Genomic DNA, 72,089 nt, shown 5'->3' with positions numbered 1-72,089 from the left:
GCTTCCTCTTGGCCACCATGGCCTACGACCGCTACATGGCCATCTGCAACCCCCTGATTTACACGGCCATCATGACCCAGCGGGTCTGCAAGGAGCTGGTCATCGGCGTCTACACCTACGGCTTCCTAAACTCGGTGATACAGACAGTTCTGACGTTCCAGCTGTCCTTCTGTGACGCCAACATCGTCCACCACTTCTACTGCGCCGACCCCCCCCTCCTCGCCCTCTCCTGCTCTGACACCCGCAGCAAAGAACAGCAGCTGCTGGTCTTCTCTGCCGTGAACCTCACCGGGTCCCTCCTGACCGTCCTCATCTCCTACGTCTGCATCCTCTTCGCCATTGGGAGAATCCGGTCTTCGGGAGGCAAGTGCAGGGCCGTCTCCACCTGCGCCTCCCACCTCGCGGTGGTCATCATCTTCTACGGAACGCTGTTTGCCATGTACCTGCGGCGGCCGAAAGCGGGCGATTCGGGGACGTACAGCCAGGCGGTGTCCGTGTTTTACAGCCTCGTCATCCCCATGCTCAACCCCCTCATCTACAGCCTGAGGAACACGGACGTAAAGGAAGCCCTGAAGAAGCTGCTGGAGGCCAAGGAGCCGCAGTGAGGTCCCCGAAGGAAGGCAGCCCTGGGAAAGCATCACATGCTGGCCGGGAGAGACCATCCGTCTGAAACGGAGCGGGCCCGTCGCCGTCCAGTCCGAATAAACAGCCAATCCAATCGGGAGTCTTTAAAAACCAAAAGTACTGGCCCGTTTGCTGGAGAAAGCAATATTATTTACTCCAACCAATTATCACGGACCAATCAGAATCTGTCGAGAACGTCACAGGCTGAAGATGACAGGGTTTTACTACCAATCAGGTGATAATATGGGAAGTTCAAAGAGATCCTAAAAAGTAACAATCAGGGTGAAACTTAACACATTAACAATTTTAATTGAAACTAACAAAACGGGTGAGAAACTATGTTGTGGAAACACTTTCCTGCTTAAAACAGGCTATATTGTAGCAAAACATTTGTTACTCTTAACACATATCGCTTGATAACACTGGTGTAGGTGGCGGTGAAGTCTCAGGACTTCATCACAAAAAAAGCATCTTTAATCCAAATGTAGTTGAAATACTGCATGCTTAAAAATAATAGAAAAAACATTACTATTGGCAATAATAAGAGATGGAAATAAGAATCTGTTAAATGTGGCTTATTTTAATGTTTGTTTAGAAAGTTTAATTAGAATAGATAAAGAGGGTTTTGTGCACTTTCAGAGATGTTAAAACTGGTCATTTATTCAACAGCCAGGGTTTAATTTTTCTAGTCTCTAGAGTGATGTTTCGGGGGCATGGGTGGGGAGGTGAGAGTCACATATGAACTTCAAGAAAGGGAAAGGAGATTAAGAAGAAAAAGAAAAAAAAAGAGGGAGAATTTCCTAGGATAACTAGGCCAGAGTATGCATGTTTTTAAGAAATGAAATTATTAACTTAAATTATTTAAATGATCTAGAGAAATGCTTTAGTTTTGCAACATTTTCCATATTCTTTATTTCTATTTTCAGAGATCTGATAGTGCAGTTTTCTGAGAGATAAATCTATATAAGTTCTTGCTGATGGTGGGGATATATGTAAAAAAAAAAAATCCTTTAAGTTAGGCAAGAATATGAGCACTCTATGGTTTTTTTCAAGCCTCAGTTCTAATAATGCTTCCAAAATAATTCTTAGGACAGATATCTGCCGTAAACCACTAGATTATCCCTCCTAGACTCTTTTCAAATACGATTATTACTTGTACTTTTTAAAAAAATAGCTCAAGGGAGTTCCCGTCATGGCTCAGTGGTTAACGAATCTGACTAGGAACCATGAGGTTGCGGGTTCGATCTCTGGCCTCGCTCAGTGGGTTAAGGATCTGGCGTTGCCAAGAGCTGTGGTGTAGGTCACAGATGCAGCTCAGATCCTGCGTTGCTGTGGCTGTGGTGTAGGCCGTGGCTACAGCTCCGATTTGACCCCTAGCCTGGGAACCTCCTTATGCCACGGGAGTGGCCCAAGAAATGGCAAAAAGACAAAAAATAATAATAATAATAAAAATTAAAAAATAAAAAATAGCTCAGAACATATATCACCAAACAATTACAAGTTTAAAACTAGTCAAGGAGCTAAGAGATGCTTCTTGCCCCTAAATTAACTCTTCAGATACTGCAATGGGGTCTTTGTTGTATTACTACTCATGATCCAGTAGTTTAAAGAAGTAACAGTTAAATCTTTACAGTTCCTCTAACTTAGCCCAGAAAGCCTTTCTGAAGAATTGAGTTGCAAGCCATAAAGGAACAGAGTAGAGAAGGTACAAACCAAGCCAAGAAGGCAGGAGAGCTGGTGGAGCTCACGTACAGCAGGGAAGCGAGCAGAGTGGGCAGGCTAGTTCGCAAAGGTTAATGGCAGGCAGATGCTTAAACCATGACGCCCCTGAAGCTTACCAAGTACACTCTTCACACTACACCACAGCACAACCACGGTTCCTGGCCCAGACCAAACACACCGTAACTGACTGCTGAGCCAAACTGTACTCTTCCATATTTATTCCTGGCTCCAGTGATGGGTGGACATGGTGCCTAGTGACGGCCCTGCGGTTGGGAAGGAACAGAGGGAAGCAAGCTGCTGAGATCATGACAGGCAGGCTTCTTTTTTTTTTTTTTTGGGGTAAAATTAGTAAATATATATTTTTATAATTAGTATATAAATATGTACTTAGTATAATATATATATTATATAAATATATAATTAGTAAATAAATATATTAGTTTCAGGTGTACAGAATAACAATTCAATCTTTGTACCACCCCAGAGTGATCACAACAGTTAAGGAAAGGGAGTTCCCATCGTGGCTCAGTGGTTAACAAATCTGACTAGGAACCATGGGGGTTGTGGGTTCGATCCCTGGCTTCGCTCAGCCAGTTAAGGATCCGGCATGGCCATGACCTGTGATGTAGGTTGCAGACTTGGTTCATATCTCGCGTTTCTGCTCTGGCACAGGCCGGTGGCTACAGCTCTGATTGGACCCCTAGCCTGGGAACCTCCATATGCCATGGGAGCGGCCCTAGAAAAAGGTAAACAGACAAAAAAAAAAAAAAAAAAAAAAGGAAGAACTATTTTTTAACATCCTTCCCAAGGCTAACATCTTCAAGGCAGGAAGAAATATGACAGCAACAGCAAAATAGTTTGGCCAGTGGAAGAGACGCCTGTGGGAAGTGGGTCTGCTGGGAAGATGGTAGCAGCTAATGTTTTCAGGGGACCATGACAGGCAAGGGGCCATCGCTATACTGAGTATAAAAAAAATTAGCAGGTACAGACACTTAGATGAGAAATCGTATCCAGTAAAAAGCCATGCCCAGGAGTTCCTGCTGTGACACAGTGGGTAAGGCTGGGGCAGAGGTTACAGCTGTGGCTCAGATTTGATCTGTGGCCCAAGGAGCGGGGGTGGGGGTGGGGGTGGGAAACCATGCCAATGTCTTAAATTGTGTTTTAAAACCATTTTGTGTCAGTTTAGTTTAGAAAGAGGGGACAAAAACAGTAAATGGATATCACATTTTAGTACGGGCCTCTCAGCAATTGACTTCTGCTGTGTTTTTAAAGTATATTTTGGTCTAAGGGTTCATTTCATCAGCTCCTCAGTTCTTCTTGGAGGAAAACTGAAGATGGCATGTTTCAGGGCATCTCTGTAGTGCTCCCCCAGAACCTGAATCTGTGTGTTTTGTTCACTGTGCTTCCCTGGTTTCCTATGAGCAAAAGAGAAAATTGAGAATATTGCAGCCTTAGATTATGAAGGATATGAGCCCATGTTTTCGTAAATTTCCCAAACACCTAAAAACCGAAGAGTCAGAGGAAAGGTCTGAATTACCTAAATTTTGAGCTAGTATTTTCTATTTCCTTTCCCATGGGGACTCCTTAGTCTTAAAAATTTATGTCCCTAATTTGGGCCTTATCATAAGAAAATTCTCCAGTCAACTCCTTACACTTAAAAAAATAATCTGTGGCACACTCTGCATGCATATAATATTAAAATGACAATATTTAAGCCATAAGATAAACCAGTATGACGATGTGTCTTTGTTCACTTTTAAAATGAGGCTGTTTCGATCAACACTCATAAAATAACACTCATTTTTCAGCCCCAAATAAATATCTTCTAAGTCAATGTCACCAAAATAATGAAAATTTTACCTATGTTATATTTTAAAAGCCAACTTTCACTGAAAGTGAAAATAAAACTACTCTCACATACAAATAGAGGGTAAATCCATTTTCCTCATGGTAATCCTAAAAATGACTGTCATTTGCTAGGATTCACTGGACAATTTCTATTAACACATCTAATAGGTATCTGAAACATGTGCTATATGCATGTATATAAATGTATATTCATTTGCACATAAAATGCTGAACGTTTCAATGATTTAAATTTTACTTCTTCCCATTTAATACTCTATTGATTTGCCATGCTTAGAAATACGTCAAAAGGATTTTTTTATGTTGACCACGAGAAAAGAAACACAAGAGGGAAAATTCTATTCCTTTGCTTTCATATTATTTGATGTACGTATTTCATTTCAGAAACTTAAGAAACTTTGCATCTCACAGGTGTGCCCCCATATTTTCAAATCTGCTCTGGTGTATAATTCTAGCCTTCTTTGGAGAGCAAGGTGGAACCAGAAAACGTTAATCCGGGCTTAAGCGTGGCTCTGCGATTGAGTGGTGCATCCACCAGAGACGAGAGATGTGGAACAACCCATGTCGGAACTTGGGGAGCTTAGGCTCTTGGGAAGGTGACAGGTTTAGCTATTCTCCCAGGCCCTTCTTTTTTCTTTTCTTTTTTTCTGTAAAGATGCAGCCGTTTAACAAATAACTAGAACTTCCACCTCGGGTGATCCAGGGCCAACTGGAGAGAGGAAAAGACCGTCTCTGTTTGACATAATCAAATAATTCTCCCTTCATGCCATTGCAACAGCCTGACTCTCCTCTTGGAGACACTGTCCAGATGGTTTTATTCTGGGTCTGAAAGTGTTTTATTCCTTCCAACTCCCTTTCTTTGCTCGGGTGGGTTAACCGCTCGGGCGCTGGGACTCCTACTCGCCTTGGGCTCCCGCCCCTCCCTACGGGCAGTCCTGTCGGCACCACACCAGACGTGGTACAAAGAGAAGCAATAGGAAAATGAGCCCGTCAGGCCACCTCAGGAGGGATGCTGACAAGGCTGCATACCTGGTTTCCGGCCCGTGGGCGAGAAGAGGCAGGTGCCGAGGTCCGGCTCTGGGTTTCCTGAGGAAGGTTTGGCTTCCATTTTCATTGCCTTTCCCTTAGAAAGAACCGTCTTTAGTTCCCTCACTTTCATCTGAAAGCCTACATCACAAATACTAGGGGGGGTATCTTTGTTGTTTTGGTTGGTTGGTTGTTTTCGGCCTAGCATGCAGTGGTTTGATGTGGCATCTCTGTTCCCAGACCAGGGATTGAACCCCGGCCGCAGCAAGGAGAGCATCAAGTCCTAACCACTAGACCACCAGGGAACTCCAGAATGTCTTCTTCCCATTGCCTGTCTTAGCAAACCTAGCAAGTGTCTTCCTTAGAAATGTTTCAGATGAATGGTTTAAATTAATGTTAAGTATCATAGAGCAGCAAATGGAAGGAAACGCTAACAAATGTTATTTACACGGGGGGTCATGTTTATACGAAATATTAAAATATCTCTCACAAATATTGGACTATCTTTTCTTCTTCTATTCACCACGAATCACAGATGGGACTTATCGTGTCCACAGACAGAAAATAACAACTCGGTCAGCTTCGGTCTGAGTACAGATCTCTGCTCTGTTTTAACGAATTAGGGTGGACACGCTCTCTGCTAAGCTGTTATCACCTGGTTACTCGCACTTCCCTTGCATTAAATTGTTAAATCTATCGAAAGAAGGCTGTGCTTGTGTGATCACTTCATTGAACCTGCACCTGGCTTTTGACAACGTCCATACATCACATGTGGGGACAATGTCATAGGCACCCGAGTGCCAGGCAAGCAAATAAATCACGCTGGGCCTGGGAAAATACGTATGGTGTGGGAGGTACACAGTTTGCTTAGAAAACAAACAACAAAAAAAACACATGGCCTCAAATGCAGGCCTTGGAAACTTACATCAGCTGGTGTGTAGCAAGGAGGAGACATACCAGAGAACTCGGGGTCTGAACTTGAGCCCTAGGTCTGCTCTGGACCATGACATCGGTCAAGGGCCTTCATCATCTGAGACTTAATTTTTTCATCTAGAAAATGAGGACAATAATATCTTGAAGGATAAAATAGCATAGAGTATACTAAAGAGCATTTAAAATATTGAAAAGTATAAAGCTTTTATTTTAACAACCAGACCTGCCACTTCTGACCGGTGCTCAACTTTCAGGATCTTTGGTTTGAAGCAAGTATTTAGAAAAATCATTGCCTGGAAAATGTTTTTACAAAATACGGAAGTTTGCAAATATCTCCAATAATTTTTTTCACTTCATCTGCTTGATTGGGAAAGCGGCCAGGCCATTTCCAATTTCCAGGCACTCCAGGCCCAAGGTCTGTTCGCGAGTCAGTGATGTGGACGAAGGACACACCGACTCCTGGAAGGACAGCTGCACGTGCGCGGCTCCGCTTGGACCATAAAACCTTCATTCATAGTAAGTCTCCACGGATGCAACTTTGACCCTGAACCACTCCCGCTCACTTGCCCCCAGAGAGCAAAGGTCTAATGTCCCAAAGCGGGCCCCTAGGAGCTCCTCTGCTGATTTCGGCTACAGTTGTGGAAGCAGCATTCTCGTCCCAGAACCGTGATCCATCCAGTGTTGGTGCAGGTGTGTCCCAGGTGGTAGCTGAGGCACAGGTACCCATCCCTGTCCCAGAAACCTCCACACAACAGAGGTGCAGCCAAAAATAAGAGGGCAGGGAAGGGAGCAAGGGAGACGCTGAGGAGTCATTTCTCAGATTATGGCGGTGCAGACTATGGCTTTACTTCTTTAAGGAAGAAGTAAAATCTTTCAAGTGCCAAGAGAGCATCCAGGAAATGCAGCATTGCCTGTTTCCTACAGAAGACGTATGCAACGGATCAGCAGCATCTCTGCAGCACCGGGACACAGGTTCAATCCCCGGCCCAGCACAGTGGGTTAAGTTCCTTGGATCTGATCCCTGGCCAGGAAACTCCATATGCTGCCGGGCAGCCAAAAAAGAAAAAAAAAAAAAAGTTAACTAAATCTGGGTTTAATCTGGTTGCTCATTCTTACTCTCTGCCTCTCTCTCTCTCTGTCGGTCTCTGCCTCTCTCATACACAAACACACATATCAGCATATCCGAATCATTACCTGGATGCTCTGTTGGGACCACAAGCTCAAAATAATAAAGACCAAATGGACCATCTACTTCACAACCAGCTTCTGCCTTTCACAGTTTTGTACACGGCACTTTCCCTTAATTACCTGATGTTCAAGAAAATTGTAACTACTTTTGATTTTTCCTTATTATCTTCACATTCCAAAGAGGAGACAGGAGGTACCCATTATTTACCTGCGCATTAAGGCAGGTTCTTACATTAACCCCTTTACTTCCCGTTCCTATTTACCTTCCTTATCTTGCTTTGCACCTGCACCTCCCCATGTCTTTGCTCCTAAGCGCCCCACCTCAAGGTCTGCGGGAGATTCACATATATCTAATATCAGCATTTCAGACCAGGGGAAATGACAGACTTATCGATAAGTTAGTGCAAATGCAAACCATGAACACACATAGGTCATGCACCTTACTTATATCAAAGTGAATTCAACATTAATCTGATCTTGATGTAACAGATGGAACCTTAAAAATACTTGAATAAAATATAGGTAAATAGGAAAAGATTTCCTAAGAAAATAAAGTCAGAAATTGTGAAGTAAAAGTATGAGAGTTTTGGTGAAATAAAAATTAACTTCTATTATACCCAATAAGCAGAGACAACCATCAAGTGAGAAAATATTCACAATGTATGTATGACAGAATATAGACAGACAAATCAGCAAAAGGTCACATACAAGGTGTGAAAGACAACTCGCCAAATTAAAAATATAAATAAGTTTACAAAAAGATACTCAATCTCATTACTAACCAAGGAAATACAAATAAAACAAAGAGCATTTCTCACCTCTCAGATGGGGAAAGATACGAAGAATATTAACCACCAGCTGATAGCATAAGAAAAGAGGCCTGAAGGCTGCTTTGGGGAGTTTAAATTGGTATAAAATTTCCAGAGGGCAGTCTGATGATAGTCACCAAAAGCCTTAAAATTAAAACTTCTTTCTGATCCAACAAATTTCTTTACAAGAACTTATTTGATGGAAATGCTCCACTAAATGCACAAAAACCTATGCATTTTGTAATTAACTATGATGATTTTATAGCAGTAGGAAATCAATAGCAGTATAAAAATATATCAGTGAAGGATTGATTAAATAAATTGGGGGATAGGGATGTAATAAGGTAATATACATAATGCATTGATTAAATAATGAAAATATACTTTATTAGCATGAAAATGCTCATGGTATATGTATAAAAGGTTTCAAACTATCCATATGACATCTATATGTGAAATATATATAATATACATACAGATTGCTGATAGTGATTGGTATTAGTTATTTCTAGGTGCTTTAATCCTGGGTGATTTTTACTGATTTCTTTATGAATAAATCGATCTTATTCAGAATAAGAATCTGAACCTTATGCAGAATGAGTCTTATATTGAATCTTATTATATATGTATATATATATATATTTATATATTTACCAAAACTTACCTTATGTATTTATCTCCAAATTACCTCCCTAATGTCCACTGCCAAGCCTAGAGGCAGGGACCCAAGTTAAAAGGATGCTCCTACAATCTAGACATACAGTCAGTGACAAAGGCTGGTGGGAAGAGAGGGAACAAGGAGATGGTGGAGGAGTAAAAGATGGTGGTGATTTTAGCGTCCGTCTGACTGGAGAGCCACTGGCCAAAAGGGGATGTGATGGAGCAGAAAGACGCTGAATCTTTAGACAGACACCCAGCGCAGAGCCTTGGACATAGCAGCGCTTCAGAGCTTTTTAACGGATCAGTGTGGTTCAGCGTGAGCCTCTTTACGGTCAGTTGTGGCAGCGCTCTAGCCAAATCTTTCCGGGAGACTCCAAGAAGACACTAATGGAGGTAGTTTGATGCAATAAAGGGAACATCTATTTCACCCCCCAGCTACTGCCTGTCACCTCACTCCTGCTGCTGCCTAGCAGCCCTCCTGTTCTGCCCAGAACGGAAATGCCACTTTTTCAAAGAGGTCTTGCCTGACTTGCAGGTCTCGGCAAAGAACAAGGGAGTCAAGTCCTTCTGTTCTCACTTGTCTGGTGGCCAGAATTCAGCGGGTGCCCAGGAACTTGACGCTCTGTCCTTCTCGTCTGCATTTGCCACGGACACACTTAGTTCTGCACCTCCGGCTGGACTTAACTGACACGAAGTAGCACCAAGTCATCTACTCAGACTCTCCTGGGATGTAGCCCCCAAGAGCCGGCCTCCATCACGGGTCTTAACTTGCCCTGTACCCTGGTCCGCTTCAGGTGCTGCAGGAGAAGTCTGCGCATGGATTTACCTGCTTCTTCATCACAACAGCAGATGCTACTGTGACTGACCGTAAAACAGAAAGTCAGGTGCAACTCCGAGAAAGGAAGTGACACCTCCTAGGTGGCCCAGTGCGCTCCTGGTGGAGGCCAGATTCACGGTGGGGAGGAGGTTGTTACACAGATGCGTGGGCCACTGCAAGACCTGAGGCTTTCCTGAGAGTTCTGCAGCTTTTTTCATTAATTTTTTTCACTTTCCTTTCAAGAAAAGAGAGAGAGAGAGAGAAATACAGTGCCCTGGCTGGCATGTTACTTGGGGGGGGCTGGATAGAGCACAGCAGCCCTCGTTCATGCTGGGCGTCTACGTGATGGGTTCTGAGGGCTTCTCGGGAGACGCGGTGGGCTGTGCCCATTGCACCTGTGCCCACCGGAACTGAACTGCTCCTCCACTCTTCTCACCATGGGAAAGCCCAGAGCCAGAGGAGCGGGAGAGCCGAGGACAAGCGGGCCTGGAGGTCAGACCCTTCTCGGAGCGACCCCGGTACCGTGAAGCGTTTCGCCCTCAGTCTGCCATCGGCACCCGAGGCCTCGCTTGCTTTTGTGCAAAGTGTTCTCAGGTTCAGAAAGACAATCAGGAGATGAATAAAGCACACCTGTCGGCTCTCTGAAGGCTCTCACAAGGACACACGCTCGAGGCTCCCTATGGCAGAAGGCAGCTCTCCTCCTGCGGCCCATGCTGGCAAAGTAGTCACATCAGAGCAGCGGTCTCAGGCCTGCAAATCCTTTTATTCTCACCTTCTCTGTCCTCTTAAGCCACAGGCTCAAATTACTGACATGATTCAAAAAGCACTAGAACGACCCAATTTTCTGACACTTTAAATCCCATTTGAACCTCACAGTTTTATAGTGAAAACCGGTTTCTGAGATAGATATATGAGGACCCAATAATTGCTGAAATTCTGGAATCAGAATAAAAGGAAACAGCCTCTAAAACCTCACAAACCTTTGCTTGGTTAGTAAAGGAGCCACAAAGAATTCAGAATTGCCTAAAAAAACAAAACAAAACCCGTAACTAAGAAACACTTTAATGAAGAGCTTTAAAGCAACCAAAATGTAATTCCAAACTATCATACCTTTAAAAACTTTGCAGAATTCAAACATAATAAAAATATTGATTTAAAAATACTGATTGAAAATCCAAGTTGAACTGACCTGTCAGACGTATTACATATGCCTTTTGATGATTTCAAGTCTACCGTTTTGAACTTCCTTAAGCCAAATGTAACACTTATGAGTTATGTTTTTATGTGATTTTTCAAAAACTACCTGCAGCATTGCAGCCAGAAGACACTTCCTTGCATGTCCTTGTAATCCTGAAAGTCTTGTCAGCGGGTTCGTACTCTGGTATAAATGGGGGGAGTTTGTCGAGTCTGAGTTTTAAATAACTTGAGAAAATGGGTTCTTGCAACTTTCCCCTGGGATTTAATACTATTAATCCTGCTATTGAGAAAATTATGAGGATGTCATTAGGAAAGTTACAGCACTTGTACCCCCTTGGAAAAAACAAGCAGCGTGTTCACAGCACAGCCTAGACTTTCCAGCCTTTGTAAATTCTACGTAAATCTCACGTTATTTCTGCTTTCCATAGATCCTTTTATGTGTGTACCTTAGTCATAAAAGCCGTAATAGCCCAAAATTACAAACCTGGTAGAAATAGTGCAAAAACCAAACAATTAGGGCACATGCAAAGGACACTCTCCCCGCCACAAGCTTCCTCCACCGCATCCACCACCTATGTGGAAAGTGTCAGGCAGGTGTCCGCGGCTCTCACCGGACCGTAAGCTCTTTGAGGACAGGAAACGCACCTCACCCATCTTTGGATGCTCAGGTTCTGTCACTTTGTCAGTGTCCATGTCATCGTCTCTTCATAGGCTATGATTTTAGTTTCTTCACACTTTAATTTCTTAGAACAATTTAAAAGGAAAGGAGTTCTCCTTTTGGCTCAGCGGGTTCCAAACCCAACTAGGATCCATGAGGGTGAGGGTTCGACTCCTGGCCTCACTCAGTGGGTTAAGTTTCCAGTGTTGCTGTGGCTGTGGTGTAGGCCGGCTGCAGCAGCTCTGATTTGACCCCTAGCCTAGGAACTTCCATATGCTGCAGGTGTGGCCCTAAAAAGTAAGAAAAAAAATTTAAAGGAGAATATGTAGGCAAAGGAAGCAAGAAGCCGGCAAAACATCAGAGAGCAGTGTCATCTGAAAACCATCCAAGGTCCCACCCAAATAGCTGGTCCTTCTGATTTGGAGAATGGATGCACCCAAGACACCAGGACCTCCTGCCGTTTAATGCTCCATCAGAGCCAAGCCCCTACCCTCATCCCAGGCTCCCTAGCTAAGCAGGGAAGGGAAGGGAGGGTTTCCAGGGCACTTGAACCCGGATTTCTAACTTTTCTTATTGGAATGGAGTATAGTGGTATCTGACTGTATCCGCTACGTCTCTGGTGAGCTTCGTTAGGGTGACTCAGAATCCTGAATCAGATCGACTGTGGGACAACGAGAAAACTGCTATGCATGGATGATGCTGAGTTAACAGGACCCCTTTCATGTGCTGTGGGCACAGCCAAAAAAAAAAAAAAGAAAAGAAAATACTTGAAAATATCAAAGTATTTTAAATGATACAAATGACCTGTACTCTCACTAGGCCAGAAGAAGCCACTGTAAATAATATTGAATCATTCCTTCCATTTTCCTAAAATGTGTATGTAACATAAATAAAATTAACTTTATGTTCTGGTACAACATCAGATAAAACCAGATGAAAAGAGCTTTACAAAACTAGGGCTACATGTTTGGAATGATCTAATTTAAAATACGGACTGTGTGGTTCACATAAAATTCACTTTTAGTGAGTTGCTCACAAAAAGCTAGAAAGCCTCTCAAAGACACAACCAGCCATTCTCTCGGGCGTCTTCTGATGCTGACGTGCAGCGGAACAGTTGTGTCTGAGGTCAGGGCTTCGATGTGCTCCAGGGTCAGCACAGCACAGATTTATTCATTTACTTGCATTTAACATAGTCTCTGCTTTCAAGTTTATTGAGAAATTCAAGAAGAGGTCGCAGCGTGATAATCCTAGGACAGGGCCCAATTTAACCAGAAGAAGTGACTGTCAGCTCTAAGGACAAACTGGGTGACATGTGAGTTTATTTACTCTTTGGATCCTGCTATACTACTTAACATTATCTGTGAGCATTCTACCAAATCATGAAAAAATGCTATTTGGCTGCACAATCTATTGATTTTTTAAAATTTCATATACCCAATTACTGCAGTTCACTAAATTCATTTCCAGGCTTTCCACTGTTATTAATAGCATTTCAGGATAGAGATTCTCATCTATATTTCTGATTATTAGCCTTAGTGTGGATTCTTAGAAATAAAATCCCTAGGTCAAAAAGTACAGCTCTTTTGTAAGGATCTTTCCTACACGCTGAGATTGTTTTACAAAAAGGACGTGACAATTTGTATTTTGAAGACAACAGTCTGGGAGTAACTTGCTGGCCTCAAGAATGGTCGTGGGTCTGCATACCATTCACTTTGATGGGTTAAAGGATGTTACGTCATTTTTTTTTAAGTCTGTGAAGTGATGTGCTTAGTGAGACTGAACATTTCCCAAACTTTGGAGCCATGTGTGTAGTTTCACCTACGTGGGTCCTGTCTCACAGTCTTAGTTTTGTTCTTGGATGACAGTCAGGTCTGGAAGGACACCCAGAGAGCAGCTGCAGGTGCCTGAAGGAAGCTGTACCAAGGTGGGGCAGGCAGCTTGCGGGAAAACAGCAAGCCATGGGGAGCATCGGAGACCAGGGGCTGGGGGCCGGGAACCCACATCCTGCAAATAAGTAGCTTTCTGGAAGGGGACTCCTGTCAAGAGCCAGGGCTTCGGGAAGAAGAACAGAACCACAGCAAACTGTGTTCTCTGGAGGGAGGATAGGCATTATCCTGGCTCCTCCCACTCCCCACCTTCCTGCACGTCTCCCATTGGCTGAACCCAGCGGGGAGACAGAGCCTGCTCCAGCCGGTCGGCAAGGTCATCCTCCCAGAGCCCAGAGCAGGCGGGTGGGACACGACCGGGTGGGACAAACAGAATATCCAGCAAGATGTGTAAAGGATCTCGGATTATGAGAGATATTAGCCCATCTTGCGTCATATTTAATAAAAAGATCGCTGAGTTTGTGGCTTGCCTTTCAATTTGGGGTGTGATATCTTGGCATGAGGGCTTTTGGGGGTTTTGTTACATTTTTTAGCAATAAAAGGGATCTATCATATTGTTTATAATCTCATTATTTTCATGGAAGTTCCTTTCTCAGCCACTGAAAAGAGATTTTTGTGGTTGAGTTTTCTACATTTAACTTTGTGAATCAGCTAGAATTTATTTTAGAGCATGCCATGAAATTAAGACATTTTTTTTAATACTGCAAACCTATAGTACAAGCACCAGTTATGGAATTGGCCAATTTTTTCTCACACTAATTTGTACAATCATTACATATATTCGTTCTTTTTTCTTTTAAAGGATGAATTTTATTTTTAAAGAGTTTAATTTATGTGGATCTTAGCTGTCCAATGTAATACCAGATGTGCCATTTTAAAGTGAATCTCTTTGATGTCACCATGAAACACAGGCCTTTTTTTAATAAAAGTAAATAGAATGATTTATTTCATATTGCATCTTCAGATTTGCATACTATTTTTCACAATGTGGTTATGTTGTTTGTTTTTCAAAAATGAGATTTTTGTTTTGATAACTAAGGGTGATACTTTCTTTTTTTATTCTAAGTTCCTTCACCTTCTTTTGCTCCCTATTTTACTTTTTCACTTTGAATGTTTAAGAAATTTTCAGGCATGGAAAAACTTACTTTGGGAACATAAAAAGTTTTCGCCTTGCAGAGGAACTAGGTTCATCTTGAAAAGACAAGAGTTCTCCAAATTCCAGGTACAGGAATCCTTTCTCTGTTGCGAAACATAATAAGAATATGCATAAACAATCTATGACTTCCTTTTTTATTGAAGGATAGTTGATATACAAGCTTGTTTTAATTTCTTCTGTATAGCAAAGTGATTCAGCTGTAAATATATATATATATAAATTATTTTAAAAATTATTTTCCATTATGGTTTATCTCAGGATATTCATTCTTTATTTAACAAATACAAAGAATTTATATTACTATTTCTAAACTATTCATTCTTTATAATGTATATATATGTATATTAAGAGTGAAGGTATTGATACATATGTATATGAAGGCACACAAATATTTCAAAGTAATTCATGCACATGGTTATAAGCAAGAGTCCCTTTGACCCACTGTTTTTCTATTTCTCAAAATTTTGTTCCTAAGCAGGAATTCTTTATTTAAAGAATCATTTCAGTCTGAAAATCCACATCCCTGCCATTGGAATTGTCCTGTATAATCTCTGTAATAATTTTTCTTGTTTCCTGTATCAAAAATTGGTGTCAAAAAAGTTACAACTCATCAATTGGTTGTCTATCTCTATTCTTTTTTCTTTTTTTTTTTTTTTGTCTTTTTGCCCCTCTTCTTGAAAAATTTATTCATCATTATTTTTTAGTCTTTCGATGGGGATAGTCTTTCCAAAGACTATTAGTTCACAGCAGTTTACTCCTATTCTCTAATCGTTGCTTTTTAAAAGCTTTATGTGCCTGTTTGGCAGGTGGGTATTGTCTCCGCTTTCTTCTATCCCCTGCATCCCTCGTTTCCCCCAAGGACCTTCTTCCCCTTCGTCCCTCTTGGCTGCTCTGTCGTCTTTTCCCAACTGCCTGATGTCCTCTCTGGTCCATCCTTAAAAGAAAGGCTCTAAAACGTTGTTCAGCAACTCTGCCTACGCAGGGAAGACTTTCAACTGATAGGCTTTGCTTTAAGGTGACGAGGGAAAAGCCAGTCCTTTCTCTCTATTGGACCCTTAATATCAGACTTAAAATGCTTTTTCAAATGCTTGAATAATAACAAACTTTCAATATTTTACCTGGGAGCTGGAAGTCTTGCTAATGAACCTTCTAGAAACGTGGCAAGAGTGGAGGAGATCCCCGTACGAGGGATAAAAAGATCGTGGGAATTAATCCATTTTCAGTCCACTTATTCACTTGACAAATATTTACTGAGTTCCACTCTAGTTCAGGCACAAGAAACAAAGATTCCATCGAGGGGTTCTTTTGTTGTTTGCTTGCTTGCTTGATTTTCAGGACCACACCCGCGGCATATGGAAGTTCCCAGGTTAGGCGTCAAATTGGATCTGCAGCCACCGGCCTACACCACAGCCCCAGCCACAGCAACGCGGGATCCGAGCCGTGTCTGCGACCTACACCACAGCTCACGTCAACACTGGATCCTTAACCCACTGAGTGAGGCCAGGGATCACACCTGCGTCCTCGTGGATACGTCAGATTCGTTTTTGCTGTGCCACAGCGGGAACTCCCTCCACGGAGTTTTTATTCCAATTGGGGGAGGGGAAAACAATAAACAAACAAAGAAGTAAACAGGTGATTTTAAGGGCTAAGAAGAAAAGTAAGGTAGGCTGAGGGGCCGAAAGTAGTGAGGACGGGACAGCTATTTTAGATGGACATTCAGTGAGGCCTCTCTGAACAGGCGGCGTGCAAAGAGACGCCGGAAGAGTCACGAGCGCGTCTAAACAAAGAGCTCCGAGCCGTGGGAGACACAAAGCACAGAGGCAGAAATACGCCTGGAACATGAGAGGAGCCACAGGGATGTGGTGACGTGGAGTTAGCGGGAGTGACGGGACACGAGACAGAGACGGCGCGGGGTCAGCGCGAGTAGGACGGTAATGATTCTGAGTGAGCAGGGAACCCGCGGAAGGTTCTGAGCAGAGGGTGCCACTTACCCGACTCAACGAGGTCCTCACTGCACATCTGAGCCACCTCCTCCCATCCACCTTCCATCCAGCTCGTACCTCATGACGTCTCCTCTTTCCCCGGCGTTAGGGTGATAATTTCCACGTCTTCGTGACAGTCAGTGGCATGGTGACACACGGCCTCCTCTTTTTCCCTTTAGGCCGCCCCCTGGGCTAGGGATCAGATCCAAGCTGCAGTCACAACCTAAGGCACGGCTGCGGCTGTGCTGGACCCATGACCCACTGTGCCAGTTCAGGATCAAGCCTGCCACCCAGCGCTCCCAAGATGCTGCAGATCCCACTAGGCCGCGGCGGGAACTCCCACGTGGGCTCTTCTTTATCTCACTGGCGTAACTTGGGTTCCCGAGGTGGTCTGGCTCAGTTCATCCGCACGCACTCATTCTGCCAAGGCACGTACCAGGTCGCAGGCCACCTACTGAAGGGATGGTCTTGGTTCAGGAGCCACCCGACCAAGCCTCGCTCCAGGAGGAGAGGGGACGGAAGACGTGCAGGGCACTCCGAGGCCATCCAGAGAAGGAACAGATCCCCCAGAGGCTGTTTCACCACTAGACCTCGCTGCAACTGCTACCACTTGCAGCGAGTGAATCCTCTGCTACCCTGTTTCTTTGTGTTAAGAGCTTCTGAAAAAAAAGGAAAAAAGAAAAAGAGCTTCTGAGCAAAGTTTTCACAAGATCTGTTTGACCGATAGGATGCATGTCTGTGCTCTGACCACAGAGGTTACAAAAATACCTGGCATTTTTCACCTCTGTAAAGGAAGGTGTATTCTTCCTCCGACGATGAGGCAAGAGACTAGAATTTCTGAAGCATCGGAAGGAGATTTGGATGCCAAAAGGCCAAAAAAAAATAACCAGTGTCTACTAAATATGGCTGAAACTTTTTCTGAGAAGCATTTTTGGTTCAATTCATAAGCTTTAGTTTATATTTCTATCATCAATGATAATTTTAAAATAGTATATTGGAATTTTTATTTCCATTTTGACCCAGCAAGAAATCAGAAGAATCTTTGTTCAATTTCCACTGGAAACCATCTTAACTAACATTTTATCAATAAATCTGGGCTTCCTGAATTATATTTACACAGGGTGAGGTGTGCCACACTTCTACTTCCTGGAATTAATTAAATATTCTATATTCTGTTATAGTCTCAACTTTTGAAAAACAAAAAGGAATACTATTTGAATGGTAAATATTTTTATAAAAGCATGGAAAGAATAAATGTTACCATATTCAAAGACACGTATGTCTTTATTTGGTTTGGGCTAATTTATGAGTCAAAGGTGGAAACTTTTTGTAATCTCTCACCATTATCCTGACATCTTTCCTATTTTTTGATGCTTTGCTTTATGTCCTTAGATTCTACATAGTTGGGGCCACGGGCGTTCACGCCTATTAACTTGGTGATTGTTGGAGGTACATGGAAACTTCTGGGTGCACAGTGCTTCATTCCCACGTTCTGTCTACTTTCGGATTTTCATGAACTCTGCCTTATTAAAACAGGACAGCGTTAGTGGCTTCCGCAGCTTCACTCTGTATTGTGCCATTAGTCCATGTAAAGTGAAGGTTTAGTTTCCCCAGAAACAGTCACTGAGACAAAATAAGTACACACAGTTTATCTGTGAAAAGCAGGGAAAATTTTATGTACTTATTTATGTGCAGGGGATATATTTCATTTAGTACGTGTTCTGAATATTTGAGAATTAAAAGTGTGTGGTTTCTGCAAGAAGCCGGCTAGGAATGTAATAAGAGTGTGGCAACCACCATGCACTGAAAGTGCCCTGGAGGGACGCGGACAGAAACGGTAGGCTGGTTTATGTATCTCGCCTTCACAGAGAACCTGTCAGTGCAGCGTGAAGAAAACATTATGGAATCCAATACAAAATAAGTGAGGTCAAATAAAACAGAGTCCTTCTATGGAGATCAGAAAAAAGCAATACTTAGCAACAATTCTACCATAAACCTATGAGCCAAACATGTTGTGTCTTGAACTCACACTCCAGTCCTGCGCCTTTAGTGGGTGCGGTCAAAGTTGTATCAGGAGACAAGTAAGGAAGTAAAGGTCCCCTCTGAGCAGAGCTGGCCTCAGAAAAACTGCATAATTATTAAAGCTATTATTATAAAATCTAGAAAATAAGAAAATAAGAAGCATTCAACTCAAAAAGTCAGAAAAGGAAACCAAATATGTAAATGTATAAGAAGGAAGTTATGATAGAAGAAGAAACTGCGGCTGTGCTGGACCCATAACCCACTTAGAAAACAGGAAAATAATAGAATATTTTAATTTAAAAATTCAGTAAATAAGAATATCTCCAAAAGTCTAATCAGGTAAAAAGTTAAAATTGGAAGGTGCCATTGCACATGAAGAGGCTGTGTAACAGGTGCCGACAGTTTGACCGAGTGTAGGAAAGCAGTGCCTCGCACTTGAATGGTGCATGAAGCTGGTCATATCCCACTATTAAGATTAGCAGAAGAGGGAGTTCTCATTGCAGCGCAGCAGAAACAAATCCAACTAAGAGCCATGAGGACGAGGATGAGGATGCGATCCCTGGCCTCACCTGGTGGGTCGGGGATCTGGTGTAGCTCACAGACGCAGCTCGGATCCCACGTTGCTGTGGCTGTGGTGTAGGCTGGCAGCTGCAGCTCCGATTCAACCTCTACAGCCTAGGAATTACCATATACCACAGATGCCGCCCTGAAAAAAAAGCCAAAAAGTTAGCAGAAGGTGGGAGGTGTGGCAGTTTTATTTACATAGTTTCTAAATCTGCTCTTTTGACATTCCCAGGTGCACAGGTACACACAGGCAGCTGCACACACACACACAAACTGTAGTCTAATGTCAGTTGTAAATACAGACCCCAGAGTCTTAAGTCCAATGTGGATCTTCAACAATGTATTAAGTATTAAATACCGTGATCCCATAAGGTTTATTTCAAGGGGACAGATATGAATAAGAACCAGGTTAATATAATTAATTATGTTAAAGGGGAAAAAACAAAACAACATGTTAATTACAACTGAAACACTAAAAGCATTCTCAAAAGGTAAGAAACAATAAAAGTCAAGAGAGAAAAAAATCAGTATATTTTCATTATTGTTTATGAATCATTACCCCAAGTAATACAGGCTTGTTGTTTTAAAATATTAAATGGGGAGTTCACAAGCGGGTTAGGAACCCAACGCAGTGTCCATGAGATGCGGGTTCAATCCTTGGTCTCATTCAGTGGGTTAAGGATCTCTCGTGATACCGCAAGCTGCTGTGGCTGTGGTGCCGGCTTCGGCTGCAGCTCTGATTCAACCCCAACCCCGGGAACGTCCATATGTTGAAGTGTGGTCATAAAAAGAAAAACAAAATATTAACAAGTAAATGATACAGCTTCCTATAATCTCACTTCTTAGAGAGAACCACTATCAAAACTTCAGGTATTTCCTCCAGGACTTTTTTCTCTAATCTTTTAAAAATTAACAAGTCCATTATTATAAAAATTGAAATAGTCTAACAATACATTGAGATAAAAAGTAAACATTTCTCTTACTCCCTCCTACCATTACTTACAAGAGTTACCCCCTTTTTTTTTGGCCATGCCTGTGGCAGGTGTAAATTCTTGTGCCGAGGTCAAAGCCACAACACAGCAGTGACAACACTGGGTTCTTAACCACTAAGCCACCAGGGATCAGCCTCTAGTTACTCTTAACAAGAGTTCAAAATTTGATAAGTGTATTTCCAAAACTCTTCTGCTTTATACATAGCAAGTTTTATGTATATGCATATATACACATGCACACACACACACACACACACACACACACACACATATCTTTTCTCACTCAAATTCGAACCTGAACTATTTATAAGGCTGAATCAGAGAAGCCCACCTAAATCTACCCAGCCAGCTAGACCTCGGCCGTTCTCTCCTATGGTCAAAGAGCTTCCCCTGAGGACATACTGCACAGGATACAGAACACGCAGGGATCTGAAAAAGAACAAATAAAGGACTCACCGGTCTTTTCTGGTCTCACCAATCAGATGGGTCCTCCCTCCTCTCATTCCGCCGCCTGTCATCGGGCGATGGAGGGACGTGTGGCAACCACCTTCCCACACTCTTTAAAGGATGCATGTTCTTGTCCTTTGCGTCAAGGCAGGAAGGTGGGGAGGACCAAGCGATCCCAGTGACACAGGACATGGGCCATAACATGGAAGTACCACAGTTCATTTAATCGTTTGCCCACAGACAGGTAATTTTTTATATTACAAATATTGCTGCAGTAAATGGCTGGAAAATGAATGCTTTTGGAATAAGATCCCTAAAAGCAGAATTGCTAAGTCACAAAGTATATACACTTTCATTTTTATGTATTGCTTCACATTTTAATTCAAAAACTAAACCAAGCACACGGTTTTGAGTTGCAAAAGTACAGCAGAGGAGGAGGCTGAACAGCAGTAAGCTCCCTTTAGTACCTTTATCGGCCAAACTCTAATATTTGTTACATCACTATTTTCCTCATTTATCAAAAAAGACTCTATATTTGCTGTCTCCTCACAATGAATAAATGGGATCATATGTCATATTCCGCAATGAGAAAATGTGATATTATAATACAGAATTCTCATGTATTCAATTTAGATATTTAAATAATTTTAATAAAATTCCAATAAATGAGGTTTAGATAACTGGAAGTCCATATACAAAAGAATGAACTAGGACCTCTACCTCACACCCTGGACAAACATTAATTCAAAATAAATCAAATACCTAAATGCAAGAGCTAAAACTATGACATCTTAAGAGAAAACACAAGCGCAAGCCTTTGCAACCTAGGATTAGGCAACAGTCTCTTAGATACAACAGCTAAAGCAAAAGCAGCCATAAATAAAAAAATAATAAGTTGGACTTCATCAAAATTAAAACTTTTGTGCATCAAAGGTCATTACCAACAAAAGAACAGGAGAGAATATATACAAATCACATACCATAAAGATCTTGTATCCAGAAAATACAAAAAACACTCATAACCGAAAAATAAAGATGAATAACTCAATTTTAAAATAACCAAAAGATACGAATAGAAATTTCTCTGGTTAAGTATGCAAATGGACAACTAGCCTATGAAAAAGTGCTTAGGACAAACCAGGAGAGGGACTCCATTTCCTGCAGGACAGCATGAGGGATTTCAAAGGCCCAATACCCAGGAAATCTGGTGGAAATTGAACTATTAATTCTCACCCATCAGGTTAGCTAATATTTAAAACAAGAATAAAAACCACCAGTGCCGGTGAGACCGGATGAAAGGGAATTTTCCTACACAGTAGGAATGAAACTTCTCTAGAGAGTAATCTGGCAGCATTTATCATGGCTGAAAATAGAATTTCCTTTGACAGAACAATTGTACTTCTAAGAATTTGTTCTAGGAATTAAAGTCATATGAGTTTGTGATGGTTATTTTTACATGTCCAGCTTGACTGGGTCACAGGGGACCCAGATATTTGGTCAAATATTCTTCTGAGTGTGTCTTGTCTGTGAGGCTGTTACTGGATGAGAGCAATATTCAGATGGTAGCTTGAGAAAGCAGATTGTCCTCCTTGGTGTGGGTGGGCCTCATCCTATCAGTTGAAGGCCTGAATGGAACCCAAAATGAGAGGACTCCTCTGGCCTGTGCTGAGGTTGTGTACTGATCATGTCCTCCTCTCAGGCTCCCACTGAGCCATCAGTTCTTCTGACGCCAGTTTTCAGAGTGGATCATATACCATCACCTCTCCTGGTTCTTACACCTTCTGGTTCTCCCTAGAGCTCACACCATCTGCCCTCCTGGGTCTCTAGCTTGTTGACTGCAGATCTGGGACTTCTCAGTCTCCATGAAAATACGTGAGCCAATTCTTTATAAGACAGAGAGAGAGAGAGAAAGGGAGGAAGGGAGAAAGGAAGGAAGGAAAGCTAGCTCTCTGGAGAAACCTAATTAACACAAAGGACAAGAATATCCATTGCCATATTCTGTAAAATAGTGAAAAAAAGAAAAAGAAACGAATGACCCATTGTTAGGTGGGTATACAAATAAATTCAGGACCATCCACACAATGGAATGCCACCTGTGTTTGCATAAAAAGATGCCCGTGTTCCATTTTATATTAGCAAAAAAAAGATTCAGACCAGTACATGTACATATGCGATCATTTAAATAAAAATATGTGTGCATAAAATTTAGAAAGACTGTAAACAAAAAAGAAGGAATGGAAGAGCTTACAACTAGATACTGTCAGTATTTTTCTAAGTAGGTTGGAGTATGGGTATTCTCCGTGTTTATATTTCTTATTGTACTTTCTAGCTTTTTAAAATAATGTACAAGTAATTTCTGTTAATTTTGCAAAATAATTTTAAGCAGAAAAAAAAAAGAGGAAGGAAAGTTTCTTTTCCAAGTTTTATTGAAGTGTAGTTAATTTACAAGGCTGTGACCCAGTCCCACATATACGCATATCCGCTCTCTTTCAGATTCTTTTCCCACATGGATGATCACGGAATACCGGGTAGAGGTCCCTGTGCTCTGCAGCAGGTCCCCGTTGGCCAATCATGCCAATACCAGTGTGCATGTGCCAGTCCCAACCCCCCAGTCCATCCCTCCCAGTCCCCCACCTGTCCCCTGTGGTAAGAGTAAGTTTTTCAAAGCCTAAGTCTGTTTCTGGTCTACAAATAAGTTTATTTGTATCCTTTTATTTATCTTCCGCACACAGGTGATACCATATACTATGTGTCTTTCACTGTCTGACGTACTTCACTTAGTATGAGAATCTCTAGCTGCATCCATCTTGCTGCAAATGGCATTATTTCATTCTTTTTATGGCTGAGCGTATGCACCACATCTTCTTGATCCACTCCTCTGTTGATGGACATTTAGGTGGCTTCCATATCTTGGCTATTGTAAATAGTGCTGCAATGAACACTGGGGTGTATGTATGCATATATCAGAAAAAAAGAGTGAGGAAAGTTTCTTTTATTAGATTTAAAATATAACGATTAACAGTGTAATAATGAAAATAATGTGGTATACTGGCCCAGGGAGATAATAAGCAGGTAAGTGGAAAAGAAATACATGTATATACGTGTGTGAATTTATATCTGATATAAATATTTATAAACTGATAGACGTAGGCACAAATAAAGTTATGGGTATGTATAGCTATTACAATAAATAATGCAATACAATTTTTTAGGAAAGCCACAAAATACCAGATTACTATGTGAAATTTATAATCCTTAAGAGTAGGATAACATTTCTCTAATATAATATTAAAGTCAGAATCATGAAGGTAAACATGACAGTTTAACAATGTAATTTATAATGTTCTACATGCTGGAAAAAAAAACAGCCAATTAAAAATAAAATGAAAGTTTTGAACATATTTGCTGAGAAGTGAGAGGTAAATGTTCCTAATATAGAACCACAGAGTTCTCCTAAAATAAAAATTAACTCTGATTATATCTCTATTGGCTAATGTCTCATATCCACAATCCCCCCACCAGAGAACAGTCCTGGGCTGATTCTTCTGCCTCAGGTCCCATGATTTTTAACACAGTGTCTTACATAAAATATATCCTGCACTCCGGCCCCAGCTAATTGGAACAAGAACCCATGTACGCAGTGGGTGCTCACTTTACGACCTCACTGCAGTCTCTTCTTACCTTCTCTGCTCTGCTCTGTGTGCCAGGGGGCTGTGGACACACACTCTCTCTCTCTGTCAATCATTCAGGCTCCTAGGCCTCTGCTCTCTGGTGGGTCCAGCCAGTCTCAGGCACCAGCAGCAGAGGAGGCAGAGGAGGGAGAGAGAGGTGAGGTACGATAGTTCTGGCCATCCTGGTGTGATGGTTCTGGCGGTGCCTGGTCCCATACAGGTGGCACTCCTGCCAGGCGACCTTCTGTCCCAGCGCTGCGGCTCCAGCCTTCGCTGATCCCTGGTCACTCACTCCTTTTCACCATCTCCTGTCTAGGGTGTGACTAGCTTCACTTGTCGTCAGTGCTTTTACTGGGCTCTGAACATCTCTACATGCTTCGCGGGCCCCCTCAGCCCGCCCTAGACCTTGGTGATGGGTTCCTTCACCCCGTTGTCTCCCATACCCCCTGGCCGTGCCTTCTCTCCCTGAGAGCGAATGGACTTGGGTGATGCAAAACCGGCCAGGGTTGGTTCACCAACTAGCACTCGTACCTAACGGCTCGGGGAGGCCAAAGAAAGAGGCGGACCACTCCAGATGGGCAGGTGACAGCTTTCACGAGCACGTGAACTTACAGATGAGGCTCCATAGGCGCCACCATCGTGAAAGCTGCCAAGGAGACTCTCGGGTTTAGTCCCGCACATCGTCCAGAGGGTCTCAACAGCGTGGTGCTTCTCAGGGCTGGTCTTTGGCACCAGCCCCTCATATAAGTTGACCCTATGTTAGCAGAGTGGAAACAGGGGGCAGAACCCACATTCCAAGGACAGGGGAGGGATGAGGCGCGTGTAAGAGCCAAGGTCTAGCCCTCAGGTCAACCAACAGCCACATCTTCCGGAGGCTCTTCTCCAGCGCGAGGGAACCGCAGTCTTCTCTGGGTTGCTTGGGGAGACATTCTCCCTAATGCGAAGGAAGCTTCTTAGAGGCGACCTGGCTCCCAGTCACGTCCCCTTCAGCTGACCTCTGGGAAGAGAGCTGAGTACTGGTGGTTCGCATTCTCCACGATGCCAGCACACCGGAAATACCCCAGACAGAGAGGCCTCAGCTGGGCTTCTCTTACTCCTTGAGACCTAGAAAAGTCTCCGAAATGTTAGCCGTCATCAGACTTATGAGATTAAATGTTGAAAAGAAGTAGATCAAATTATAATTATTTCTGATGATGCCTATGAATCCCAAGAAAATCAACTAAAAAGAGCTATTCAAATAGTTTTTCTGTAAGCTGGCTGGTTCTATAATACTCATAAATCATTCATTATTCTTTGCTAATTTCTGCTGTACAGACTCAGTTATACATATATGTGTGTATATATACATATTATTTTCAGTTATACATATATATGTGTATATGTACATATTATTTCCATAGTCTTTTCCTTTATGGCTTAGTAAAGGCTATTGAATATATCTCTCTGTGTGATAAAGTCAGGTCTTGTTATTTATGCATTCTATAGGTAACAGTTTGCATGTGTTCATCCCAAACCCCCAGTCCATCCCTCTCCAACCCACCTTGGCAATCACGAGTCTGTCCTCTGTCTGTGAGTCTGTTTACATCTCATAGATATGTTCGTGTCATGTTGTATGTTCCCATAATATTCTCAATTATTCCTTCCTCCTAATATCCACAGCCTATGAAATAAAAATGTCAGCAAGTCTTGCTAACAGTTCTAGAATCTTTCCACCTGAATCCATTTTTGTCTCGACGTGTCCAGGCTATCCAGGTGCCAGCAGCAATCAAGGCCTCACTGCTAGTGCATCAACCCTCGAGGAGGCACTGAAGTCCAGCTAAGACCCTCAGAGAGGCTGTCTGGAGGTCAACAGCGGGACAAGGCACCTGAGCTCCTGCAGGACCAGCAGGTGGCAGCAGGCACATGGTCAAGTGGACTGACTCATGGACATTAGGACGAAGCAGGAACCACTGAGTGTACGTGTGACCGCATCCATGTAACATGTCTGTGCTTAAATTTAGATCCTGGCAGGAATACAGATGCTCTTCAAATGTCCAGAACACACACAAGTTGATCACATATTAGGCTACAAAGATCTTAATAAATTTCAAAAACTACAAATCACACAGAGTACAATACTCACTGAAATAAAACTAAAAATTGATAACAGAAAGAAAAACAAAGGTTCTAAGCACTTGGAAATAAATAAAAGTTATAAACGACTTGAGTTTTTAAAAATAAGCTTTTATGGCGTAATTAGACATGAGTCATTGTCATCAAATGAAAGCATGGCATGTAACTATTTGTTTAATGTGAAGAAAGTCTGTAGTTTTAACGCTAATTATTTTTAAATGAGAATGATTTACAAAATAAAATATTCAATCAAAAGGGCTATAAAAGACTAATATAGCAAGAGAAGTAGAATAAGCTAAAGCATATAAAGGTATGCATTTGATGAATTACAGAAAATCAGTATACCTAACTTAAAGGGGAAAAAAAATCTACTTCTTTGAAATGACCAATAATTGGCCCCCCTAAGGAAGGTGTTTTTTAAAAAGAAAAGAAAGCGGTGTAGGAAGACAGAGGAGAAAACACAAAATTAGAATGAGGAAAAGATGTATAAACAAAGATAAAAATAATTCACTCCATTCAATATGATCCTACGGAAGTTGTGACAGATAAACATCATATAATATCACTTAGATGTGGAATCTAAAAAAAAAAAAAAAAAAACGGATACAAGTTAACTTATTTGCAGGAAAGAAACAGACTCACAGACTTTGAAAGCAAACTTATGGTTACCAAAGTGTACAGGCTGGGGGGAGGGAGGGACTGAGGGTTTGGGGCCGGCACCTGTGCTCTGCAGGAGATGGAAAGAGAGTACGGAGAACTCCACCCGATATTCCGGGATCATCCGTGTGGGAAAGAATCTGAAGGGAATGGGTGTGTGTACGTATGTAACCGAATCACTTCTTTATACAGCAGAAATGGTCACGGCGTTGTAAATCAACTGCAAGAAAACTTTAAAATAAAAAAATGATACTATATGCCATTTTGTAAGAATTTTTCTAAGAAAGAGGTTATCTTTCACACCATTCTAGAGCAGTATTTTGCGATCTTTTTCACGTCATACCCTACTTGGAAAAGATCATGTTGATGATATAATGCTATAAAAAGTTTTACTTGTGCCAGGAGCAGCAGTCATCAAACTGGCCACCCCGGCATATCTGTAGCCCATTTACGGCAGGTGGGTCAGAGGCTGTGTTCTTGAGGTCCCTTCCCAGTCAACGTCGTGTGCAGAGGCAAGGGTCAGGAATGACAATGAAGAAGGAACCACTAACACGAGGAAGTCAAATGACCAAAATGATCATTTTTGCAGATATTATTATCTAATTAAAATGATGGGGGAAAAATATGGGGAACGCCCCAAGATAAAACCATAAGCAGAAGAGCAAGAGGGGTTCAGCAGAACTCAGTAGTTTGGAGTCAGTGAGTGATTCGTGATTATCGGAACACTTAATGAGGAAATCCCGATAGCTGGCCAGTCCTCTTTCCCCTGCTTCTGCAACCTCACTTCCTGTGAGACTGGAGCAGTGACTGCACACTGGGAAGAGACGCAGGATAGTTTTCCAGGTGGGGTAGAAAAACCAAGACAGAAGTCCTGCACAAACAATGGCCCAAAATTTAAAAACCACTGACACACCATGTTTTGCGCCTCCGAACAATAAAAGGAAATTCACCAGAAACCACATCCACAGGTAAGTAAACAGGGATTTTTCAACCCAAAGATGAGAGGACAAGCAAGAAGCACCAGGTGTTAAGGGAAACCTGTGCTTTGAAAAAGAGGAACCCAATTTCATAAATAGAAGAGCGAATGCCTAATAAAACATATCGCAAGACAAAAAGATGTTACTACTTCAATTAATAGAATCACACATTTTTATAAAATGATGCTTCCATTCTACATGAAATACTTCAGATTACAATCACTGAAAAACTATTTGAACATGTTGGTAAGAAACAGAATGGGCTAAGAGAAGGAACATGGTTGGAGAAGGACTTGGGGGCTACAAAAGTGGACTGAGTCATTCTCCCCCTACAAGCAACACAGAGAGAAAAGACTTGGAAAACATAGGAGAAAAGTTGATATATGAAAGGTACACCTAGAAACTCAACCCCTATTTAAGAGGAGTTCCAAAAGGATCCGAGGAAGAAGAACGTGGAGGCGAGGCAAGAGTCAGAGAGAACCTCCCACAGCTGAAGGAACCGTCTTTTACGTCGAAAGGCTGAGGGATGAGCCCGACGGGTGCGACAGGCCCAGACCCAGACCTCGAGGCAGAAGGACGTGGCACGTGGAGACAGGGCTTACGCCTACACATCCAAAATAGAAGCCAAAGGTTTCATGGACATTACCCCATTCAAAACGTTCAGCTTACACTGGAATGTAAACTGCGACAACCATTCTGGAAAAGAGGTTGGCGTTGATCCAGAAATGTTTTAAATCTGCATAAGCTGACTGTACTGCCGCCAACAATCAGCTTATTCTGTCTCCATTCCAGCTGGACTGCACTTTTTTCTTCGCTCTGGAGATTATCATTAAGGACGGAGGATTAACCTTTAGGCTGGATAACCATCCAGGGTGGATCACGTTCCCCAGAAACAGGACTTCAGTCCTTGAGAGAGTGTTTGGGCCTTATCTTCTTCCATATCCTCACCCCCCTTACTGAGCCATCACGCCTACCCATGCCTTTTGCATCCTCATTGCTCCCCAATCTGCCTATTCCCCCTGCCCCTTCTGCCACCACCCAGCCCCCCCACCTCCACACCCCTCCCCTGAATGGCCTCCGTGGTCTGCTGACCAGAATCTCTGCATCCACTCTCGCTTCCTTGTAATGTATATTCTCTACTCCCCAACTTCTCAAAGATCCTTTCAAAATGCAGGTCTGTTCATGTCTGCGCCGGCTTAAAGTTCTTCAATGAGGCACACAGGAGACCTCAATTATAATTGAATTCAGGTTATTTAAAAGCATTATTCAAATGCGATGCTTTGGTAATAGTTATATGAATATTCTTTACACTCTTCTTTATACTCCACGTGTGAAACATTTCTCACACAAGAAAAACGATGTAACCAAAAAAGGCCTAATCTCCAAATCATACAAACACCTCAAATACAACTCAAAACAAACAACCCAACTGAAAAATGGGCGGGAGACCTAAATAGACATTTCTCCAAAGACATACAGATGGCCAGCAGGCACATGGAAAAATGTGCAACATCTCTGATTATGAGAGAAATGCAAATCAAACTCTAATTAGGTACCACCTCACACCCGTCCGAATGGCCATCATGAGTAAGTCTACAAACAACAAGCGCTGGAGAGGGTGTGGAGAAAAGGGAACCCTCCTGCACTGTTGGTGGGAGTGTAACTCAGTACAACCCCTATGGAGAACAGTATGGAGGTACCTCAGAAAACTAAATACAGAACTACCATATGACCCAGTAATCCCACTCCTGGGCATATATCCGGACAAGACTTTTATTCAAAAAGATAGATGCACCCCTATGTTCACTGCAGCACTGTTCACAATAGCCAAGACATGGAAGCAATCTAAATGTCCATCAGAAGATGACTGGATTAAGAAGATGCAGTACATATACACAATAGAATACTATGCAGCCATAAAAAAGAACAAAATAATACCATTTGTGGCAACATGGAGGCAACTAGAGATTATCATATTAAGTGAAGTCAGTCAGAAAGAGAAAGACAAATACCATATGATATCACTTATACATGGAGTCTAAAGTATGGCACAAATGAACCTACCTACAAAATAGAAACAGACTCACATACTTGGAGAACAGACTTGGAATTGTCAACTGGGAGGGGGAGGGAGTGGATGGACAGGGAGTTTAGGGTTGTAGATACAAACTATTACATTTTGAATGAATATGCAATGAGGTCCTACTGCATAGCACAGGGAACTCTACCCAGTCTCTTGGGATGGAACATGATGGGAGCCAGGAGGAGGAAAAGAATGTACATAGGCGTTCCCTTTGTGGCTCAGTGATTACGAACCCAACTAGTATCCATGAGGAGAGGGGTTCAATCCCTGGCCTCGCTCAGTGGATTAAGGATCCAGTGTTGCCATGAGCTGAGGCGTAGGTCACAGACACAGCTTGGATGCCATGTTGCTATGGTTGTGACATAGGCTCCAGCTGCAGCTCTGACTCAGCCCTTAGCCTGGGAACTTCTATATGTCACAGGTGTGGCCCTAAAAAGCAAAAATAAATAATAAAATGTATATATATATATGCATGTATGTATGACTGTGTCAATATGCTGTGCAGCAGAAATTGGCACAACACTGTAAATGAACTATAATCTTAAAGCTTTTTTAAAAATAAATGCGTGTAAAAAAATTTGAAAAAGCCAAAAAATTGTCAAAACAAACAAAAACCTAAAATAAAATACAGCAATAGAGTCTTTCAAGAGCTTCCTTGACCCAGCACTAAGATCGTACACGCCTGATCCCTGCTGCCTCTCTGGTCACATGTCACACACCACACGTCTTTGGGTTCTTTGTCTGCACTTGGCTTCTTGGGGCCACAGAGCCTGTATTGTTTCTGCCCATGACACTCTCTCCACCACCTACCCTCCATAAACTCCCTGATTAATTCCTATTCAAACTTCAGATTTTAACATAAAAATCACTTTCTTAGAGTTGTCTTTCTTGACTTCTCCAGCCTAGGTCAAGTTCACGTGTACATATATAACAGGTAAAAAGTATATATGTGTATACATACATGCACACAAACATATAATTCATTTGCATTATATATTCCTTCAGACACATGCCTTGACTTGTAATGATACACTGATTTGTGTATTATCTGATTTATGTCTTTTGCTGTTTCCCACAGGCCCCATGTGGGCAGGAGCAATGTCTGTTCTGTCCCCCTGTTTTAGGCTCTGGCGTGGAATGACTCTCAGTAAACACTGGTCAGATGAAGTAAATGGGGCATGATGAGTGCAGCCTCTGGTCAAACGTTTGGAACCTGGAATTAAAGGGAAAGATACACGCTGTCCACCCTACTGTGTAGCCTTGGACTAGGTGCTACTAGGTGTCCTGGGGCAAATGAAGGCCATAGTTGAGCCCAAGCGACAGGACTGTTAAAACCATTAGCTGAGAGCGCAAAGCACTCGCACGGTGCCCGGCCCATAGCGGGCACTCAAAGTATTACTTATAATGAATGTTCACTGCAGCACTATTCCCAATAGCCAAGACATGGAAACAGCCTAAATGTCCACCTGCAGACAAGGGTGGACAAGAGGATTCCATGTACACAATGGAGTGCTCCTCAGCCGTGACAAAGAGCAAAATGCTGCCATTCACAGCAACACAGGTGGAACTAGAGACTCCCATCCTGCGTGAAGTAAGTCAGAAAGAGAAGACAAATACCCTATGATATCATTTACATCTGGAATCTAATATACGGCACAAAGGAACCTTTCCACAGACAAGACAGTCGTGGACTTGGAGAACAGACTTGTGGTTGCCAAGGGGGAGGGGGAGGGAGTGGGATGGGGGGGAGCTCGGGGTTAATAGATGCAGACTATTGTCTTTGGAATGGATGAGCAATGAGATCCTGCTGTGTAGCACTGGGAACTGTGTCTAGTCACTTATGATGGAGCATGATAGAGGATAATGTGAGAAAAAGAATGTATATAGGTATATGCGATTGGGTCGATTTGCTGTACAGTAGAAAATCGACAGAACACTTTAAACCAACTACAGTGGAACAAACAAAACTCATTTTTAAAAAGTATTATTTATTATATGCTCATACTTTTTATTCTGCTATTGTTGCAAAATTCTCATACTGAAAAGTTCTCCCTCTCTGCTCATGCTCTTTTGAAGTAATCCGATGATCTTTTAGTGCTCCTGAAACTGCTTTCCATTGCAGGCACCTGTAAGGCACGTGAGTGGCACTCAGGGAGAAAAGAGGGCAGCACCGCATCCATCCGCCAGACCACCGCTACCAGCAAAGCACTGGGCTCGGCTGGGGCCCCAAGCAGGGCATCCTCCCGGGGGCGGGGGGCGGGGGGCAGGTGTGTCGCTGAGATGGAGGCTTCCGCGTTCCACCCTTTCTTCTTTCCTTTCACTTCTACGGAGTCCTCAGCATTTTTTTTTTTTTCAGGAAAAATATGGCTGTGTTTTGCTTATAGATTTGTTTTGTTTTGACCCTAAATGTATGTGCTCAGAGTAGAGACATCTTAAAGCCTCACAGCGTTGGCTGGGGGACCCCAAGGCTTTTCACTCAGGGTTCAGAAGGAGCAAATGGGCAGAAATTCACACGTGGCCGAGGCCGTCTAAAGGATGGGCCAACTTCCAGTTTGACCGTGGGTGTTACTAAAGCCTAGGATGGCAAAAAGGGCTCCGTGAAAAGGAACGTCGGGATTGAAAGCTGACTTTAATTACATCTCACACGGCTGCTCTGATCCATCGGTGTTTAACCCCAGGGAGGGGCTTACAAGTGTGGCTTCATTATAAACTCAAAAGCCATTTTAACCTAATTGCTCCCTCATCACCCTTAAAACCGACGCCTAAAGCCTGAAGAATAAACTCCTGGTTCCGGATTCCCGACCCTGTTCACCCCTGGTAAATGCTCCCCAGGGGACCTGAACACTCTCACTAATTTCGGTAGATGTTGTCCTGATCTCGGCTGTGGCACGACTGTTTAACGAGTTCCAGAGGAACCAATTTCCTGCTCCAAGAAACTTCCTTACCAAGTTCCCTAATTATTCCCAGACGGTCCTCCCCTGCGAAATTGTGCCAGCCGGGAGGTTGTTAGTAGGCCAGCGGGGGGCGGCTCCAGTTGAGTCACCAAGGAAACAGATCTACTGTACAGAGAGGCACACTTGACACTGAGAGACCAGGGACCTGATGGTTTATCAAGAACATCCAAGAGCTTCTTGATACATACAGACCGTAGCAACTGATATTTACCAGATTAGACATGAAAACTGACATCTTAAGAATATTTATTAACTTGTTTTATAATGATGATAATAATCTACTATATGTTAGCAGAAATAACACAGGCTGCTTTTAAAAGTTATGTTTTCAAAAAATATTTAGAAGAGTAGCACCTTTACGTTTTTGCAAATCCCTGTAATGTCTGGTTTAAGAGAATACAGGAGAATTCTCACACCTCCTTCTACATTCAATTCATTATTATATCATGCATCATGTAGCTTCTGGAAAACTACATTCCTGAGAGAAAGAGGTAAAGGTAAACAATATTTTAATACCGTCATGAAAATAATTTTGACCTCACAAACTCCTAAAAGGGTCTCAGGGTTTCCTTAAGGTTCCCAAAGCAACTCTGAGATCCACTACTCTGAGCAAAATCACAGTTAAAAAGAAAAGTCATTGAATAACTTTATATTTAGGGGGAAAAAAAAAACATGCAGCAAAACAACAGACCAAGAGACAGGTTGCAGTTATTAAGACAGAAGTGTCTGTGCCCAATTCTTGCTAGTTACGGCTTTAGGCCATTCTAACCCAGGAGATGCAGTCTCATCCTGGGACATCCTGTAACACCACCTGGGACAGTCTGCCCTGCTTCTGGGTGGTAATGACAGTGAGACAGCCCACCTAGAAGCCCTAGCTCGAGAAACAGATTTAACAGAGTTGCTAATAATTTTATTTTGAAACACATTCTACAAATTGCCAAATATCAGACGTGCCAAGCGTTGATTAACAAAGGCTACGGTGTTGCTTTAAAGGCACGTCATCCTCAGAAACACTGATAACAAAGACGGAAAGAACTTCCACGTGTGATGAATGCCTGCTTTTCCCCCCTTAAGGCTGAGAAGTCAGAGGAAGGGGAACACGAACTTTCTAAAAGGAATGGCCTTTTTTTTTTAGTTCCCCGAAGAAATTGAATGATATGCCCGAATGACTCACGTTGCTGGGACTGTTTCCCCAGAAGAGCTGCCCAAGGTCCCACGATGACCTTGGAGGGGGTGGGGGGAAGGGGGTGTCCCTCCGGCGGGAACGGCCAGTGTCCATCCGAACGATCTTCCCGCCATCTCTGCTTGTGATCCGTTCCAGGAAGACACGTCTGGCCAACGTGGCCGCCTCCGGGAGGCGCTCCAGCCCAGGACGCACACTGGACACAGCAGTCAGTGCACGGCCACTGGACCAGCGTCTAGGGCACCCAAGCCCCACATGAGGATATTTCCAGGGCCGTGCTTCTGTTCTGTGCGATGCAGTCAAGCACATGCACAGGGGCCAGAAGCATGAACTCTGAAGGCCAAGAAGCCTGTTCTAGTCCCATCTGGCCGCAAACGCACTGTGAGTGCTTAGACAAATCAGTGTCTCCCAGCTGCTCCACTAAATGGTATTGTCTTAAAGAATAAAAGGAACTCATCACGTAAAGGCTTCGCTGGGTATATAATAAGTGTCCAATAAATACGAGCTATGTTTAAAAAGCACATTTTAATTTGTCTTTCCCCCTCTGTAACATCTCTCATAACTTTTAAAATTGAGTCCAAACGCTTTCTGTTACTTCATAAAAAATCATTCACGGTTTGGCTTCTTCCCTGCCACTCCTCACGCACTCTGTGCAGCTGTCACACAATTCTGCTTGAGGCCTAAGAACATATCCTGCTTTTCAGACACTAGTTTTTCTCTAAACAGAGAGTCCTCTCCTTTGTTTTTTGTTTGTTTGTTTGTTTGTTTTGTTTTGTCTTTTTGCTATTTCTTGGGCCGCTCCCGCGGCATTTGGAGGTTCCCAGGCTAGGGGTCCAATCGGAGCTGTAGCCACCGGCCTACGCCAGAGCCACAGCAACGCGGGATCCGAGCCGCGTCTGCAACCTACACCACAGCTCACAGCAACGCCGGATCGTTAACCCACTGAGCAAGGGCAGGGACCGAACCCGCAACCTCATTGTTCTTAGTCGGATTCATTAACCACTGCGCCACGAAGGGAACTCCTCCTTTGTTTTTGACATTGAATTAACACCAGTCTTGCAAACTGTGATCACAATCACCTCCTCCAGGAAGCCTTCCCTGACTCCTGGTCTTAGGAGACGTACCAGTGCAGCCTCAGAGCACAAGTGTTAAGCACATTGTAATTCTCCCCACACAACGTGGTGGACGTTATCTGCTTGGTATTCGATGGCAACGCCACAGAAATGAGTGACTGTACCTGGTCTTTGTGCCTAAAATCCAGCACAGCAACTGGCACGTGGTAGGTACCCAAGACATGGATGTGAGGGTATGCACTGATGCTCAAATGAGGTACCAGACCCAGTCCGTGAGTATGTGATGTGTTGGGTGTTGACGATGATGATGTTGGAAATGATATGACGGTGGTGGTGGCAAAAGAGGAAAGCAAGCTCAGGACCGGAGACGGGGAAGAGGGAGAAGGAAGGACACACCTCAGCCCCGCGGCTCCCAAGCCTAACAAGGACAGGCACCTCCATCTATTAAGGACGTGGAACGTGCCACTGAATTTACCATCTCCCTAAATCCTTTGTTCCCAGAGCTAGTGCGATCGGTTCTAGTACCTTCTGTAAGTCTAGCAGGCATGGTTTGATGAACCAGGAACAGGTTTAGCTTCCTGGACTTTGAATTGAGTGTGATTATGGCAATTACACACTTGAGCCGCTAGATGGCAGTGAGAAGTTTTTCCATCTTTTGGCAGAAATTAACCCAGTTTTTCCTGGCGCTTTCATCCCTTTAATGCCTGGAAGCTGCTTCCCAGATCTACCTCCTCTGTCCCAGGTACCCTGTCGCTGAACCTCCTAATATGAATTCCTTGGTCCCTGGAATCCCTGTAGCTTCACAGCTTTCGGTTTCTCTGTTACCCGCGTCACCACTTTATCCATGTCTGTCTCTCCCTCAAATAGAAAAGCCTGGGCCGCTCCGGTTCAGTGTCTCTCCTTCTCTTTTGGGTTCTTGCTGTGGACCTTCAAACATTCTTCAGTCTCTCCATTTTAAGAAAACCCTCCCTGGAGTTCCCGTCACGGCACAGTGGAAATGAACCCAACCAGGAACCATGAGGTTGTGGGTTCGATCCCTGGCCTCACTCAGTGGGTTAACGATCCCGCATTGCCGTGAGCTGTGGTGTAGGTCACAGACACAGCCTGGACCCCACGTTGCTGTGGCTGTGGCATAGGCCGGCGGCTACAGCTCCGATTGGACCCCTAGCCTGGGAACCTCCATGTGCCGCAGATATGGCCCTAAAAAGCAAAAAAAGAAAAAAGAAAAGAAAACCCTCCCTGAATCATGCATTCCTCTCTAGCTGTGCCCTATAGCTCTGTCCCCTAATTCAGACCTGCACTCTGAGCCTGACCTACATGACCCAGCTATGTCCTCGACTTTGCTGTCACACAGGCATCTCAAACGTCACTCATCCCAAAATCTTTGGTTGGTTTCGTCCCCAAAATCGTCCCTTTCATTGTTCCACATCTCAGAAAACAGAACCCCTATCCATTCTGCTGCAATCAGGAATATGGGTTCATCCTCCACACCTCTCTCTCCAACGACCCTCCCCCAACCACACACACACACACACACACACACACACACACACACACACACACAGTCCATTACCAAGGCCTGCAACTTGATTTCGGAAACATGGGTAGAGTCATTCCCACTGCTGCATTCCCACAGCCACTGTCCTAGTCCAGGCCATGTCACTCTCACCTGGGCTGTACAAAGTGCACCTTCCTTGCCTGTTTCCACTCTTGAAACCTTCCCATCCACTATCTGCTCAGCAGCCAGAGAGACATTTTATTTTACTTATTTACTTATTTTTAGGGTCGCACCTGCGGCATATGGAAGTTCCCAGGCTAGGGGTCGAATCAGAGCTGCAGCTGCCTGCCTACACCACAACCACAGCCATGCCAGATCTGAGCCACATCTGCAACCTACACCAGAGGTCACGGCAATGCCGGATCCTCAGCCCACTGAGCAAGGCCAGGGATCGAACTCACGTCCTCATGGATACTAGTCGGATTTGTTACCACTGAGCCACGTCGGAAACTCCCAGAAAGAGGTTCTAAAACACAAGCATGTCCATGTCACTGCTTTGCTTCACGCCTCACTGGCCGCCGAGCATCACCAGGAGGCGATGTTGGAATTCTTTGTGAACCTCCAGACCACGCGGTCGGGCGTCCGCCTTCCTCTTCCCTCACGCCTCCCCCTGCCTCTCCAGTCCGCTTCCTTTCCCGGAACGACCTCAGAGCTCCCTTCACGTCCAGATGCTTTGTTTCTTTCTTGTTTCTTCCACCTGGATGGTTCCACCCTGTGCAGTTGGGCCTGGCTAACGCCGGTTGGCCTTCAAGGCTCTATTCGAATGTTGCCTTTTCGGCAGGGCTTCCCTGGCCTTGCCCATGCCATTCTCGTCCCCTCCGTCCCCTCCAGTTTAGGTAAGGTCCGCCTGTTACAAAGCCGAGGTACCCTGTGCTTTTCCTTTGCAACAGTTAAGGCGATAATAACTACATTTTTATTGTGTGCTTACTTATTTGTGTAGTAGTGTCGGGGAAGAAGACGTGTCTTCTGCGCTTCTAAATTCTTCCGCCTGGTCTAAGATTTACGTTGACATGATACAGATGAACAGGAGAAAACCAGACAAAAGTTTGGTAACCTATACACATGGGAGAGACCCAAGACAACTTGAGTGACCATCAAAATGGCCAAAGCCCTCATCTTAAATACCATCCGCAGCTGAAGAAGAGGCTGCTGAGGTGACCAGGAAAAGCACAGTCAACAAGGGTAGGGTTAATGTGCAGATTTAAATCCTTGCCTTCTCTGGTCCAAGAGTTGTTAGAAATTTGGTCATCTTCTTCCAGGTACAGCCAGGGAGGCCCCCTTAGAAAGGAGATTTCCCTTACAAAGGTAGATGTTTTTATATAAGGGTAACTCCTACTGGGTTTTCACAGTTTTTCCCCTCTCCACTGGTTCTTAGAAAATAACTTCAATAGCTTACATAATTCATATGCCAAAGAGCTATATTTTGGGGTGGCAAACTCTGTTCCCCCACAATACTAGTCTCTCTCATACAATATCTTTATGTTCCAGCACCTGTCACAGTGCCCAGTACATGGAAGTCACTCAACGACTCTTGCTGAATAGATATTAATAGGTTTCTTTCCTTTTATCAAATGGGTCTTCCTCCCACCAGTGCCTTTGCAGGAGCTTCTGGAAAGCCACAGTCCAACACACACACACACACACACACACACACACACACACACACACACACACGATTGCCCTATAGAAATAAGACTGCACTCAATCTTTCCATTCTAAATTGAAATATCACACCATCAATGCAACCATAATGAAACGCTAAAAGTTGGCATTGATTCTAGGATGGGAGCAAAGGGCAGAAACCGAAAGATGTCTTGAGTGAGGACACTGCTAGTGAGAGCGTGGAGGGTATAAGGAGATGGTTGATATAAAGAGAAAACCACAGGCTGAGCTAAAGTCCATGACAAGAATCCTAGATTTAATACTAACGTAATGGCAGCTTTGACTTCACCAGAAATCTTGGCCAGGTTGGAATGTTCTGGTCAGCACGTAGGAGTTTTAAACAGAAAAAGAACAAAGAGTGCCACTCCTCATCCAGTTACAAAAGGGTTGTTGCCACAGGGCACCCTGAGGGGCACTCTGGACGGAAAAAACAGGATGAGGCACTCAGTGCTTTGGGTAAAGGGGCCCTTGTGTAAGTCAGATGCGTGTCTCAGGACTTTCAATGGCCCTGGATTCTTGCGTCTTCCCTTACACAGAAACGCACTAAAATTAAAATGGGACCGAAGGGGACAAAGCACAAGCCTAAAAGAATGACCTGACGCTTGAGGATGTGACAAAAACTGGAGAACCAGCTAGGTCCGAGATGTAGCGTGATTTGAGTCCAGGGGAACTCTGGTTATACTCTCACTGTAACACCTGAGCTGAATGACACACCCACAGGGGTCCTGGTGATTCTGGCCCAACATAAAAAAGGCCAAAAAGGGGCCCAATTCCAGGAACCCCCATCCCTCCCCAGAAATAGTTGGAATTATCCTCCCACTCATTAGCCTCTGAAATTGCCCAGCCCATGAAAACCCACCACCCCATATTTCGGGGCTCTCGCCTCTCACCCCAGACGCCCACTCTCTGTGGGTGTGTTTCTCCCAGGGCCACTCACTTGCCTTTTGGGATGGGCCACACTTTACCAATCTCTCAATAAATCTGCTTCTTACCTATCCCTTTGCCTCTTGCTGAATTTCTTCTGCACGGAGACATAAAGGACCTGAACTTTCAGTCAGTCCTGGAGCCAGGTGTGTGATTTTAATAAAAAATAATAATAAAAAAATGGTGGGTTGGAGTTCCTGTCGTGGCGCAGTGGTTAGCGTATCCGACTAGGAACCATGAGGTTGCAGGCTCAATCCCTGGCCTTGCTCAGTGGGTTAAGGATCCAGCATTGCCAACCCCTAGCCTGGGAACCTCTATGTGCCGTGGGAGTGGCCCTAGAAAAGGCAAAAAGACCAAAAAAAAAAAAAAAAAAGGGTGGGTTCGAGTCCCACTCTGGTTTTCTACAGGCTTGAGCCCAGCCAGAGGGTTCGAGTCCCAGCACCTGGGCCTGCGTCTCAATCTGAGATGTGCCACTTCAAGATCATTCACCTGAGACACCGAATCTTTATGATCCGCTCTGTGAACTGAAGTTTGGCCCTCGCCCTCAGCCTCTGCACGGAGTAGAACACCAGCCACTGCAGCTGCCAACCTGCAGCAGCGCGGAGCGGAGCTCGGGGTGGAGACCCGGAGCGAGGCCGCCTGGGCTCTGGGACAACTGGAAGAATGGGCTTCAGATCTCAGACATTTTCAGGGGAAGATTTTATGAGCCCACTTCTTGCATCTCCTCATATCTGGAAAAACACTAAACTCCGTCAATGAGGACTGCTGTCCGTGACTAGTCGTCACCTTGACGAGACCAGCAGGAAACCTCTACAAACGAGTGCACGGCTGCAGGCGCCTCCCTTCACCTTCGGGACTCAGGTTTATACTCCCGCTTTCCTCCCTGGGGCGGCACTGCAGAGCTACGGGAAACGCTGCCCCCTGGGCTGCAGTTAGTGGGCAAAACAAAAGATGGCGTGGTCACCCGTGAGGATGGCCACTCCCAAGAGGGAACTCAGAAAGCATATCAAAGGGGAGACTCCAGGGAGCCCGGACCTTTCCGTCTTCCCGCAGAGACGGTTTTCTGCACATCTTCTGTACACGGGGTCATCTGCAAATCTTTTGTTCCTACTACTTCCCCTTCGTTGCCAAAACTCATGTATCCTTGCTTCTCCCCTCGCCTCCTTGGAGCAGTTTCTCGGGGCTACCTGAGATGCTGTCTCCCAGGCTTAAGGCCCAATGTCACCCCAAACAAAACTTAACTGTCAACTCTCAGGATGCATTTTTTTAGTAAGAGCAGCAACCGTTTACAAGATGTACGCCTGACCACATGTTCTCCGAGTCCCAAATTCCTACACACACTGGCTTCTCCCCCACCTGTTTGGAGACTCAGAGTTTCTGAGTGGCTGTCTCCCAGGCTACGGTCCCCAGTGAGACCCTAAATGGCAAACCTCACAGCTCTCGCCCTGGGCACTTTTCTTCAAGTTCGCCGAGGTCATCTGCCCTGTGGGCCCCCTCCTGCTCACCCCTGCGGAGGAAGAGGAGACAATGGGGGAAAGACCCCTGCTAGTCCCTTACTCCAAAAAAAGATCTCCTGGCCTAAAAATAACTCTTTTCTTTTGCTGATGGCTCCCTTGCCCCACCCTTCTTCCTAGGAAACCTTTTCTTGTGTATAACCCCTGGAGTGCCCTTCTAGTTGCTGCTTGGGATGCTGCCCCCTTCATGAAAGAATGAAAAATAACAGTTAGGACTTCAGATTTACTCAGCTCAAGTTTTTTGCTATTTTTTTTTTAACTAGATGGTGAGGAAAATGATATTGAATGCTGGACAAAAGGACATCCAAATGCAGTATGGGCAGGACAGTTAATAAAACTTTACCTTGGGACAATGTGGAAAATAGAAAACATGCCACTAACGGGAGCCCACGTTCGTGTGCCCATCAGAGTGAGGCCGAGCAAACCCAAATGTCAGAGTTGGGCGCAGAGACAGGGTCACCGCAGGCCAGGCCCTCAAAGAGCCCGAACTCCCTGAACAAAATTGTGAAGCATTTTTAAAAGCCAGATTTGGGGCGGGGGTGTCCCAGGGTAAGTGAGGAGCTTGTGCACCATCATCTTAGCTGATGAGGAGGCCACAGGACCCTGTCACAGGAACTGACGTCATTAGTCCTTAGGCTCCGGGAGGAGCGGGGTTCTGTACCCGTGGTTATCAGGCAGCTAACACCTTCCACCTGGTGGAGGAGATTCTTCACGTGTGTGGAACAACTCAGCCAATGTCATCTGGGTCCTGCAGAGAGGAGCCAAAGCAGCGGGAGGGGCAAGGGCCCGCCCCAGGGAGGCCCCGAGGGTCCTGCTTGGCTACAGTAGAGTGGCAAGTCTAAGGAGATTTCCAGACAGAATATCAGAAGCGCTGGTATTCTGCAAATAATAAAATACCAGGAAAGAAAAATGAATTGAAGGCCAAACTATTAAGTTTTTCAGCAGACTTGAAAGAAAAGTAAAAAGGAGCCAGGAATTGCTAGATTCAAAAGTAAAACTGATTCTCCTTTCCAATCGCAGCCAGAAAACAATTTCCAAAGAGAAACGGCTTGAGGGCAAAGATCGAATCTAGAGAGTGGTTGTAAAACCCTTTGTTAAACCTCAGGAAGATTTTAGACGATTTCAAAGGAGTTTTTCCATGCCTGATCAGCATGAGGATGCTGCGGAACGGATGCCGTGCCAGTCGGTGGCACCCGGCCCTGAGCGACGGGCCGTCCAGGGTCTCGGGTTTGAGAGGAGGATTTAGGAGAGTCTTTGAGCAGTCATTGTGTGTTGAAGCTCCTACTGAAGACTGAAGAGTTGTTTGAACCATCAAGTTATTGCCTGGGGCCCTGTCAGTCAAGCGTCTCCTGGAGCAGTAAATGTATGCTAATGAAGACAATGAAACAGTAAACCTAGGAGCAGGTGTGGGGAGATGGGGTGGTGGCTTCCATTCCTTCAGTGTCCATTCTGCACGAAATTAATATCAAAAGGGACTGTCAAAGGAAGCATTGCACTGGACAGTCACCCGGGAAAAGAGACTTTATTCAAGACTATTGCAACAGGGGAGAGAGATTGAACTCAAAACTGCTGAAACAAAGGGCTGGAGAGATTTTAAAAGCTGGGAAGAAGAAAATCATAGCTACCTGTGCTTGCGAAATGACTTTACCCAAAGGAAAAGTAAACTTTCTCACATCTTCATGGCAGGGGGTGGTTTCAAAGGAGGCCGAGAAAGAATGTGTGCTGACAAGCTTTTTAAAGCACCGAGAAAAGGGAGGTTGGAGACTACGGTAGGCAATAAGGGCTGTCTAAAGTTTACTCAAGCTGGGGGAGGCTGAAGGCCACATTATTTAAAGTCTAACGCCTAGAAACAGAGCAGAATGGTGGTGGCCAGGCTGTGGTGGGGGAGGGAGTGGTGCCGAGATGGGGGTGAAAGGGCACAAAAGATGAGTTACAAGTGAATAATGCACAGCGTGTTAGCGACAGTCCACAGCAATGTTTGTACACTTGAAACTCGCTCAAAGAGTACATCTCAGGGGTTCTCAAACCCCAAAGAAGAGAAGGATGCGAGGCAATAGATGTGTTAATTACCTTGGCGGTATTTTATAGTGCATATGTATGTCAGATCAAAACTTTGTGCACTTTAAAGATATACAACCCTGTCAACTATATCTCAATAAAACTGGGGAAAAGACAAAAATAAAGGCATTTTAAAAAGAAACATTGGTTTATTTAATCAATAAATGAACGAGTGAACTAACGAATGACTAAAAGAAAACTATGTATTTAGCTTCATTTGATGGCTTGTTTGTTTTAGATAAGCCTTTCTTAATTGGTATTTTAAGATCTCAGAAAAAAGTTTCAGAATATCAAGGGATGAGACTCAAAAAGTTTCTTCTGAGGTTTCTTTGATATCGCGAACAGTATCATACAACATCCAGATCTTACCCCCAAGTTTTCAGCGATCTGCTAATGAAGTTTCCTTCTTGTGTTTTGTTTTTTCGAAAGTCAAATCAGATTTGCTCTCCGCCCCCACGTTTGGCAGGGGTAGGTATGAACGTAAAGGAAACGGTTTTCTCCCGCAACATCGGTGACTGCTTCGTAAGGAGCTCCGGCCTCCTGAGGATCCCACCTTGAGGCAGAAGCAAGGGTGGTGCCCCTCCGATGCAGGTGCAAAGAGTGGGACGCCTTTCTGCGTGCGACGTGGAAATACGAAGCAAGAATGAAACAGTGCACTTTCCTCGTGTCTAATTTACGCGTATTCAGGGAGAGACACGCAGACTGAGAGGACTCAAGGATGGCAGAAAACAGGCACCGCTAATCATAATGTTTACATTCCAAAAGAAAAAAGATCACAGCGTGTGACAAACGTTGAGGGCATTTTTGCCCAGTAATAGAAATTTGGCCAGATTTCCATTAAAAAGGATTTGTAAGTGAAACAGCACCATGATAAATGAGGTTCAAAAACAGCAACACACCGGATTACTACACGCTACAATAATCAGATGAAGTCCACGTGTGGATTGATCACAATCTCTGTGGGTCCGAGAAAAGAGCCAACGGAAGCCTCCCAATAGCTGTTCTTTTCCGTTCAAACACGGACAGATTTTCACCTAAAACACAAAAAGCTCGTCTCGCAATCTGTTGGCTTCCTGGCGTTCGCCCGAGTCAGTGGGGCAGAGTGGATTTTTGAAATCAGTCTGAAATGGTTGATATCACTTTAAAGTGTTTTGGAAACATTATGAAATTGTTCAAACTCACAGTCTATTTCATGTTGTGAAACCTATTCTGCACAAATGAAAGCAACAGTGAAGTAAGTGTATGAAACTAAGCTCTTTATTCAGCATTTTCTAAAGGGACAAAAAATGACCACACACCTGTATGGCCGCCAATAAGCAACATTTTAAGAAACTGTGTTTTACCCAATATTAGTGAATATTAAAAATCTATGGAAAAGAATTAAAGCATTAATAAATAAAGATGCCTAAGCATATTACCAAATTTGTAGAACTCAAAAAACTAAGCATAATCACAACAAGAAATATAAGCTGTTTCCACCGTTTATTAAATTTAAGTAAATTTCAGTCCAGTCATAACCAAATATCACATAGGTTCCCAATACAGTCAGAAGGTGTGTAAGTCCGCTTTTCTTCGCCATAACTTCATCAAAGCTCTTTCAGCTCACTGTTCCTCAAGCTGTAGATCAGGGGGTTCAGCAGAGGTGTGAGAAGTGAGTAAGCCAAGGACAGGAGCTTCTTGGTGTCTGGGGAGTAGCCAGATTTGGGCTGTAAGTAAGTCATACTGGCTGTGCCATAGAAGAGGGTAACAGAGGTCAGATGGGAGCCACAGGTGGAAAAGGCCTTCTGCCTCCCTGTGGTGGGTGGCATCTTCAGGATGGCAAGGAGGATTCGAAGGTAAGACAGGAGTATCAACAAGAAAGGAACCATGATAATCAAAACAGTGCCGGTGAACGCATAGACTTCAAACAAAAATGTGTCTGCACATGCAAGCTCCAGCACGGCTGGGGTTTCACAAGAGATGTGATTAATTTCATTGGGGCCACAAAAGGGAAAACTAAAAACCCATGATGTTTGCACAGTTCCTAACATGAAACCCAAGGCCCACGAACATATAACTAACTTCATGAAAACTCTTTGGTTCATGAGCATTGGGTAGCTCAGAGGATGGCAGATTGCAGCAAATCGGTCATAAGCCATTGCCCCCAGGAGAAAACATTCAGTGCCACCAAAAAAAAGAATGAAATACATCTGTGCGAAACATCTCACAAATGAAATCGATGTTTTCTCAGTGGAGAGGACCACCAGCATTTCAGGCGTGATGACGGCACTGATACTCACGTCCACCACAGACAAGTTCTGGAGGAACAGGTACATGGGGACGTGGAGGCTCTGTTCCAGCGAGATGATGAGAATAATGACGGCATTTCCTACCAAGGTCACCAGATAAATAACCAAGAAAATCCCAAAGAGTTGCCCTTGGAGTTCGGGAAAGTTAGAAAAGCCCAAGAGGATGAAGTCAACCACAGAGCTTTGGTTTTGCCTTTGCATGTCAGTCGTGGAGCGTATTTTATATCTACGGACAGAGTATATAAATTATGAAGTCAGAGTCCAATAGCTTAAAGTCTACGTCTGCGTTCACCCCAGATATTCTTGGGAGAAGCTGTAAAGAGGAACTCATCCTGAGAGAGATTCAGTTTGGCAGTTGTAGAGACTGGCCAGTGACGACTCTTTCCCCAAAAAAGGAGGAAGTAAAGAAGTCTGGCTCAGAAATCTTGTCTGAAAAGTATAAAATATCTAAGTAATTTTGCAGCTCTGTACTTTGTATAGTATGAAAATAATCTTAAACAAACATAAATGTCTTCTAACTTAGGTTCCATTCCAAACGACACTGCTATTAGCATCACCTAATTTTCTTAATTAAAAATAAAGTATAAAAAGTTAACAAATGGAAAAACACATCCACAAAACTTTTGGTAACAACCTAATCATTCAAAGTCACAGCACAGTTGATTCCATGTTTATTTTAACTATTTGGCTTGTTTGAAAATCCATTTTTTGACTCGGTTGAATATAAAAACCCTGCAGAAACACAAAAAGAGGGTTGTATCTTAGATCTTAGGTGATCTGCGAATAATGCGAATCAACCTCAGGCTCATTGATTTTCGCGCTGGCGGGTCACGGACTCCGCGGGAAATTTGAAAGGTTAATTCTCTATAGCTCATCCTTGTTATGATGACTTGAGAAAAGTCCAATTCTGATCATTCTGAAAGCAGGAATAATGCGTATTCAGTTCCAGATATGCTAAAGTGCATGGATTTTGAAATTGGAAGATTTAGAGAAAAATATTTTAAAAAATGAAACCTTCTAGGAATGAGCATAAGCATGTTATGTAACAAAATGTGAGTAATGAAGAGCCACTGACCCCAGATGCTCAACAATTTCCAATCATTTAGAAGACTCTGAGGCTGCTTGATACCTCACTGGCGTGGAAACTTGAGCAGGGCACTCCCTTTTCCATACATCACTCTTACAATTGAATAAAGTAAGAGTTGGACGTGTTTACCAAGTTCCTCCCCAGTTGCAAACTTCTAAGATTTGATGATAAGTGTATACAAAGTCCTTATACATCTAATTATGGCCTGCACCTTTCTTTGAAATGAGGAGAAAAAGAAATTGAATAGCATCAACACCAAAGAGTCCACTGATTCCAACGTTTGATCTGCGTCTAGTGATTCCCGAGAGGGAGACGTCCCTTCAACAGCATCTCCAACGATCAGCGGAAGATCAACCATCAATGGAAACCCACTCACGGGCACACGGCAGGACCTGCACTTTCTCACCTGTGGACTCTGACCGCTTACAGTTCATGCTGCGGCATCAGAATAACACCTCTCGTCAACAGCCACCTTCTCATTCACACAACTCAGTGACCCAGTGCTCTGAGGCCAGACCATTATATAACACTGAGTCACATGCCCTGGAGAACCCGTCCCTGGAGAACCTGAAATCACTTCAGACATGCTTTCGCGTAGTTTGGCACAATAACAAAAGAGGCTTGAACTTGGGCCCCCAGGGGACAAAGCTCAAGAGCACAAACCTGGAGCCCCACTCCCTCATCTTCCTACAGGGAATAAGCACCTCCTCAAATGAGAGACTCAGTTTCACTGTGACATCCCCCAAAAGCAGGTGGAAACAGTGGCTGAATAAAAGTTGTAAATGTGGAAAAAAGATAGCAGTGGGGTGAGGGCGTGAACAAAGGCAGGTGGACCAGGGGGAGAGCAAGGATTGGGTGGAATGGGGATTTGTGCAATCGTGGGCAATAAGCTAAGACAAGAAGATGGACGCCTCTTTGGAAAAAAGCACCCTCCCCCACCGCCAAGCCCCATGCAAGAACTTTGCATCATTTGCAGAAGAAATACGGAGCTACTAAAATATTTCTACCAAAAAATATCATCCCAAACAACTTCATCGACAGAACTTCTCAAACCAGGAGTCAAAATCGGGACGAGTCTGCATGAGGCGAGAGAAGCATTTGACTTCTCGGATTCTATTATTTTCTCTGTAAAATAAACATAACATTATTCATCTCCTCAGGTACATGGGAAAATCAGGGCACTCAAGGATCTGTCTAAACTGGCTTGAACAATTAAGGAGGCCACCGGCTCAGTCCCAGCAGAGTGAGGAGATGAAGGAAGCTGCAGGCTTGGCTTTGGCCAGAACTGGTCAGAAGGCAGATTTTACCTTTGTCTCCTTCTCATGCTGCTTCCTCAAGGAAGCTCTCTCCTCCAGGCAGCAGCAGGTTCCCAACAACACTTAGAGAGTCGCTGGCTCTGTTAATGTGCTAGTGGGCCGTGTACCAGTTATTCTGAGGAAGTGGGGGTTTCCTTCACAGAATCCCACCCAAGCACCATCGCATAGAACCTTCCGTGACGGGATCACACCCCACGCACGAATCAGTCGTGAGTACCGGGCATGAAAAACGCCACCTAAAAGGTGCCTTCCACAAAGGTAGAAGAACAGAGTTCTCTACAGGCAGGTTCTCCAAGTGTAGCCCCTGGATCAGCAGCTTCAGAAGCACCAGGGAACAGAAATGCAAATCAGCAGGCCTCACCACAGACCTACTGAAACACATCCTCTTTATGTGCAGTCTGTGTTTTGACCTCCTTCCAGGTGATTCTAAACTAGAGCATCACTGCAAGCAGCACACCCTGGAAAACAAACGCAACAATCTTATCATGGCAACAAGAAGAATTAGATGGGTGGGCTGGTAGCAAAGCCTGTCCTGCGTCTGTTTGGACCCAGGAAGACGCTGGTTACGTGGCTGAGCAAAGGACCACACAGACACAACACGCCATAGTCTCAGGAAGCTGTCGGCCAGTGGGATACATGGGGGTGTGAGCTCTAAGCATCTGACGGTTGGGGACAGCAAATGAAAAACTAGCCCATCCTTACTATAAAGATATAAGCTGTTCATATACCAATGCATCTCAAACTTGAAAGTGAATCCAAGTCGCCTGGGGGTCCCGTCACTAAGCACACGAAATGCATTCGGCCTTTGGTGAGACCTAAAGTTCTCCATTTTTAACATCTCACATGATGCTTCTGCGTCGGACCAACAATTGCGTAACAGGGTTATAGAGAATGTTACAGTTAACCATGAGTAATTCCTGCTGACGTGACATATGGCCTGGCCTTGTGTCCCCAAACATCCTACATTTAACCTGGCTAGAGCTCATTTTGTTCACACATGGGATAACTGAAAGAGACACAGAGTCAGAATAATGCATAAAAACCAAAAGAGATCGGGAAGAAAAGAACAGGAAAAGCAAAGGGAGACTAAAAATATTCACCAGAACATTGGTGCTATGGAGTGGACTAAAAATGTCACCAATAATACTGCTGAGGCTTTTTACACGTTATGAAGTTACTTCTTCTACAAAGAGGAGCACAAAGTAAAAAAATATATGTGCTCAGGGAAGACATGGCAAAACAATAGAAGCTGATGAAAGCTTAGCTCTCAGAATCCAGAGGAGGTGCTAAATCTTTTCAAATCTCAAATATGACGACCGTGTTGGAAACACGGAGGCAAAGAACAGACACTGCTGAACAAAGTGGACAGACTGTTTAAGCAAAATGCAAAGGAAATGAACAAATTTTAAAATGATTCCTTTGAAAATACAGACTCGGAAAGCCAAAAAAATAACTCAGTCATGCAAAGCTGATGTACCTAAAGATCTAACAATTATTTCAATAAAAATTTAAGACATCAGATGTGAATAATGCCTGTCTAGTAAAGTTATGGCAAAAATTTAAAAGAACAAAAAATACAAGATGCTTCGTACAATGCCGCATGGAAGAGCTCCAAATTGTGATGGCTTTTATTACAGTGGTTTCACTATAACTACTGTTACTTTAATTTCAAGTTTTATTGACACCCACCATCTTGCAAGTTCATAGCATACAATGTGGTGATTTGACTCCAGGGCCTGTTGTGAAATGATAACCACAGTAGGGTTAGCTAACACGTCCATCACGTCACATAATTACTTTTGCGTGTGTGTGTGTAGTGATAATTTTGAAGATGTGCTTTCTTGGCAATCTTCAAATACATTACATGAGATTAAGTAATGGGACTGGAAGTTCCTACCCTTTGGTGAATATCTACCTGTTGCCACCATTCCTCAACACTGGCAACCACCATTCTACCACATTTTTCTATGAGTTCCACCTTTTTGGACTCCACAGAAAATTCAATCATACACTATATGTCTACGTTTGACTTATTTCACTCAGCATGATGCCTTCGAAGTCTGTCCATGTTGTCACAAACAACAAAACCTCCTTCTTTTTCATGGCTGAATAATATTCCATTTAGTATATGTACCACTTCTTCTTCATCCATTCTTCTACCAATGGACACTTAGGTTGCTCCCATTCTGGCTATTGTGAATGTAATAGAGGGAACATGGGTATTCAGATATCTCTTCAAGATCCTGATTTCTTTCCCTTTGGATATATACTCAGAAGTGGGACTGCTGGACCATCTGGTAGTTTTATGTTTACTTTTTTGGCTGACCTCCATGCTCTTGTCATTAATGGCTGTACCAATTTACATTCAAAACAACAGTGCACAACTGTTCTCCTTTCTCAGCATCCTTGCCAACACTTGTAAACTCTTCCTTCTTGATACTATCCATTCCAGCAGATATGAGGTGGTATCTCATGGCGGTTTTGATTTGTATGTCTCTGGTGATTAGTGATGTTGAGCACCTTTTCATGTATCTGTTGGCCATTCGTACACCATTTGTAGGAAAATGCCTCTTCTGGTTCTTTGATCATTTTTAATTGATTACCTAGTTTTTTGCTATTGATTTGTATGAGTTCCTTTTTTTATATTAACCCTTCTCAGATAGAAGGTTGCAAATAATTCTTTCACACAATAGGCTGTCTTTTCATTTTGTTGACTATTTTCTGGCTGTGCAGAAGTGTTTTAATATGTAGTCTCACTTCTGATTTAGCTTTTCTTGTTTGTGCTCTTGGTATCACAGCCTAAACAATCATTGCCAACACGAAGTCAAGCTCTACGTTTTCTTCTGGGAGTTTTACTGTCTTAGGTCTTATGTTTAAGTCTTTAATCCATTTTGAGTTAATTTTGAGAGTGTGGCAGAATTCCAACTTCATTCTTTTGCAGGTGAATACCCAGTTTTCCAGGACCATTTACTGGAGAGGCTGTCTTTCCCAATTGAGTATCCTGGCTCCCTTGTCAGATAACACTTAGTCATATAAGTGAGAGTTTATTTCTGAACTCTGGGTTCTATTCCATTGTTCTAGGTGTCCGTTTTTATGCCAATACCATACTGTTTGGATTACTACGGCTTTGGAATTTAGTTGGACATCAGGAAGTGTGATGCTTCCAGCTTTGTTCTTCCTTCTCAGGATACTTGGGTATCCTGGGCTGACTCTGGGGTTCTTTGTGGTTCCATATCAACTTTAGGATGTTTTTTCCATCTCTGTGATAAATGCATTGGAATTTTGATAGGGAGTGCATTGAATCTATATATTTTAACACCACCAATGCTTCTGATTCACGAACAGGGCATTTCTTTCCATTTGTTTTCTTCCATTTCTTTTACCCATGTCTTACAGTAGTCCGTGCATAGCTATTTCACCTCCTTAGATTTATGCTTAAGGGTTTTATTGGTTTTGACGCTATTGAAAATAGGATTGTTTCCTTTACCTCCTTCAGATAGGTTGTTGTTAGTGTCTAGAAATGTAACTGACTTGTGAAGGGTGGAACGGTATCCTACAACCTTAACGAATTTGTTAATTAGTTCTAACAGTTTTTGGCTGGAGTCTTCAGGATTTTCCATATATAAGATGATATCATCTGCCAACAAAGACAGTTTTACTTCTTCCTTTCCGATTTGGATGCCTCTTATTTCTTCTTACTCTTTAACTGCCTTGTCTAGGGCCTGAAATACTATGCGACCAGGAGGGTGGAAATGGGCACCCTTGCCTTTTCCTGATCCTGGAGTACAGCTGCAACCTTTCATCACTGAGTATGAAGTTAGCTGTAGCCTTGCCTTATGAGGCCCATATTATGTTGAGGTACAGTCCTTCAACATTCACTTTGTTGAAAGTTTTTAATTGTGACATTTTGTTAATTTTGTCAAATTCTTTTTCTACATCTATAGAGATTTTGATATGGTTTTATGTGTCATTTTATTAATGTGGTATATCACATTATTGATTTATTTAGATTGAATCATTCTTGCATCCCAGGAATAAATCTCACTTGATCACGGTGTATAATGTTTTTAACATGCTGTTGAGTTCAGTTTGCTAGTATTTTGTTGAGAATTTTTTCCCACTGATATCCATCAGGTTATGGCCTTTAGGTTTCTTTTCTTGAAGTATCTTTATCTGGCTTTGGAATCAGGAAAATACTGACCTGGTAAAATGAGTTTAGGAGTTCCCTCCTCTTCCATTTTTAGAATAGTGAAGACTGCCATTAATTCTTCAAATGTTTGGGAGGTGGGTTTGGGCTTTTCTTTGTTGGGAGGGTCTTGATTACTAACTCAATTGCCTTACTGTAACTAGTCTGTTCATATTTTCTATTTGTTATGATTCAGTTTTGATGGGTTATATATTTCTAGGAATTTATCCATCATTTCTAGGTTGTTCAATGTTGGTTTATAATTATTCATCGTAGTTTCTTATCACCCTATTTATTTCTATGATGTCATGAATAAAGACTCTTAAGATTTATTTAAATCCTCCCTCTTTTTTTCTAGGCAAGTCTAGGTACCAGTATGTCAATCTTGTTTATCTTTTCAAAAAACCAGCTCTTTGTTTCATGGATTTCTTTTTTCTTTTCGTCTTTTTGCCATTTCTAGGGCCAACTTGCAGCATATGGAGGTTCCATACTAGGGGTCCAATTGGAGCTGCACCAGAACCACAGAAACACGGGATCTGAGTGCATCTGCCACCTACACCACAGCTCATGGCAATGCTGGATCAGGGATCAAACCCACAACCTCATGGTTCCTAGTCTGATTCATTAACCACTGAGCCACGACAGGAAACCCTGTTTCATTGAATTCTTTTATTGCTTCTTATTCTCTCTTCCATTTTTTTTTCTTCTCTTATCTCTAAGCTTCCTTTCTTCTACTAACTTTAGGCTGATTTTTTACTTCTTTTTCTAGTTCCTTAAGGTGTAATGTTAGCTGTTGTGTCTGATATAAGTATAGCTATCACTGCTTTCTTTTGTTTATTATCTGCTTGGAATAACTTTTTCCATTCCTTCACAATCAGGCTAGGTGTGTCCTGAAAGCATCATATGGTTGGATCTTCATTTTTGGGTTTTTTTTTTTTTTTGTCCATTCAGTCACTATTTCTTTTGATTCGTGAATTTAATCCATTTACATTTAAAGTAGTTATTGTTTGGTAATGGCTTAGTGTTGCCGTTTTGTTCATTATTTCTTTTTGTAGTTCCTTCGTTCTTTTCTTCTTCTCTTGCTGTCTCCTTTGAGATATGTGACTTTTCCTGGTGGTACGCTTTGATTTCTTTGTCTGAAACTTTTGTGTATCTACCACAGGGTTTTTCTTTGTGGTCATCATGAGGCAGACATAAAACATTTTATAATGTCCTATTTTAAGTTGGGAACAACTGAACTATGACAGCATACTGACAGTATACTTTTACTTCCCCCCCTCACATTTTAGGTTATTTACCTCTTTTTATACTGTGTGTCCAGCAGCAAATTGTTGTGCAAATAGTTATTTTTAATACATTTTCCCCTAAGGCCACTCCTGTGGCACATGGAAGTTCCCAGGCCGGGGATCAAATCCAAGCCATAGTTGTGACGGATGCCACAGCTATGGCAATGCCCGATCCTCAACCCACTGTGCCAGGCAGGGGAAAAGACCCATGCTGCTGCAGAGGCAACTCCAGACACTGCAGATCACTGCACCACAGTAGGAAGCTCTTGATACCTTCACTTTTAACAAGAATAGAAAGTGATTTATACATCACTTTGCTATACTGGAGAATCTGAAGTTGACTATGTATTACCTTTGCTGTTGTTGCTTACACATTCTTGTTTTGCAATGTCAATGTCCTGTCATTTTACCTTGAGGAGCTTTCTCTTGATTACCTTTATTGCAGGCCTAATGGTAATAAACACTTTCAGCTTTGGTTTGTTTGGGAAAGTATCTCTCCTTCACTTCTGAAGGATGCTTTGATGGATATTCCTGTAGGATGGATTTGTTTTTCTAATAACAGTTTTAATGTATCATCCAATTCTCTCCTGGTCTAGAAATTTTCTGTTAAGAATTCATCTTATGCGGGAAACCTTGTATGTGACAAGTCAATTTCTATGGCTGTTTCCCAATTCTGTCTTTGTCTCTGAGTTTGACAATTCCATTATAATGTGTCTTGGTGAAGCCCTAGAGGTTCAACCAATAGGAAGATGTTTAATCATCATAGGTCTGACTGTCCCTGCGTCTGGAAAGTGTTTAGCCATTATTTCAGTGGACATTCTGTCACATTCCTGCTCTTCGTTTCTGTGATTCTCACAATGTATTATGCTGTTTCCAATGACAGAGTCTCAGGAAAGAAATTTCAGAACAAGAGACAGTCTGCTGAAAGAATTTGTATGTGCCTGTCCAACACCCTACTGAAAAGTATACAACATTCAAATATTATTCAAACTAATTTCTTTCTTCTTTTTTTTTTGTCTTGTCTTTTTAGGGCTGCACCCATGGCATATGGAGGTTCCCAGGCTGGGAGTCCAATCAGAGCTGTAGCTGCCAGCCAATGCTAGAGTCACAGCAACTTGGAATCCAAGCCATGTCTGTGACCTACACCACAGCTCACAGCAACCCCAGATGCTTAACCCTCAGAGCAAGGCCAGGGATCAAACCTGAGTCCTCATGGATGCTAGTTGGGTTCATTAACTGATGAGCCACAACAGGAACTCCTCAAACTAATTTCAAATATTAGATGATGAAATTTATTTTTTTAAGTGAATCAAGGAGTTCCTATCATGGCTCAGTGGAAATGAATCTGACTAGTATCCATGAGGATGCTGGTTCAATCCCTGGCCTCACTCAGTGGGTTAAGGATCCAGCATTGCCATGAGCTGTGGTATAGGTCGCAGATGCATCTTGGCTCTGGCATTGCTGTGGTTGTGGTGTAGGCCAGCAGCTATAGCTCCCGTTCAACCCCAGCCTGGGACCTTTCATATGCTGCAGGTGTGGCCCTAAAACACTAAAAATAAAACAAAATAAGACAACGAGTTTATCAATTTTACACCTACATTTTTCATTTTGGGCAGAGGCAGGTGTAATTTTTTACATTACTGTTTTTCAGAGCTGAGTGACACCTTCAAATTAAGGACTGTAGGAGCTCAAATGATGTAGACGCCATAGGCAATGCCTCTTTATTCACTAGAGACGCATTCAAATACGTCAAATATGAGTCAAGCAGGACATGTTCCAAATGCTACATTTTAAGATTTAATTCATGCTGAAAAAGACCACACTGTTAGCAATGTGACTCAAGGGCCACTGAAAATAAGGGCAATTAATCCCACTACTTTTGCACAGTAAAAGCTCACCCACTGTTTATGAACAAAGTGTCTGGCGGCAATTTGGGACTACAAAATGGACGTTAACAAAGTCTCCAAAAACAGAGGTCTATAAGTGAAAAAGTACCAACACTGTCAAGCGATATTTCAGAGGAGTTCCCATGTCGTTCTCTGGCCACCAAAATTACATGCATATCTTGAAAAATATCAAGAGAAATTCGGTTTGTACTTATAATCTGCGTCAGCCCATGAATTAGAGCTGGTTCAATCTCCCCAAAATAGCTGCCCTTTAATTGCTCACTCATGGAACAGATTTCACTCCAAAAATAAAAATCTTATCTGTCTGTTGGTCCCTTGAAACTCTACCCTGTTACTGCAGCAGAGTGGGCCTTGAAGTCCGTCTGACAGAACTGCAATCGTTTGGAAAAGTTATTCAGCAAAAGGTAGTAAAATCTATGAGCACAGATCTCTTCGTCCCGTCAGGCCCACTTTGAGGAACCTACCACACAGAAATAAAACATTGCTACACATGAACCTATGCAACTGCGTGCTCATTGAAGCTTTCTTTTAATTACAATAGTCCAGCAATGGTTTGGATATTCACGACATAGCAAATGACAAATTAACTTATATCAAGTGTCATCAAAACGTATTTATCTGAAAAACAAAGGCAACAGTACATTATCAAAAGAGAGAGACCCTGATATCTTTGCAAACTTGAACTCAACAAGTTAAACATATTCAGATCAAGAAATGTAAACTCTTTTCACCTGTTTCTCTCTGAATACAAAGAAAGTTCAGTCTGATCATGACCAAATGTTCCCAACACTGTCAGAAGGTGTGTAAGTCCACTTTTCTTCGCCATAACTTCATCAAAGCTCTCTTCAGCTCACTGTTCCTCAAGCTGTAGATCAGGGGGTTCAGCAGAGGTGTGAGAAGTGAGTAAGCCAAGGACAGGAGCTTCTTGGTGTCTGGGGAGTAGCCAGATTTGGGCTGTAAGTAAGTCATACTGGCTGTGCCATAGAAGAGGGTAACAGACGTCAGATGGGAGCCACAGGTGGAAAAGGCCTTCTGCCTCCCTGTGGTGGGTGGCATCTTCAGGATGGCAAGGAGGATTCAAAGGTAAGACAGGAGTATCAACAAGAAAGGAACCATGACAATCAAAACAGTGCCGGTGAACGCATAGACTTCAAACAAAAATGTGTCTGCACACGCAAGCTCCAGCATAGCTGGGGTTTCACAAGAAAGGTGATTAATTTCATTGGGGCCACAAAAGGGAAAACTAAAAACCCACGACGTTGGCACAGTAGCCACCATAATCCCTGAGACCCATGAAAACACCACTAACTTCACGAAAACCCTTTGGTTCATGAGCACTGGGTAGCTCAGAGGATGGCAGATTGCAGCAAATCGGTCATAAGCCATTGCCCCCAGGAGAAAACATTCAGTGCCACCAAAAAGAAGAATGAAATACATCTGTGCGAAACATCTCACAAATGAAATCGATGTTTTCTCAGTGGAGAGGACCACCAGCATTTCAGGCATAACGACGGCACTGAAACTCACTTCCACCACAGACAAGTTCAGGAGGAACAGGTACATGGGGACGTGGAGGCTCTGTTCCAGGGAGATGACGAGAATAATGACGGCATTTCCCATCAGAGTCACCAGGTAAACCACCAAGAACACCCCAAAGAGCTGCCCTTGGAGTTCGGGAAAGTTAGAAAAGCCCAAGAGGATGAAGTCAACCACAGAGCTCTGATTGTGTCTTTTCATTTCAGTAGGGAGGTATATATTATTTTACGGTACAGAAGGTAAATGACGAAGCCACAACCCAATATCAGAGGGTTCAAATATGCAGCCACTGTGGATAATCCTGGCAAAAGCTGTAAAAAGAAACCTATCCTAACAGACGTTAGTTTGGAAATTTTGGAAATGACCAATTACAAGACGTCATGAATCTTCAAATACAAAAGGAGAAGGAATAATTTTGGCTTAGAAATCTTATCTGAATTGCACAAAATAATTATCAAAATTCTCATTCTTATAATGCAATTTGTATACTATGAACTTTGAAATTTTTAACATAGCCTAAAAAACAAAAATAAATGCTTCATAGGCCCCATTCCTACTATATTGTTATAAGTATCATTTACTTTTCCCAATTTAAGAAAATAAAAGTGTCAAAAGTGACAAACGGAAAAATACACCCACAAACATTTTCATAACAACCAAAGAAGTGTAAGTTACCACCCGGTCGATACATGATTGCTGTACATATTCATTAGATTCACAATGACTGTCTGTGACTTGGTTAAAGGTGGCAGCCCTCAGCTGAGACACACAAGGAGGAAGCAGTTTAGAGTGACTCACACCAGGTGATCTGCAAACTGGGTGAACCGCCTAAACTGGCCATACCCATTATATTGACTCTGACTTCTCCATGGCCCATTCTTGTAACTAAAAGACCTATGTTTGATCATTGCGAAACTGCGTTTTAAAAGATTCTTTCTCTGTCCATCCCTCCCTCCACGACTGCCATCAGACTCTGTCTCTGTCTCTCTTCCCTCCAGCCCCACTCCACAGCTCTCCTTCTCATCAGAAAGGTCATTCAATCACTACTTACTCAACAAACACTGAGCACCCACCAACCACTCTGGCATTGATTGTACAGCTCAACAGAAGTGACAACACTGCACAGAACCGCATACCACCTACACTTTAACTCCTGCCCTTTATGCCTTGTTCCGCTTGCCTCTATTATCAACAACTAAGATTACATATATTCTAACTCCCTACCTAATACAAAAACTCCAGGAATATAAAGGTTTTGTTTTGTTCTTTGCTATATTCACCATGCCTACAACAGCCCCTGGCCCATAATACAGGCTAAACCAATATTTGATGAAAACAGAAATGAAATGGGAAAATCCAGACAGTATTTTAAAGGAATAGTGTCCCATCAGGCGGCCACAAGTCTTTTCTCCAAGTCCATGATTTTCTTTATGAGATGTTCATTTGTGCTGGATATTAGATTCCAGTTATAAGTGATATCATATGGTATTTGAGTGGGTGGGATCGGGAGCTTGGGCTTATCAGACACAACTTAGAATAGATTTACAAGGAGATCCTGCTGAGTAGCATTGAGAACTTTGTATAGATACTCATGTTGCAACAGAACAAAGGGTGGGGGAAAATGTAATTGTAATGTATACATGTAAGGATAACTTGATCCCCTTGCTGTACAGTGGGAAAATTTTAAAAATTAAAAATAAATAAATAATTAATTAATTAACTTAAATAAAGGAATAGTGTCAACAAGAAAAGTAGCACCAGCACACAACGTTACTGGGAAGCTAGGGTACTAACAAGTGCGTTAGACGTTTCAAGGAGAAAAAGACTGCTTCTCAATGGGGAAGGGGGGCGAACAACCATCATCAAAGACGTCACGTGTGGAAAATACTTTAGGCAAAAGGACAAAGACTCGAGGGAGACTGGCTTGCTCAAGTCAGAAGGTATTTGGTGACAACTTACTCTAGAATCAAGACCTACTGGCCGTTGGGCGACAGCTTGGAAACCAGTGGAAGTTCCATGTCGGATGGGGAACCCAGAAAGGACACCAACCAAACGCACGAAATCTTCTCTTGCCTGCAGATCAGCAGCACGTTAGCCGACAGTGCAAAGCAAGGTGACTTATTTCTGAGCTTGACTTAATCACCACAGATCAATGTCTGCATCATCTATAATAATTATATCTTCGATTAAAAGCTCTTCGAAACTTAGTGAAATAATCAATGCAGAATTAAACATTTAAATTTCTAATCAAGAAAACTAATGTGTATTCAATTCCAAATATTTTAAAGTGGATAGAGTTTTAAATTTAAAAATGTAGAGTATTATCTATACAAACAGAAAACATTTAAAGGACTGTTTGCATGCCTACTATTACATACATAGTAGATAAAAATCAGAGGGTTACTGTAGAGCACATGGAACTACATTCGATATCCTGTGACAAACTATAACGGAAAGAATATAAAAAGAATGTAAATATGCATATAACCCAATCACTTTGCTCTATGACAGAACTTAACACAACACTGGAAATCACCTAGACTTCAGTTTTTAAGAGGTACCATAAAGGGCTGTTTAAAAGCGTATCATGGGAGTTCCCGTCATGGCGCAGTGGTTAACGAATCCGACTAGGAACCATAAGATTGCGGTTCGGTTCCTGCCCTTGCTCAGTGGGTTAACGATCCGGCGTTGCCATGAGCTGTGGTGTAGGTTGCAGACGCGGCTCGGATCCCGTGTTGCTGTGGCTCTGGCGCAGGCAGGGGGCTGCAGCTCCGATTCAACCCCTAGCCTGGGAACCTCCATATGCCGTGGGAGCGGCCCAAGAAATAGCAAAAAAAAAAAAAAAAAGCGTATCATGGAATAGCACATCCGTGAAGAAAGGAGCAACTAACCATACATGCCCCACATTTTTCTCTATAACATAGAACACACTAATGCTGTCTTGATAACCCTCTAACATGGACGGTTTGGGCAGATCACTCCCACTTCTAGGTTTCAGTTTTCCAACTAAAAAGGAAGGAAGTGGATGTATTTACCAAGTCCCCTTTCAGTTGCAAAGTTCAAAGATGTGCTTATTAGAGCATGGGAAGTACACAACCTCTCACTATCGCCTGAAACTTTCTCTGAAATGAGAAGGAAACTGACAGCATCACCACCAAAGAGTCACTCATTCAAACGTTTGATCTGCGTCTAGTGATTCCCGAGAGGGAGACGTCCCTTCAACAGCATCTCCAACGATCAGCGGAAGATCAACCATCAATGGAAACCCACTCACGGGCACACGGCAGGACCTGCACTTTCTCACCTGTGGACTCTGACCGCCTACAGTTCATGCTGCGGCATCAGAATAACACCTCTCGTCAACAGCCACCTTCTCATACACACAACTCAGTGCTCTGATGCCAGACCATTATATGACACTGAGTCACATGCCCTGGAGAACCCATCCCTGGAGAACCCGAAATCACTTCAGACATGCTTTCGCATAGTTTGGCACAATAACAAAAGAGGCTTGAACTTGGGCCCCAGGGGCAAAGCTCAAGAGCACAAACCTGCAGCCCCACTCCCTCATCTTCCTGCAGGGAATAAGCACCTCCTCAAATGAGAGACTCAGTTTCACTGTGACATCCCCCAAAAGCAGGTGGAAACAGGCTCAATAAAAGTTGTAAATGTGGAAAAAAGATAGCAGTGGGGTGAGGGCGTGAACAAAGGCAGGTGGACCAGGGGGAGAGCAAGGATTGGGTGGAATGAGGATTTGTGCAATCGTGGGCAATAAGCTAAGACAAGAAGATGGAAGCCTCTTTGGAAAAAAGCACCCTCCCCCACCGCCAAGCCCCATGCAAGAACTTTGCATCATTTGCAGAAGAAATACGGAGCTACTAAAATATTTCTACCAAAAAAATATCATCCCAAACAACTTCATCGACAGAACTTCTCAAACCAGGAGTCAAAATCGGGATGAGTTTGCATGAGGCGAGAGAAGCATTTGACTTCTCGGATTCTATTATTTTCTCTGTAAAATAAACATAACATTATTCATCTCCTCAGGTACATGGGAAAATCAGGGCACTCAGGGATCTGTCTAAACTGGCTTGAACAGTTAGGAGGCCACCGGCTCAGTCCCAACAGAGTGAGGAGATGAAGGAAGCTGCAGGCTTGGCTTTGGCCAGAACGAGGAGGTGTGGCCAGAATGCAGGTTTTATTTGTCGCCTTCTCACTGCTGCTTTCCTGAGCACGTGGTTCCATTCCTAGAAAGCTCACCTCTCCTGGCAGCAATGTGGCACCAACAACACTCAGGGGTTCATGCTACCTGATCAGTGTCTGGTGGGAAATGTACCGCTTATGATGAGAGGAGGGGATTTGCACCGCAGAATCTAATCCAAGGATCCCTCCCATGTCATTCGCCATGAGGAGCCAACACCCCGTGCCTGCAGGGGTCACGTGCGCCAGGTCTGGGAAGGGCTGCCTAATATGTGCTTTGCCTGATTCATACCCCATCGATCCCATGGGGGCTTCTGATATGCTGGAATATTCTATTTCTTGATGTAGGTGGTGGTAAAACAGGTGATGTGCAGATTGTGAGAAGTCGTCAACATGTAGAGTCATGATTGTCACCTGTTCCCAAGTATATGTTAGACTCAATGAAAAGTAAACAGAAAACTTTCAGATACATGCTAAAAGGGATAAAGAGTAAGGTTAATACCAGGTTACCTTTTTAAGGCAAATAGTACTAAATGGATTTTTAAGAAATCAAAATGTGGAGATTTTAACTCATCTTCCTTGTCGATGACAGACAATAGAAATAACAAAGACACAAAATGGGAAGATTTTAATAACAAAATTTTGATGTATGAGATGATAATGAGAGAGTAAATATGAGTCAGAAACAATAAATTTTACACTGCTAACTATATATTCCTCTCAAAATATTTATGGAAGATGTACATAAATTGATTATGCGTTTGTCAGAAAGAAAATATCAATAAATTCAAATATATAGTAGACATACACAGAACATACTTTTCAGTAAAACTGAAGGACACCACCAAAACACAGAAAAAGGAAAAGTCTTGGAATTTTTTTTTTCCACAGATGTTGGGCCTCAGTTCCCAGACCAGGGGTTGAACCCAGGCCACAACAGTGAAAACACCAAGTCCTAACCACTAGACCACCGGACAACTCCCTTAAACTTGGAAATTTAAAACATTCTGAAATTATCTCTTTCGCTAACTTGAAGTCAGAAATGAAATATAGACCACTAAGAAACTAATCTTTTAAAAACAAACAGATTTTCATTTATTAATGTCTTTAAAACATTTTTTCTCATCTTGTGCTAAAATCTGCTCCACCCTCGGCATTCCCCCATCTCAGGTGGTAGCAACTTAAAGCTTCTACTTACACAAGCCAAACACCAACGAGTCACCCTTGAATCCATTTTTTCTCCCAACCTGTATTAAATCCATAACCTATCTGAGGCTCTATCTTCTAAGTACACTGTACCAAATTTGAACCCTTCCTAGAGCTACCAAAGGTCCAAGCTCCTTTTATCTCTCAGTTGGATTATTACTATACCCAATTACTAGTATATATCCAGTATTACCATAGCCTCTGGTCTTCTCCCTTCTGCCCTTGCCTCTGCTCAAAACCCTCCAATAGTGCCTCTCCCACTCAGTGCAGAAGCCAAACACATAAAGATCTGATCCCCCATTACTCTCAGAGCTCATTTTGATTACACCCCTTGTTTATGCTTATCCAGCCATGCAGCCTCCTTGCTATGTCTCAAATCCACCAGCTCTGTTTCTACCTCACAATCTGATTTTCCCTGAACATGGACTATTCCTTCCAAAATGCTAACTCCCTTATATACCTTTGCCCAAGTGGCCTCCTCTTCATGAGATCTTCCCAAATCAACCTACTAAAGACTGAACCCCAACATTCCTATCCTGACTGACTTTTCTCCACAGCACTCCTCAGCAGAGATACCTCTCAATCGTAAGGAGATGGAAAGGTTAAAAATAAAAAGATGGAGAAAGATATTCCAAAATACTAATCAAAGGAATTTTATGTAACTCTGTCTTTATCAGAAAAGTCAAACAGCAGAGCAAGAAACAATAGTAGGAATGAAACTGAGCAGGACCCTTCAGGACCCTCCTGGGTATATGAGCCCCTGCAGCTTGTCCCCTTTTTCTTGAAGTAAAAGCCTTCATTTCAGGCCTCTCCTGAGTCTCAAAAGGCTGGCTCAGGAGTCAATGCTTAGGAAATGTGAACATGCAGTAACAAAGAATAGCTGTTGGGCTGGAATTCTGGTAACCCTGAGAGATATAGATGGAGATCTGACACACATTCCTAAGCTGTTTTTACAGGAAGCAAACCCCACCATATGAAACCTCTGTCCACAAACACGCAGACCCCTGATCAGTTGAAATGAGAAGGTTGATGATGTTCAAAACTTCCCCTTGATGCCAACCAATCTGAGAACTGAGCACAAGCTGATCATATACCCTCTGGCCCTATCTTTCACACTGCCTTTAAAAACCCTTCCCTGAAATCCACTGGGGAGTTTGGGTTTTCTGAGCATGAGCTGCCCATTCTGACTGCTTGGCACCCTGCAATTAATGCTCTACATTCCTTCACCACAACCTGGTGTGAGCCCACTGGCTTTGCTGTGCATCAGGCAAGGGGACCCAATCCAGATTTGTTAACAGGAATAAAGAGTCACTTCATAATGAGAAAAGGTTCAATTCTCCAAAAAGATATAACAATTCTAAACCTACAAGTATCCAGTAATTTGGCCACAAAATATATCAAGCCACCATTTCTTTATGAACTAGATATCAAAAACCTAAGTTACTTTTTCCTGTCAATCCTTCAGCTTTGGCTACTTCTTAGGTCCCATTTCTATGACAGCTCCATGGGCATGTCAATTTTATTAGCAGTCCAACCACAAGAACTCAAGACAGGTAGAGGGGGAAATTCCTCCTCCCCAACAAGGCCAATAATGGAAAGGAGAGAGGTGGGATCTACAAAATGCACCACATATCAGCTAAGTGACTATAAATATAGAATCAAAAGGAATAATAAAGCTGTCTTTTACATGGGTTCAAGTATATATTTCAAAGTCCACTGTGGGAAGGACTTGGCAGAAGCGCCTCTAAAGTCACCAGGCCACATGTGTGGGTCATAGGCTAGGATCCCACGGCACATCTGATAGTCCACTCCATCGTCAGCAGAGGGACCTGTTGGACTCATTATCCCAAGGGGCTACCCCAACAGAGGTGCTTTTCTTCACTGTGCCACATTCTCTCCTGCTTCTCACAGGACACTCTTCAGTAGAAGGGAACTTGGCCCAGCCTCAAAGGAAGTATTTTTTTTAATATGCTGCAAAGATAAACACCTTTGAGGCATTTCTCTTGCAGAGAGAAGGATGCCCGTCCCTTTCTCACTTTGGGTCACACACTTCTCTTGTTATCTTAGCAACTAGGGCAAGGTATATACAGAGAAGAAAATCCCATTCTGCTGTTTAAAGTTTAAATAATGGACCATAGGAAAGGACAGGATGCTCCAAGGAATAAAAATTGGGGAAGGGAAGATGGGATAGAGAGGTCAAGAAAGGAAATGTCATGGAGGTTTGAAGAAAGACAATTCACCAGCTGAAAAGCAGAATGAGCAAGAATCAGACGGAGAAAAAGGTGTGTTTTGACAGCTCCAGGCCAGAACAGAATAGTGACCTCATAGAATTGAAAGCAGACCTGGCACCAGAAATGAGTAGGTGAGTGAATGACCTTGTGAGTGGGCAGAAGTGTAGCATGAGGGTGTAGGAAATATAAGAGGAGGTTCCATAGCCCAGGTTAAGATTTTTTTCCCCAAAATGCAGCAGAAACTCACTGAGCTGTTTTGAGAAAGGAGAGACATCCTTAGATTCACATTTTTGAACGTTCACTTTTTTCCTCCCACAGTGATCATCGGTAGAAATCTTGGTGTTACCTACAAAGCCAGGACAACAGGATTTCAAGTATCAGTCTCACTAGCTGTCACGAGACAAGCTGGCATTGTCAGAGTTGCTGTTTGGGGAGTAGAGTGATAAACTGGACACTTTGGGACCGGCTGTCTTTTGTCATGTTTAGCATCAAACGGAGAAACAGTATGACTCTGAAATCACCCCATGTGCGAAGAAATCTTGAACCTTGCCAGTTCAACTGTCCCTCCCCTGGCAGGGAGACCTAGGCACAGTGTGGCTTTAGGGACCTTCCAAAGTCAGTGATCTGCCAATAAACTCGGAAGTAATCAAAGGCAGAGACTGTATTTCAGCAGAAACACTCACCTTAACAGTCATCTTAACAAAAACTCATTGAATCACTGAAGGTGTAAGCAAATGAAACAAAGTACGAAAATTAAAATGAAGCTGTGTGTTTGCCTTAGTTTCCAGGCTTGGGGAGTTGTGGTGTTTTCCTGTAAGACCTTCTTTAACTGGTTCCTCTTAGGGCTATGAGAAAAATACTTCAGGAAACCAAGAGAAGAAGCCAATGAAAGAATTTTCAATGTCGCCTTATTGTACCTTTGAAAATAATATTGTACGGCTATCAAATATTACTCAACCTTCTGATCATAAACTTACTTTTGGTGAAAATCCAAGCAGATTTTTACCTTTACTTCTCAGTTTGGGCAGACATTGCTGTCGATAAAAATGGTTTTCCAACAGCTTCAAACACAAACAGTGTCTTTACCCGCTGTACTGTTACCTCTGGAGCAGAAGCTCAGGACAGTAAGAGCTCCCGTGATGTGAACTCAGTGAAAGAGCCTCTCTTGTCACAAGAGCAACCTTAAAACTGGAAGTAAGCATTAAATGTTCCAAAGCTGCAAGATGAGCAATTATGATGCTGGGAAAGGTCAAGAGTTTTGATGTAACTCAAGAAACATAGAAAATATACACAAATATTTAATCCCATTAATTCCCACAGGGGGAAAAAAGTCATCTGTTGTTTATAAGAAAGGTATCTGAGGAAGCATAGGTCCACAAAGGAAGTTTAACAAATGGCCTAAAAGTGAAAAAGGTGCTAATGTTATCAACGAGACTTCAGGGAAATTTTCATGGAATTCTCTGGTCACCAACATTTGACTCATCCGTGGAAAATACCAAGAGAAGTCCTGCTCTGAGTTACGATCTGTGTAAGTCCATGCGGTAGAACAGTTCAGTGTCTCCCCAAACAATTTTGTTTACGTATTCATGGAATGGATTTTCACTCCAGAAATTAAAATCGCATCTGTTTGTTGGCCTCTAGAAGTTCTAAACCAATTGTGTGCCAGACTGAGACTTCAAATCTGTGTAAAGGAGTTACAATGGCTTTGAAATGGAATTTTGCAATAGCTATTTATGTCTATAATCACAAATAATCTGCATCCCATCAGGCCCAGTCTGAGGAATCGATAATACAGAAATAAGACGTCAGGACATATGAGCATATGGATCTAATTCTTTATTAAAGTGTCATCCTAAAGACAAAAATCCAGTAACAACTTAGATGTTCATAACAGAGGAATTCACAAATAAATTGTTATTTTATGTCATCAAACTTATGCACCTTGGAAAAATGGATGTGAATATAGCATCAAAAGAACTGTATCTCCCTGATATATTTTCAAACTTGGAGGACTCCACAAATTCATATATTCATACCAAAGAGTGTAAACTCTTTTCACAATTCCTAAATTTAAGTTCAGTGCAGTCAGGCAGCACCAAACATCACATGGTTTCTCCACACTGTCAAAAGGTGTGTAATTCCACTTTTCTTCGCCATAACTTCATCAAAGCTCTCTTCAGCTCACTGTTCCTCAAGCTGTAGATCAGGGGGTTCAGCAGAGGCGTAAGCAACGTGTAAGCCAAGGACAGGAGCTTCTTGGTGTCTGGGGAGTAGCCAGATTTGGGCTGTAAGTAAGTCATACTGGCTGTGCCGTAGAAGAGGGTAACAGACGTCAGATGGGAGCCACAGGTGGAAAAGGCCTTCTGCCTCCCTGTGGTGGGTGGCATCTTCAGGATGGCAAGGAGGATTCGAAGGTAAGACAGGAGTATCAACAAGAAAGGAACCATAACTGTCAGAATGGTGCCAGTGAACGCATAGACTTCAAACAAAAATGTGTCTGCACACGCAAGCTCCAGCACTGGGGGAGTCTCACAGAAGAGGTGATTAATTTCATTGGGGCCACAAAAGGGAAAACTGAAAACCCATGAGGTCTGCACAGTAGCCACCATAATCCCTGAGACCCAAGAGGACCCTACTAACTTCACGAAAACCCTTTGGTTCATGAGCACTGGGTAGCTCAGAGGATGGCAGATTGCAGCAAATCGGTCATAAGCCATTGCCCCCAGGAGAAAACATTCGGTCACACCAAAAAGAAGAATGAAGTACATCTGTGCAAAACAGCCCGAAACAGAAATCCTCATTTCCTCAGTGGAGAGGACCACCAGCATTTCAGGCATAACCACGGCACTGATACTCAAGTCCACCACAGACAGGCTCTGGAGGAACAGGTACATGGGGACGTGGAGGCTCTGTTCCAGCGAGATGATGAGAATAATGACGGCATTTCCTACCAAGGTCACCAGATAAATAACCAAGAACACCCCAAAGAGCTGCCCTTGGAGTTCGGGAAAGTTAGAAAAGCCCAAGAGGACGAAGTCAACCACAGAGCTCTGATTGTGCCTTTTCATGTCCGCAGTGGAGCATGTAGTTTATGCAAAGTCACAATCCAACAGCTCTGAGCCAGCATCTGCCTTCGCCCCAGCCCTTCATGGCAGAGGACATAAGGGGCCCATCCTGAGAGAGATGGCGCTTGGCAATTTTAGATTATGGCCAAGGACTTACATTAATGAATCTTCCAAACAAAAAGGCAGAAGTTAAAATTTGTAGCTTAGAAATCTTGTCTGATACATACAAAATAATATCAAAATCCTGAGGCAACTTGTACACTGTGCGGTTTGAAAATTACACCCAGCCTTTAGGCAAACAGAAATATATAGTAACTTAGATCCCATTCGTTTTAGCATTGCTAAAGTTTCCTCTGTTTCTCCCAATTTTACATAAACATGAAATTTAAGACCACAAAACATAAAAGTCTGGGCTCAGCTTTGCCAGGGTAATTGGAAAGTAGGCACATTAGAGGAAAGACAATCAGGAGCAGGAGTCTCCTCATTCACCCAAAAGGCTCAGGACTATGGAACATTTAAAGATTTTTGAACATGGGAGTTCCTGTCGTGACTCAGTGGCCAACGAACCTGACTGGCATCCATTGAGGACGCAGGTTCAGTCCCTGGCCTTGCCCATTGGGTTAAGGATCTGGCGTTGCCATGGGCTGTGATATAGCTCGCAGGATCGACTTGGATCCTGTGTTGCCGTGGCCCTGGTGTAGGCTGGTGGCTAGAGCTCCGATTGGACCCCTAGCCTGGGGACATCCATTTGCCACAGGTGGGGCCCTAAAAAAGAAAGAGAAAAAAAAAAAAGATTTTTGAAAATGGAACAGTTGAGACGACTTGAACTTCATTTAGTAAAAAAACAGCAATGATACTTACAGCCACAGACCACACACATAAAAATGGTCAACTTTATGTTACACATTTTGTACCACGATGTTAAAATGAGTAGGTTAAAACTGCTCAATTTAAAACTGAAAAAGTCTTGGGAGTTCCCGTCATGGCTCAGTGGTTAATGAACCAGACTAGTATCCAAGAGGACGCAGGTTCAATCCCTGGGCTTGCTCAGTAGGTTAAGGATCCCGAGTTGCCTTGAGCTGCGGTGTAGGTCACAGACACAGCTTGGATCTGGTGTTGCCGTGCCTGTGGTGTAGGCTGGTGGCTGTGGCTCCGATTCAACCCCTAACAAGAAACTTCCATGTGCCACGGTGCAGCCTTAAAAGGCAAAACATAAAGATAAAAAAATAAAAACTGGAAAAGTCTTGAAGTTCCCGCCTTGACCCAGTGGGTTAAGCCTCCGACGTCAGCTCAGGGCACTGCAGAGGCACGGGTTCAGCCCGGCACAGTGGGTTGAGGGATCTGGCATTGCCACAGCTGTCGCCCACATTCAATCCCTGGCTCAGGAAGTACTCCCATGTGCCTCAGGTGTGGCCATTAAATAAAGAAAGTCTCAATAAGTGACAAATGGCAAAAGATACCCACAAAAAACGGATAAAAATCTAATGATTCTAAGTACAACAAAGATGATACTACTTATTGTAATTATTCATTAGTGACTGTGGCTTGGTTAAATGTGACAGCACGGCGGAAACACACACAGAGGGCTTATTTCGGAGGTTCCTAACGTAGGTGATCTGCGCCTGTGGGAACGGGCTTCACACTCACTGATTTCTGCCCAGACCGCACCAGGCCAAATTCATCGTGATTTGCTCAGAGGAGAAATTTGACTGGGGGGGGGGGGGATCAATTGTCCATAGCGCCTTCTTGTAACCATGACGATTTAAGAAAAGTCCACGTTTTACTCACCATAAACTTGCAATTTAAAAGCTTCCCCTCTCTCCTTCCTCTCTCCTCTCACTTTCCCCATGACGCTTCTCATCAAGGTGTTCAACTAGTCATCAATACTCAGCTAACACTGAAGGGGCACACACTGCTCTTAGGCCCTGCGCTCTCGGGCCTGCCTTGGAGACCAGAGCTCAACAGATAACCAAGCACAGCGTCTCACATGCGAACTCGGACCTCACTCCCCAACCCAGGACTTCTAACTCCCACTTCCCACGCCGTGACCTATTTTTTTACCCTTATCGTACTGACACTGTTCTTACTTCAGCATGTATGTCAGCCAGCTCCCTCACTAAACATAGGCTGCAGGAGGGCAAAGAGTGTGATTGATGCGCACAACGCCTCGACAGCCTCTGACCCAACAAATGCTAAGCCAGTTTTTTTCAGGAAAATGCAGGCTCTACCTTTGAGGAATGCTGTGTCTACATGAAAAGTGAAGCCCGCGTAAAAGCTCCTGGGGAGCAAGGGTAAAACAAGGCCTTTAGCACGGCCCTGAGGGAGGAGAACTCCTGAATGAGGAAGGAGGGTGGACAGCTACGTCGCAAAAGCCGGGCGAGGGAGGCGATGGCACGGGAGGAGGACGGAGGGCGGGGAAGCCCGCCTCGCTCCAGTCGGAGTGGATTCCCTGACAGCTTAGCGGGACAGCGGAGGTCTGGTGGTGGCCTGTGATGCCTTGAAGTTAACTGTGGGAGGTGAGGAATCCAAAGAGACGGAAAGGCACCTGTAATGTAAGCTGAACACACGTGCTGTGGTCCTGAGGACAGATCCTCAGAGTATCAGCAGGAGTTCCCACTGTGGCTCAGCAGGTTAAGGATCCAACTAGCACCTGCGGGGATGTGGGTTCAATCCCTGGCCTCCTCATAATGTGGATTATGTCTGGTGTTGTTTTCGGCCACAGATGAGGCTTGGATCCTGCATTGCTGTGGCTGTGGTGTAGGCCGGCAGCTGCAGCTCCGATTCCACCCCCAGCTTAGGAGCTTCCATGTGCCATGGGTACAGCCCTAAAAAGACAAAACAAAGGAATAAAAGCAGACAGCAGAAGGCACGTTGCCGTCCTTCTGAGTTTTGCTATACTCATGCACTAAACTCACATGTCTGTAGTAACCACAATAACTATATTTTGGCTGTCCAAAAGGTCCCCGAAATCTATAAAAATAGACTCTGCAGAACCAAACATTTAAACTCGCTTCCAATGGGGAGAATAAACAATGTGTATTCAGTTACACTTTTAAAAGTGGATAGGTTCTGAAAATTAGAATATTTAGAGTATCATATAAAGAAAGCAGGAAACCTTTAAAGGACTGATTAAAAGTATGAGTGAAACAAATTGTTCTCAGTGGAAAGAGCAACAGGCCGCAGACGCCCCACAGTTCTCTGTAAGATCCCATGCTGTCTAACCTCTGACACGGAATACTTGGGCAGCTCACTCCCTTTTCCAGGTTTCAGTCCAACTGAAAGAGGCAGGAGGTGGACTTAGACACCCAGTTCCTTCACAGTTACAAGCTCTCAAGTTCGATGATTAGTGCATGCAAATTACTTACACCTCTAATTATTGCACCCCAGTTTTTCTCTGAATAGAAAAAAGAAACTGACAAGCTCAACACCAAAGAGTCCACTGATTCAACGTTTGATCTGCATCTAGTGATTCCCGAGAGGGAGACATCCCTTCAACAGCATCTCCAACGATCAGCGGAAGATCAACCATCAATGGAAACCCACTCACGGGCACACGGCAGGACCTGCACTTTCTCACCTGTGGACTCTGACCGCCTACAGTTCATGCTGCGGCATCAGAATAACACCTCTCGTCAACAGCCACCTTCTCATACACACAACTCAGTGACCCAGTGCTCTGAGGCCAGACCATATATGACACTGAGTCACATGCCCTGGAGAACCCGTCCCTGGAGAACCTGAAATCACTTCAGACATGCTTTCGGTAGTTTGGCACAATAACAAAAGAGGCTTGAACTTGGGCCCCCAGGGGACTGGAGCCCCCTCCCTCATCTTCCTACAGGGAATAAACACCTCTTCTCACAAGAGACTCAGTTTCACTGTGACATCTCCCAATAGCAGGTGGAAACAGAGGCTGAATAAAAGCTGTAAGCGGGAAAAGGAGAGAGGACTGGGGTGAGGGCGTGAGGTGTGAGCAAAGGCAGGTGCGCCAGAGGCAGAGGAAGGATTGGATGGACTGGACAGTTGCTGCCGTGGTGAGAAATAAATTAGGACACGTAGGTGGAGGCCTCTTTGTAAAAAGCCTGGATGCTCCCCTATCCCCATTCAAAAATTTTAATCATTTGTAGTACAGGTACAGAGCCAGGGAAATTTTTGAAAAAAAAAAAAATACCATTACAAGTGACTTCCGAAAAAACTTTTAAAGTGGAAACCAAAATGCCTGGACTAGCTTGGATGACATCAGCAAATCATTTAACTCTTCTTATTCCACTACTTGCTTTGTAATTTCGTCATCATGGTCTTAACCTCGTGGAGTGCACGTGAAGTCAGGCTAGTCAGGGATCCGTCTAAACCGGCTCAGTCCCAACAGAGTGAGGAGATGAAGGGAGCTGCAGGCTTGGCTTTGGCCAGAACGAGGAGGTGTGGCCAGAATGCAGGTTTTATTTGTCGCCTTCTCTCTGCTGCTTTCCTGAGCGTGTGGTTCCATTCCTAGGAAGCTCACCTCTCCTGGCAGCAATGTGGCACCAACAACACTCAGGGGTTCATGCTACCTGATCAGTGTCCGGTGGGAAATGTACCGCTTAGGATGAGAGGAGGGGATTTGCACCACAGAATCCAATCCAAGGATCCCTCCCATGTCATTCGCCATGAGGAGCCAACACCCCGTGCCTGCAGGGGTCACGTGCGCCAGGTCTGGGAAGGGCTGCCTAATATGTGCTTTGTATGACTCATACCTCAGCGATCGCATCACAGGGGCCCTGTGGCATATTTAGACGTTCTATTCCTTGATGTCAGCGATGGCAACAA

General features: G+C 43.4%; 4 protein-coding genes across 4 annotated transcripts in view; 1 reads left to right on the top strand and 3 right to left on the bottom strand.

The window, feature by feature from the left end:
- Positions 1 to 1,819, top strand: part of LOC100521027 (olfactory receptor 1030-like) — a 3,796-nt gene extending 1,977 nt beyond the window's left edge. Inside the window, exon 1 of the mRNA XM_021062273.1 lies at positions 1 to 1,819. This exon is cut by the window's left edge and continues 1,977 nt beyond it. Coding sequence (XP_020917932.1) covers positions 1 to 605 — 605 coding nt within the window. The 3' untranslated portion in view covers positions 606 to 1,819.
- Positions 39,863 to 52,341, bottom strand: LOC110255349 (olfactory receptor 10A3-like). The gene has a single exon (XM_021062271.1). It carries the CDS (start codon positions 45,462 to 45,464, stop codon positions 44,562 to 44,564), a length of 903 nt encoding a protein of 300 aa, XP_020917930.1. The 5' UTR covers positions 45,465 to 52,341; the 3' UTR covers positions 39,863 to 44,561.
- LOC100736745 (olfactory receptor 10A3) lies at positions 54,671 to 58,034 on the bottom strand. The gene is given in 1 exon segment (XM_003482500.4): positions 54,671 to 58,034. A coding segment is annotated over 1 exon segment (945 nt). The 5' UTR covers positions 56,783 to 58,034; the 3' UTR covers positions 54,671 to 55,837.
- Positions 66,040 to 68,036, bottom strand: LOC100520502 (olfactory receptor 10A3-like). The gene has a single exon (XM_003129396.3). The coding sequence runs from the start codon at positions 67,284 to 67,286 to the stop codon at positions 66,342 to 66,344; it is 945 nt and encodes a 314-aa protein (XP_003129444.1). The 5' UTR covers positions 67,287 to 68,036; the 3' UTR covers positions 66,040 to 66,341.

Source organism: Sus scrofa, chromosome 9 (assembly GCF_000003025.6).
Source record: "Sus scrofa isolate TJ Tabasco breed Duroc chromosome 9, Sscrofa11.1, whole genome shotgun sequence".
In the NCBI taxonomy this organism is placed as follows: Eukaryota; Metazoa; Chordata; class Mammalia; order Artiodactyla; family Suidae; genus Sus; species Sus scrofa.
This window is presented reverse-complemented; position numbering and strand designations above follow the sequence as displayed.

Coding starts and splice junctions, on each gene's coding strand:
- LOC110255349 (XM_021062271.1), bottom strand. CDS start 45,464: ATGCAAAGGCAAAACCAAAGCTCTGTGGTTGACTTCATCCTCTTGGGC.
- LOC100520502 (XM_003129396.3), bottom strand. CDS start 67,286: ATGAAAAGGCACAATCAGAGCTCTGTGGTTGACTTCGTCCTCTTGGGC.